The sequence below is a fragment of the Balaenoptera musculus genome, chromosome 15 (assembly GCF_009873245.2).
Source record: "Balaenoptera musculus isolate JJ_BM4_2016_0621 chromosome 15, mBalMus1.pri.v3, whole genome shotgun sequence".
Lineage (NCBI taxonomy): Eukaryota > Metazoa > Chordata > Mammalia > Artiodactyla > Balaenopteridae > Balaenoptera > Balaenoptera musculus.
Window position 1 is genome coordinate 10,698,907 of NC_045799.1, and position 60,948 is coordinate 10,759,854.

The window sequence follows — 60,948 nt, forward strand, 5'->3', positions numbered from 1 at the left end:
AGGTCTCAAGATTACCAAAAGGACATTTATGAGGCCGGCAGTCCCTGCTGTACACAGGTACCTCTTTTGTTATCTTAAGACCTAAGAGTGATACTTGGTTCTTGGTGCTCCACGGTGCGATTGATGCTGTGTGTGTCCCTAAAAAGCGATACATTTGATGGAGAGATGGCTTGATTAGGGTGGCAGCAGTCGAGACAGTGAGAAGTAGACAGATTTGAACTGTATTTGATGGAATACATTGTTTAGAAGTGTAGGTTCTTCCAAAACTGCAGGGGAGGCTGGGAAAGGAGTCCGACATTTTCAGCACTGCCAGGAAAAAGGAGGTGGGAGTGGGAAGGCTGTTGGGTAGACAACTCAGAGCTTACCGCAGATGACTAAGTCAAGATTGTAAAAACACAGCTTCCCTTGGCTCTTACACATAGCAAGCCTTGCCTGGGAGATTTCTTCTACTTGAGGGTCAACTGTTTCAACTCACCTGAACTTTGGTCTGTTAAGTTCCAGTTGGTTTCAGGCCTCCCTCATCTGGAAGCGCTGGGTAAGGAAAATACTGCTAATTAAAAATAATGCCCCACACATCTTCCATCAATGTCACTCTACTCTGACACCTTTTAAACCAAGGTGCCACCAAGAGGGGAACTTTTAAAATATAAGCCTTTTCTCTTTCCTTTTCTTCAGCAACCTGTCCAACAAATGGCATTAATAGTCAGGAACAAAACACCTGGATAAGTCACAATTTGTTGTTTTTTAAATTCTGAATAATTGGACTAAAGATTAGGAACCAGAATCAGTGTCAATATATAGGACTTCATAGTAAATTATAGTAAACTGTATATATACTATTTATCACCCAAATTCTGGGCTGATTTGATTAGCTTTCTCCCACATCCTGAGTGCTCTGGAAATTATAGTTCATCAAAGGTATGAATTAACCCCTTTTACTGTTTTATTGCAAAATATTTTCCCACTCCTGCACCATAGTAGTCTTCCTAATACTCCCAACCAACTCCAGAATTATCCTGAATCTTCAGGCAGGTGCATGATTTCTAGTGATGAGATTTTACTCTTACCTGGACAGGTCTACCTCATGTTACATATGGAACCCTGAGAAAATACACCTATGAAAATAAAGAAATCTCCTGGGTAGAGCAAACTGGGCCACATACCTGACCTCAGGCTCCCAGGGGACCCTCTGCTTCTGTGGGAGGGAGCAGCTAATTAAACATAAACAAGCTTTAAAAAGAAAAAAAAAAAACCCATCTCCCATGGGAACATTCTCAGGCGACTTACTGCCCTTTTTTGACCCCCCTCCTTGGCCACCGTTCCATTTACTAGCTGTGACTCCTTACGCTGAGACTTTATTTCTCACTCTCCCTGACCAAAGTGGCTCCTGATTAACTGGACATTATTGCCTAGGTGTGTCAGAGGGCTCCCAGGGATTTCACTCTGGGGTTCCCTCCCTAGAGAGAGGTCTGCAAACCAAGTGCATCAGAGTACAATTCTGTTGCATCTGAAATACAAGCTCTTTCCATTCTGCGATTATCAGGGCATAGATTGTTTTTCAAAAATGAAAACATATACAACAATTACAAAGCTCTCACTGAGAGTCAGCATAGCATACTGCTTAGGGCACAGGCTCTCCAGCCAGACCACCTGGGTTCAAATCCCAAATCACCAGTAAGTGCTCAATAAATGTTAGTCGTTATTTTACTTAAAATAAAAAACCCTTATTATGGTCTACAACCTACATGGTATGTTCCCTATCTCCCTAAACCTCACCTTGTTCTACTCTCCCCAGCTGTTCACAGCCTGACCTGCCTCTTCAAGTTTCTCGAACATTACAGGTTTGTCTCAGGGTCTCCCACTTGTATTACTTCCAGTATGGGATGTTCTCCCAGATCTAACTGGCTTCTTCTCACCACTCAGGCTTTGTGTTTCATGTCAACCCTTCTCTGAATCTATTCAAAATAGCTTCCCCTTCCCCACCCCAATACATCACAGTTTTATGTCTTTTATAGCATTTATCACTAACTTACTTGTTGACTTGTCTCCCCCTGCCCATTTAAATGTAAACTCTATAGCAACAGGAAATCTCGTTTTGTTTTTTTCTTGGCTGCACCTCGCAGCTTGTGGGATATTAGTTCCCTGACCAGGGATTGAACCTGGGCCCCCAGCAGGGGAAACGCAGAGTCCTAACCACTGGAACACCAGGGAATTCCCTCTTGTTCATCTTTCTTTATCCCAGAGCTTAGAATGGTAACTGGTACACCTGATGTTCAATGAAAAGGAAAAAAGCTATCTAGTTCAAATCCCGTCTGATTGTAAAAAGCTAGTTACAAGAGAAAAGAGAATTTCAAAGAATAAAAAGATCTGGGTCCTGTAATGGATACTTGTCATATTCTTAACAGCCAATCTTCTGAAAAATCTTTCCCTAATTTGAGAAAAATCCCAGGTTATGAGTTCAACCTCCCTACTGTAGACGTCAGAACTCGAATTCCCAGCGGCTCTTGCAGCTAGGATGAAGGCATGTGACCAGGCTCTACTTACCAGACACACCCTCATAAGACTGACTCAGAAAAGAGTGGTGGAAAGCAACTCTGCTCTCTGGCCCCTAAGCTGTGGCTGAGGTGTTGGGCTTTCTGGAAGAGCGTGGAGCCAAGTCAGGTGAGTTTGGTGAGGCTGTGCTGGCAGCTTCCTCTAGTACTAGATGGGGCAGCACAGCATGGACAGAGTTCTCAGGTCAGTTCTGTGCATGGTTTTGGGCATCGTTCCTGGAAGTACAGTTTCGAGTCTTCCCCCAAATTCTCAAAAGCACCTCAGATCACTTTAAAGCTTTTTTTTTTTTTTAATTTTTAAATTTTATTTATTTATGGCTGTGTTGGGTCTTCGTTGCTGTGCGTGGGCTTTCTCTAGTTGTGGCGAGTGGGGGCTACTCTTCGTTTTGGCGCACAGGCTTCTCATTGCGGTGGCTTCTCTTGTTGCGGAGCACGGGCTCTAGGCGCGCGGGCTTCAGTAATTGTGGCTTGCGGGCTCTAGAGCGCAGGCTCAGCAGTTGTGGCGCACGGGCTTAGTTGCTCCGTGGCATGTGGGATCTTCCCGGACCAGGGCTCAAACCCATGTCCCCTGCATTGGCAGGCGGATTGTCAACCACTGCGCCACCAGGGAAGCCCTCAGATCACTTTAATAAGCCCTTCTCTCAATCAGTCAGGGTCAACTTCTGTTGCCTGTCCCACTGACAGCCACGTTTGCAGGAACTAGCAAAACTGCCTAACTTTAGGACATCTGTGTTTACAGTGTGAACTAGTTCCTACTCTGTCCACCTGATTGTTTCCTGATATATATCAGAATTAACTCACTTCCCAGGAGTAAGAAGTGTGACAGAGGCCAGCCATCTTTGTTCTCCTCTCCAGGTCTGTCATTTATTTCCACCTCTCCTTGGGAGAAACAGTTGTAAGAAACCTGCTTTGTCTTTATAACAAAGGCCTATCATACTTTAAGCATGCCTATTCCAAAATGAGCTATGTCTCACACTCAAAAAGTGATGTCTAATTTTGAATATGATTATTAAACAATACCATCCTTTTATCATAAAACAAGAGTCTGTGTCAGAGGTTGCAAACTGGTGAGAAATTCTGACCTGCAGAGGGTTTTGTCTGGCCCACAATGCTTTTAATCTTTAAAAATTGTACTCAAAAAAAAAAAAAAAAAATTGTACTCAGAGATACACACATTTTACATTCACATCTGTGATTTCTGACGATTATAGGCCTGCCACACAACAATCAGCTGGAGAATAGAGGCCCCCTTTTCATATGTCATGGATTGTTCAATTTGCCTCTACTATATACTCACATACCAAATTTTTGCTTTTAATTTTGTTGCATAATACATTGGAAGTTGGGCATACTACCTGCCATTTCATGAAAATGCTATTTAATAAGTACACAAACATAAAAAACACCAACATTTTATACTGCTATAAAACACTGGAATAGATTAAATCAAAATAGAAAAGGTAAATTGAAGGGGAGAAATGGGGAGCTGTTCAGTGGGTATAAAGTCTCAGTCATGCAGGATGGAGGCTTCTGGAATCTGGTGCCCAGCATGTGCATGAGTTGACAATATTGTATTGTACATGTGGTGACCGTCAGGAGGGTGAATTTTATGTTATGCGGGGTTTTTTTGGCCACGATAAAAAAAAAATGTAATTCACAACATTAACAGAAGAGAAAAAAAGCACATAAAAATGCAGAAAAAGCATTTGACGAATTCAATGAAAACTCTTAGCAAACTATAAACAAAAATTTATTTAATCTGATAGAAGGTATTTATCTACAGTAAAGCAATAACAAGTAATATTGGTCAAATATTCAAAGTTCTTCACCTGAAACTGCAAAGGAGAGAAGAATGTTCATTATTTCACTTTAATTCAATATTGTATTTGGCATTCTGGCCATGCAGTAAAGACAAAAATAAAAATAACAGGTTGGACAGGGACAAAAGGCCAGGGGAGGGCAGAAGGCTGGGACTTGGGACTTGAAGATTCCAAAGCAAGCCAAACCGTACAGTTTAGAAATTTCTGTATGTGTACAACATAAGGTGGACCCTGAAGTTAAGTCTAAGAAAAAATCAGCAATTTATAGAAGAAACTGACATGCTACAAAGGTGGTTTCTTTCTTGCTAGACTGTAAATATCCTACTTGGCTATTAATTGAAAATATTTAATAGAATGACCACTTCCCAGCTAATTTTCATTTTAATGTTTTAACAATTTAAACACTGATTTCTCTAGGGCATGTTCTATCATTTGAATTAGAAATAACACCCAAAGAATGTCTTAGTAAACAATAAACTTATCTTAACTATATCATCTGTGATCAATTCAGTAAGTATATTACACCTTTCCAAGCAATAAAATGGACAACTTTAAAGAGCTTTTTAATTGGGAGATTTAAAAAAAAAAAAAAAAAAAAAAAAGAGGCAGGACACGCAAATGACCTGCAGTTCAAAACACAAAGTCCTGCCACTTACATTCTATCCCACCTGTTCAACACACCATCCAAGTGCTGCAAACACCAGACAGTTCAGAGGAACAGTGTTATAACCCCTTAATTGCTTCATTACCCAATAAGTTACTATTAAAAAGCTCCTTACAAAAAGAAGTCCACCTATCCGCAGATATTGGAGAATCCCAGGCTCTTCCGTACATTACTGAAAAAAATGCAAATACATTCATAAAGGCAAAAAAACTTTAGGTAACATGACAACCCACATCTTTCGCTGGTCAGACTCTACCGGCCACCTCAGTATTGCGGAAACGTTGCATCGATTTTGGCAGCCCAGGCCATGAGGCCTCCCACAACATCCCGAACTGTTAAAGAGTCTAAGTCTGTCCAGGACTGCAGGATCTTCACGGCTTTCTGGGAGTCATTGCCCAGTTTGCAGATCACATAAATGGGGAGAGATGCCCCTTCCTGTGTGCCCTGCTTCCCTTCCCGGATTGCTTCTCCCAAGAGTTTCAGGCTCTCCGCATTCCTCCGTTCCAAATGTTTCAAAGGGATGTGTAGGGCGTGAGGCAACCGACACAGGTCCACCTCCACTGGAGGCCTGACGTCCAGCAACAGGTGGGGTGACCCGGAATCCAGAAGTCGCTTATAGTCGACGACAGAAATTCGCTCCTCCGGGCCCAGCAACTGGAGGGAGCGGCACTTATCGGTGGCCGAGGAGCCACAGAAGCTTTCGTAGTCCTGCAGATCAGCCACAGTGGGCCGCTCCCCGCAAGCAGCACAGTCGGGCCTGCGCTTCCGCAGCCGAATACAGCGGAAATGACCTCCGAGGGCATCAAAGAGCAACAGGCTGCCACTATAAGAGGGGCCCAGACCTGCAGCGATCTTCAACACTTCCAGCGCCTGCAGGCAGCCCAGGACCCCGGTAACCACACCAAGCACCCCGCCATCCGCGCAGCTGGTCACCGTCTCGGCCGGAGGTGGTTGCGGAAACACGCAGCGATAGCAAGGCCCACCGCCGTAGTGGTAGACTGTGAGTTGGCCCTCGAAGCGCAGGGCGCTGGCCGACACGAGGGGCCGGCCGGTTAGCACGCAGGCGTCGTTAACCAGGTAGCGAGTGGGCACGTTGTCGGAGCAATCAGCCACCACGTCATAGCGGCGGACCAGGTCTAGCGCCGTGGCTGGCGTAAGCGCCTGGGCGTAGGGCACGCACTCCACCGCCGAATTGAGACGGCGCAGTGTAGCGGCGGCCGAAAAGACCTTGGCCTGGCCGGCCAGGGCCTCGCCGTGCAGCACCTGGCGGGCGAGGTTGCTCACTTCTACTACGTCGTAGTCCACAAGGCCCAGGCGGCCGACGCCGGCCGCTGCCAGGTACTGCGCCAGTGGGCAGCCGAGCCCCCCGCAGCCCACGACCAGCACGGACGCGGTCGCCAGGCGCAGCTGTCCCTGCACGCCCAGCTCAGGCAGCACGAGCTGCCGGCTGTAGCGCAGAATCTCATCTCGGGACAGGGCGGCCTTCGGCGGCAGGGGAGACACCGGAACCAACCGCTCTGACTCCTGCTCGGCCAGAAGAGCCGCCGCCAGCCTCTGCTTTAGGGAACTCAGCTCCTCCTCACGCTGGGCAACTTCAGCCTGCAAGGTGAGCACCGCCTCCCTGGCCGCCATGGCAGCCTCTTCGGGAGGTTGTCAAAGGCATTTCCGTTTCCGGCTTTCCCTCGTCTTGCGACTGGAATAAACTAAACAACTCTATGGAGCTTGGGGAAAGGTGATAAATAGATATGTATTTTTCTGAAGCAACCTTCAGATTCAACTTGAAAGAGTCACAAGTCCTGACTGTTTCCAACGGAACTACGCAGAGAGCCTTAGGAGGACTAGAACTCGCCACCCGGACCATGCCCCTCCTCCCGCCTTTGGTACGTTCCGACGCGTCCTCTTCTCGCGCCGCGTTGACGTCATTCCGCTTCCGGCGCCTGGCGCAGTTCTGCCATGGCCTCCGGGGAAGCGAGCGGACCGTCTCCTAAGTCTCCGCGGGAGCCAGAGCCGCGCACCCCGCGACAAGACAAGTATTCGGTGCTTTTGCCCACCTACAACGAGCGCGAGAACCTACCGCTCATTGTGTGGCTGCTGGTGAAGAGCTTCTCCGAGAGGTAGCGCGCCCGGCCGCCCTCCTAGAGGAATGAGATGAGCTGGCTTTCCCGGCCTGGGTGTCGGCACTTGGCTGCGAGAGGCGGCCCCCTGCCTGGCTTCTCTTCCGTCTCCCGCTGGAAGCCTTGGGGAGGAAGCCCCCCCTACGATGAAAGAGGCGGATACTTCCCGGGTTCTCTCTGTGTCTCGGGTTCTTATCTCTGCCCTTGGGTTTTGTGACACACTCCTTTATTATACACTCCCTTATACTCCTCACCCCGCTTTTTTCTTAGAAGGGCTGGCTCCCCTTTTATTTGTTTGTTTTTATTTTTTAATTTTATATTTGGCATGGATGGAGCCCATGTCCCCTGCGTTGGGTGCTCAGAGTCTTAACCACCGGACCGCCAGGGAAGTCCCTAGCCACCCTTTTAATTACTGCGAGGCCGAAAGCCTGACCTCACTCCTCCCTCTATCTAGGTGGTCAGGATCTGCGGCAGGAGCCGGGACTCTCAGTGAGCCCGCTCACTCCCGCCCGGGTGCTGAGGGCTTATGTAAGCATGAGGTTTGGGCTCTGTGGGTTAGGGGGCTGCTGCTGGGTTGGACATCCTTTCTGGAGAGGGCAGAAGGGCAGATTCGCCGGTGGATGTTTGATGTGACTGTTAGAAACTGAGAGATTTTGGAGTTGAATTTGAAAGAGTTATACAGTTTTTTTTAAACTTCAGAAAATCGTGGTGTCAGTACGAAGTAACTTGTTTTACGGTTACATCAGTGGGATCATGTGTAAATCTTTGAAGATCTTTCCGTATCAGCACATACAAACTTCGCAAATTATTATGAAAATTGGGTAGTATCATGTGGCTGTGTTATAATTTTTCTAACCGGGTCATATCAGTGAACACGGATTATTTCCAGAGTTTTTTTGTTTTTCTTTTTTGACTTTAACTTTACAAATGAGAATGGGGACTTTGTTCACAACGTATTTTCCAGCATTGAGAAAAGTGCTTGACGCGTAAGAAGTGCTCCTTACACATTCTTACTTTTACTAGTATACCGTGGGTAAAGTCTTTGTGGTGGAATTGCTGAGTCGACAGAGATGTGCTTAGATTGATAGTTAATGCTAAATTGCTCTCAAAAAAGGTACCGGTTTAGGACTCTCCAACATTCATCAGAGAGGGCCTGTTTCCCCACCAGCCAGCCAGTTTTATTAAACCTACATTGTTGGAAATGTTAATTGGTGAAAGATACTGCTGTTTTGATTATAATTCTTTGAATGAAATAACTATCCTCACATTCACGGCTTTTCAAAGTTTTTTATCCGTAGCTTTTAACCCTTTTTTCTTTAAGTTATATTTTGATTTTTCAAGCTCTTTCCAGATTAGAGAAATTGTCATGTAGCTGATCTTGTTCCAGCTTATCTTCTGATGATACAATATTTTTTGCTCTATTCTTTAATTTTTTTATGTAGTGCAGTTTATCTTTCAGTAGTTTCTGGGTGGATATTTTTTTAATCAAAATGAAGTTTAATGACGGAAACAACTATTTTCTTTTCAGATGGCAGTCAAATTACCTAAAGTTCGCTCAGCTTGATTCCTTTAACTACCTGATCCTCAGGTGGTGTGGGTGCTTTGAAGTGGAGAGGGCAGTAATTTTGCTTATGAATGACTCCATTTGTTTATGAAGTATATCGCTTTCAGAACAACAACTAGAATCAACATCTTAACTTTTATTTTTTTACTCTTCATTGAATTTGTTACAATATTGCTTCTGTATCATGTTTTGGTTTTTTGGCCATGAGGCATGTGGAATCCTAGCTCCCTGACCAGGGATGGAACCTGCACCCCCTGCATTGGAAGGCAAAGTCCTAACCAGTGGACCGCCAGGGAAGTCCAGCATCTTAACTTTTTTTGGCTTGTAAAGCACATGCCTAAATTTAATGCACTGTGGGAAACTGAAGTCATCTTATCTACTGTTAGAAGATAGGATGGGTTTTGCTTTCTTACAAGTTTGCTGGGGCCGACTTTTTTTTTAAGCTTTTAACAGTAGAATGTGTTTTCTGGTTGATTTCCTCACATTTGTTTCTTCAAGCAGGACCAGAGGAAGCAGAATGTTGCGTTTCGGGGGATTTGCCTGTATCTCCTTTTCTCTCCTTAAGATTCCCAATAAAGTTAACAAAAAGAATGTTTTCTTTAAAGGGAGGCGGGGAGACATGTGATGGTGATCACAGGTACATCCAAGTATTGTGCTGGCTTGTTTTTAGAATAAAAACTATCACATGAAGTTAATGGGAACAAGGAAAAGATGTTAATTTTGAAGCACTGACGTCTTTTGTAATTCTATGCTGTTTTGGTTTTTGGGTTTTTTTTTTTTTTTTGATAGTATGGGATAATGGGTATAACTGTTTGAAATAGTGGTGTAAAAGACTGTCACCATTCTCAAGTGGGTTTTCTAAGGGTGAAATTAAATCAGATTTATTTATTCATGGATTAAATTAAAAAGAATAATCACCCAGAGCTACTCAGCTGACTTGATATCTTTAAATGTATTTTTGAAATATTTTATGTAACTAAGACTTGATATTAAAGTTCCACAATTCCATTTCCCAAGTAGGTATAAAATTTTATATGATATCCTATCATATATAATACATATGATCACTATAATTTTTTTAACGAAAGAGTATGTTTTCTGTGAGAATTTTAACATCTCAGGACTGTATAGTAGCATTTTCCAGCAACGTACGTAGTTTGGAGGTGACATAGTAAATATTTGACATTTATTTCATTTGATAATTGAAGTTTTCCTTGGTGCTTAACATGGCAATAAATTTCCACTTATACTGGGGAGGAATTAGTGATTTTAAAATCATTTTTTCATTTGAGACTACTGTCCCCAAGCAGTACAAATTTAAATTTTTTTATTTTAGTGGCTTCAACTATGAAATTATAATCATAGATGATGGAAGCCCAGATGGAACAAGGGATGTTGCTGAACAGTTGGAGAAGATCTATGGGTCAGACAAAATTGTAAGTCATTTTTCTATCATAACAGTTATGTTTATATTGGGGAAAGATGATAAATTAACAGTGCTTAAATTCAGTTTGTCTAGAAACTGAAAAAGTTAAAGAGCAACTTATACACGGGGTTTAGATGCATTTTCATTGTGCTTGAGGTTTTACATGTCTTTGATATGTTGAGTCAGTGGTAGGTTTACAGCACGATAGTGAGCCTTTGGATGAACTCTGTTTTTATGTCTGACTCTGCAAATCAGTTTCCTTGAAGGGCAGAATTAAAGCATGATACTGAAATGAGAAGGAGTATTTATAGAGCTAGGTTGCAGTAAGTAATGTGTGTCTTGATCTTTCTCGCTCCCTTTCTCTAGGTATTCTCATACTTTCAGTAGAGAATCCTGCCTACAGCTAGCTTGTGGCTGGGAAAGGTGACTGATTGTTTTCATGTGAAACATTTTTTTTTTTTTCAGAGAACTTGGCATTTTTATTTTTATCTGTAGAACAGTCTTGTGGAAGTATTTAGATTGACTTTCTGAGTCTTAAACTTCAGATTTTCCCACTGTGCCTTAAAGCCTGTTGTTCTTCTACAGGAGTACCTTAGGCAGATGTAGAGTTCATTTTGTAATAGCTTTGTAATTTTTATTTTTGAACAGTGTTTTGGCTTTATAAACGTTGGAGCATACTTGTGAGATCACTTCAGCTACTTCTTGGGCCAAAAGCATACATTAAATCCAGATTCAATTAGAAAACACATTCTAGGCATTGGGTATTTTGTAATTTGTATAGACCAGAATTTCTCAATCTCAGCACTACTGACCTTGGGACCTGATAGGTCTTTGCTGTGAGGGACTGTCGTGTATGCTGTAGGATGTTTAGCATCATCCCTGGACTCTACCCACGAGATGCAGCAGCAGCCCCCCTCCTCAGTGTGGCAACAAAAATACCTCTGGATAACATCAAGTGTCCCTCCCTTTGTGGGCAAAATTGTCCCCTCTTCCCAACAGAGAACGATTGGTATAGGAATAAAGAAGTCTCTTGGAATAGCCAGGACATGGAAGCAACCTAAATGTCCATCAACAGAGGAATGGATAAAGAAGATGTGGTACATATATATACAATGGAATATTACTCAGCCATAAAAAGGAAAGAAGAAGTCTTTTGGAGAACCTTTATTGATATTTGCATTTCAAGAAATGGCAATTAAGCATCATAAAGAATAGGCTCTGGGTCCAGATATTCTTGATTAGTCCCAATAATGAAATAATTACTATGCAGTTGGAGATCTTAGTTGGTGAGAAGCATTTAAAGAAATGTGTTACTCTTATATACATGGTAAATCTATCCTGTACTAGAGGTTCTTTCCATCTCACAGACAGACGAGCAACTCACAGAACTAGCACACCTCAGTCCTCTCTGAATGCCTCCAGATGTACAAGTGTACAGAGGAGATAGAAACTGAAATTTTCATCCTTCTAGCAGTGACTTCTGGTAATGCTAGGTTCATATTTTTGGCCAACAGTTCCTCAGTTTTTATTAAGTTCTGGGCCAGGGCTACTGATTCACATAATGTATAGAATACTCTCATTATGCACTTCCATTTAATCTGGGAACATCAACCTAACTGTTTTGAATACTTTTGTCATAGAACCTCAGCCTTGAGGTGTGATTGATTGATCTTAAGGAATGCCTGATGAATTGATCTCCTCAAATTCTAAAACAACATGGTCTTCAAAGCATTCCACTTTTCTCATCAATCCAATAAAATTTAAAATAATGAGGAAAAAATAGCATTTACTGTCATGATTTCCATGTGGTACCAGGGAAATTCCCTATTCATTCATTATTTTATCACTTTTAGGTCATTTAAACTAGAAAATTACGTGTGTGCGCGTGCACACGCGCCAGTAGCAAGCTATGCCAGGGAGGGCACTTGCTTGCTTTTTAGGTGATGTATATATATTTAGTTGGGGGAAAAATTAGGAACCACCTTACAATACCTCAGATAAAATATTCACAGATGCTTTGTTAGCCTTTCAAACTGGTTGAAATGAATATTTTAGAAAAAAAGCTAAAGAAAAAAAAAATTTAACTCTTGAGGTGAGGAAACAGACTAGAGGTTAAGTCACTTTCCAAGGGTACATAGGTAATTAATAAATGGCAGGAGTGGTACCATAGAAAAATCGGAGGCACATATTCTGAACTGTTAACAATGATCACAGGGTGGGGAGATATGAGATTTGGAGGGCTTCTATTATGTTTGATGTACATGGCTTGTTTCATCCCCCCAACTTGAGATCAGATAGACTCATCTATATTTTGTCATTATTTATAGTTTAGTATTTTTAAGAATTGTTTTGATAATGAAGTGTAACACACATTCATTACTTTTAAAATGTCAAGCGTAACTATAGGATTGAGAGATTTGACTACTTAAAAATATTTGGTTCATCCCCAAATACCAACATATTATCTCTGACAAAGAGATCAGTATCCTAATCAAATGTACAGAAATAAATATTCATAAAAACAAGAACTACAGATGGTCAAAAGTGAAAAAAAAGAAATGAAAAAAATATGAGCCTCACTGATAAGAATTGCAAAATAGGAGAGTACGATTAGCCTTTTCTTAGCTGCAGATTTATTTTTATTCTTTCTCCCAACCCGTTTTCGAGAGTACGGTAAAACAGGTCCACTCAAATGGTGTTGATCCTAGTGGAAATTGATATAGTTTTCTGAAGTGTCATCAAGATTTTCTATGATAAAGATTTTTACAAAGTAAGTTTTTTGTCAAACAAATCATAGTGTCGTATGGTATTTTCTAAGCAGGTGTGGTAAGCATTCTTCAGGGTATGTGCCCTGTACCCTTACACGCACTTTCTGTGAATTCACAGCTTCTTCTGATGACGGCTGAGTGAGGTGAGCTCTGTGTGCCCATTGCTGCCCCGGGGTCACACAGCAAATTAGCAGGGGGGTTCCATAGTCATCTACTAAGCCATCCTGCCTCATGTAAGAAAAAGCAATCATATTGATGTGAGGAGGGAAAAAAAGGAGAGGGGTGGAATTAGGGGTCTGAAAATAAAGCACAGGAGATGAAACAATTTGAACTTTTTATTACATAAGAAGTAAACAAGTATATTCTTGTCAAATGTAAATATTACCAGTAAAACTGAATTGGCCTCTGATGAGCATTTCTTGATCTGCATCCCAGTCCCTTCTCCAGGGGGAGACCCCAGTCCACATTTTGGTGTATGTTACCCCAGACCTTTCTGTGCACGTGTGTGTGTGTGTGTGTGTGTGTGTGTGTGTGTCTGTCTGTCTGTGTGTCTCTACATCTGTAGAACCAGGTAATGTGGTTTTATATGTGTGTGTTTGTTTTTAAACATAAATGCAGTCTTCCTGTGTCATTCTGTTACTCTTTAATTATACCGTGGTCATCTTTTGTCACCAGATTACCTCATTCTTTTAACTGCTCCATGGTACCCTATCTATGTAACGTGGTTTGTATTTTATATAAACTTTTGAACGTTCTGGAAATTATAAATAACAAAATTATCCTTTGTTTGGAAAAAAGAAAGTTTTTTTAGCTAAAACATAGGGTTATAGAAAATCTAAGATGAACTTTAAAGGATTTGCTTTTTCAGGGCAAATACCAGATGAGGTCAGTATTTTGTCAGTAACTGTTGAGCACAAAATCAAATAACACCTGACATGTGTGGTTTGATTTTGTTCAGTGAATTGTAATTATTATAGATGATTGATTGAATGTCTAGTTCTCCTCTATATAAAAGCTCATGGGGTAGGAATGTATTTTATCATCTTTGTTCCTCCCCTAGACCTATAGCAGCTTGCGTGTAGTTAAAAAAAGAAAAAGAAAAAAAAATCTATCCTGCTTAAATTAAACTGAAAATACTTTGGAGATTTGCAGTCTGAGGCAACCTGCTTACACACTGGCAAGTGCCGGGGGGCGGGGGAGGGGGGAGGATAAGAAATGCCCAGTAGTGAGTCTACTTGAGCCCCCTACCTCAGAAACTTAGCATCAAAACCTTGGCATTCTACTTTTCCAGAAATTTAGAGAAAAAAGGAAATAACAACAACTAAGTCAGTGCTTATATATGAAGCAAGAAGTGTAGAAAGACTAATTGACAAACTGTAAGGAGGCTTCCTTGGTGGCACAGTGGTTGAGAATCTGCCTGCCGATGCAGGGGACACGGGTTTGAGCCCTGGTCTGGGAAGATCCCACATGCCACGGAGCAACTGGGCCCGTGAGCCACAACTGCTGAGCCTGCGCGTCTGGAACCTGTGCTCCGCAACAAGAGAGGCCACAATAGTGAGAGGCCTGTGCACCGTGATGAAGAGTGGCTCCCGCTTGCCGCAACTGGAGAAAGCCCTCGCCCAGAAACGAAGACCCAACACAGCCATAAATAATAAATAAATTAAAAAAAAAAACTGTAAGGAGAAAGAATTTAATCTTCTTAGGAATATAACCTGAAATCATGTCATTGGACCAATAGAGAATAAGATGAGGTCATCCAAGCATAGAGTCAAGATAAGTGGATGGAGTATCAACATGTAAAATCACAAAAGGAATTGAGAAAACAAGCATGGCTATCAAATATTCCAAAAAGGTACAGAATAAGTGAGTTAAATACTCAGTTTTCCTAGGAAGGAATCAATAGACATTGCTTAAAATGATAAATCAATTAATAGACATAAAAAAATGTTGTTTTTTTGGTAGATAGCTCTGGGGTGCGGCGGGGGGGCGGAGTTTAAGGTTTGGTCTGTGGGGTTTGGGTGAAAGAATGTTACTTTTCCTTGAAAGCTATTAAATTATTTGATTTGTTACTAAATGCTTTTTTTTCCTTTGGCAAAAAACGTTAAGCATATTCTGCTTTAAGGTCTAACAAATGCAGCTGTATTTCTGTTAAAATGAGTGAGCACTTATTTAAAAAAAGTTTTTATTAGTCAGATTTTCGATTATTTGTGTTAAAATGCCATTTCTTATTCTTACAGCTTCTAAGACCACGGGAGCAAAAGTTGGGACTAGGTAAGTAGAACCTCTCACCCCTCATGCCTGCTCCTTGCCTTAGTAAGATTATCCAGTGTGTATTTCCCCAGTTTGGAAGAGGGCCAAAATACAGTGACCTCCTGTGATGGTTTTTAATGATCTTAATGATATTCAGATGGTTTAACTTGAATTGCCTGTATGAGGCAAAGCCCACTTAGGAAAACAGAAACCACTGTAAGTCTTTCAATATAGGGAATTTAATACAGAGAATCTGGTTACACAGGTGAAGGAATTGCTGAGAAGCCAAATGGAACAGTGGGGCTACTCAGAGATTAGTAGCAGCTGGAGCTCACTACCACTCCTGGGCTGGAGCGACAGTGGAGGAGATGGTGTTCTTAGAGCCGGGAACCCGGGCTGCCCAGAGGAGCTAGAATGGTGGAGTGAGGGATGCCTGGCAGAAGCGGGAGCAGTGGATGGAATCTGGTCCATGCGGGGAGGCAGAGTAAGGGGGAGGACACTTGGACTTTCCCCTTCTCCTTGAGCTCTTCCTTCCTCCTGTGCCTCCCAAAGCTGTTTGGAAACCAGTTGACAAGAAAACAAATATAGTAACCTGCAGTATAGAACAGAGAAGGGATCTAAGGGCAAACATTTAGACCAGCACACTCCCTTAGCTGTAAGTCTTTTGAACAGTTCTTGAAGTTACAAGTTTTTAAAAGGTGTTTATTTTTTAAAAAGGAAGCTTTTCCAGCTTTAAAATCCCTAATAAGATACTGTGGTGATTTGGGGCTAGAGAATGCAGGAATTCCCACAGCCTGTTCCTGACCAGTCACCCTTACCTGCCAAGTCCCCAAGGAATTTTTAGGCATGAGGGTGGCTAAGTAATTGCTAGCTGCACCTTTGGCCCCGGAGACAGGGCTCTAGTGTACCAGGCTTACAGTGTAGAAGACACTCACTGTGTAGCTTTTGTGGGACAGGGGTGATGGGGTGAGCAGAAGCAGAGAGACTGGTTAGGTAGGGATCCAGGCATCAGAAGATGGTGCCCGGGACTAAAGTGAAATTGGAGACGAAAGAATGAAATTGAGAGATGTTTTTGATGGAGAATAATAAATAGGACTTAGAGGACTAATGTATGCTTTTCAGAGGTGCTTAGCAATTTCTTCCCTGTTCAGATGTATACCTAAGCATTTCTGGTGATTTCCTTTAATGGATATAAATATTTTCATTTTTAGGAACTGCATATATTCACGGGATGAAACATGCCACAGGAAACTACATAATCATTATGGATGCTGATCTCTCACACCATGTGAGTGGTATGTTTCTTTAGAGGCTATTTATGATAGTCTTAGCCTGTTTTACTGACCTACTCTTTATTCTTTCTAAATTTCAGCCAAAATTTATTCCTGAATTCATTAGGTAGGTATTTCTAATATTTGAAAGAATTATTCAAGTCATTTATCATATATTGATTTTGTACTTATTTTCATTTTTCATTCATTAAAAATACTCATGCTATTTTAATTTTGCTATCAAAAATGAAACCAAGGTATAGCTTTGAGACATGTGAATATTTAGTTATGTGACTAAATGATATATTTTAGGAGCCCTGAGAGGAGTAATCAACAGATAATTCCTTTATTACCTAATTCTTACAGACTACAGAAAAATATGAAAAGCAGCTTCCCTGTTAAATGGAATTAAGCCTTGCATCATAAGGGTAAAACACTATGAATAGCTGGGGTTTATTCCAGGAATGCCAAAATCAGGAATTGGTCAAACAAATTCATTTATCACATTAACAAAGAAAGCAGCATGACTGGGGACTTCCCTGGTGGTCCAGTGGCTAAGACCCGGCACTCCCAGTGCAGGGGGCCCGGGTTGGATCCCTGGTCAGGGAACTAGATCCCACATGCATGTCGCAACTAAGAGTTCGCATGCCACAACTAAGGAGCCTGCCGGCCGCAACTAAGAAGCCTGTGTGCTGCAACTAGGACCTGGCACAGCCAAATAAATAATAAATATTTTTTAAAAAGAAAAGTGTGATTAAGTCTATAGACGCTAAAGCGTATTTGGTAAAATTCACTAGCCATTTCTAATTAAAATTTTAATGTAGAAATAGAAGGAAACCACTTAAACATACTGAAGACAACCTGGTCCTAACACAAAGGTGTTTGTTTTTGTTTTTGTTTTTTTTGGCCTCACTGCGCGGCTTGTGGGATCTTAGTTCCCCGACCAGGGATTTAACCCAGGCCCTCAGCAGAGTCCTAACCACTGGACCACCAAGGAATTTCCCCACAAAGGTCACTAAATGGTGACATGTTGAGTCATTTCCAGTAAACTCATCAATGATTATAGGCGTACCACCTATCATTAAACATGGAGATTTTAAGTAATGTTGTAACATAAGAATTTAGTATATATTGGTAAAGGATACAAAATTACATTTATTTGCAGGTAATGTAACTATATTTTTAGAAAACCCAAGAGACCATGACACCTCTCAGAATAAGAATTTGGAAGCTGTTCTGAATGTAAGCTAAATACACAAAAACAGAATCAGATCATGTCACTCACCTATTTAGAACACTTCCAGGAGTTCCTGTGAATACATAGGGAAAAATCCACACTCCTTTACTTGCCCCTCAAACCACTCGTGATGTGGCCCCTGCCTTGCATTCTGAACTCATCTTGTTCCCCTCCCCCTTGCCTGAAGTGCTCTTTCACTGCTCCTTAATGGCCAACTACTTCTCCTTGTTTGATCTCTGCATAAAAGTCACCTCAGAAATACCTTCTCTGCTTAGATCACCAATACACAAAAGCTCCTTTGACCTGATAAGGCAGTGGAACCAGTGGAGTAGAAAATGGGTGAAAGATACAAGCAGGCCATGTGTAGAAGAAATCCAAATGGCTCATAAACCTAAGAGAAGATATTCACCCTGGGTTGTAGTCAGGGAAATGCAGTTAAAATAACCGTGTGTCACTATTAGTTTTTCAAAATTAGAGACCTATAGAACAGTACATCCAGCACCAATAAGATGATAGAAAATGAACGTGGATATTGCTGGAGGAAGTATGAGTTACTACAGCCTTTTTGGAAAGTAATTTCTGGTGATATCTGTTAGACTTAAAAATACTCATAAGCTTTGCTTTAGCAATTCTGTTGAAAGCTCAGCAGCTTTTTCTAATTGTCAGCTAATTTATTTTTTTCTGCAGGAAGCAAAAGGAGGGTAATTTTGACATTGTCTCTGGAACTCGCTACAAAGGAAATGGAGGTGTATATGGCTGGGATTTGAAAAGGAAAATAATCAGGTATATACGTATGTGCTCATGATTTCTCTATTTTTTTTTTAAGTGTAACTACTAGAAATATGTTTTTAACAGGTATTTGGATTAAATTACCATGCTGCCTTGGAGTTTGTGGGATTAGATTGTAACTTCCAGAAAGTATTCCCAGATAGCTTCTTACCCACAATCTTTCCTGTGTTAGAGTATTTTATTTTGGATGCTTTTCACTTGGGAAAAATCAGCATAAACCTTTGAACCTTTCGTAGAAATGGTCTAATTCAGCACAGTTTGTTCTGCTGGACCTTCAGCTTTGATTTAAGTGAACTATTCATCTATATTTTTGGACTAAATATGTAATTTTTTCCATATATGTTTTTCAGTAATTTAAGACACTTCATGATTTCAGCTTTTACTAAGCAGCATAAAGTAGTGAGGCTTTGGAGGCAGACCTGGGTTAAAATCCTGATTGTGTCTTTTAATTACTTGTGTCCCCTTTCATATTTTACCTTTTCTAGGCTTTACTTTCCTCATGATAAGATGGAAATGAAACAAACTGTTTCAGTTTTCTATTACAGTGTAACAAACCATCCCAAAACTGAGTGACTTACAGCAACAATTTATTATTTCTCACAATTCTTTGGTTTGGCTACTGGTTCCTCTGCTGACTTCACCTGGGCTCACTCATGCAGTTTCATTCAGCTGGAGGCTCCAAGATGGCCTCATTCATATGTTTGGCAGTTGGTACTGGTTGTTGGCTGGGCCATCTCAGTTCTCCTGCATGTGGCCGCTTACCTGGGAAGCTGGATCAGCTTCTTTACATGGCATCCTAAGGGCAGCACCCAAAAGTACCAAGGCTGCAACTGCAAGGACTCTTGAGTCCTAAGCTCTGGGGCTAACACCGAATTAATTTTTGGTGAAAGCAAGCCCATAATCAAGGGGTGGGGAAATAGAATCCACCTCTTTTTTTTTTTTTTTTTTTTTATAATTTTTTTTTTGAAATTCACGGTCTTTTATTTATTTATTTATTTATGACTGTGTTGGGTCTTCGTTTCTGTGCGAGGGCTTTCTCTAGTTGTGGCAAGTGGGGACCACTCTTCATCGCAGTGCGTGGGCCTCTCACCATCGCGGCCTCTCTTGTTGCGGAGCACAGGCTCCAGACGTGCAGGCTCAGTAACTGTGGCTCACGGGCCCAGTTGCTCCGTGGCATGTGGGATCTTCCCAGACCAGGGCTCGAACCCGTGTCCCCTGCATTGGCAGGCAGACTCTCAACCACTGCGCCACCAGGGAAGCCCTAGAATCCACCTCTTGATGGGAAGACCCACAAAGAATTTTTGACCATATTTAATCTATGGCACCTAGGTTGTTGGGAAGATGTGTTTCTATCTCTAAAGGATCTATATAGCTTATTGCTTTTTGTGTAACAACATAACTTTGTATAAATTCTTACTGATAGTATTTTTTATCACTCACTTCATTCCTACTGAAGGTTCTCTTAGGTTAATGTCACTTTTGCCTCTTAACTGTTAAACCTTGGGCAAGTATTTAAAACATGTAAGAGCCTCAGTCTTCAGTGAAATGAAGGGGTTGGATAAATCAGTGGTTTTCAATCCTGCTGAGCATTGAAGTCATGTAGGGGGAGAATTATACACAACTGCTCCCTGTTTGTCCTCCCTTTCTTGTGCACACACATACTGCAGACCATTTGAATGGATCTCCAGAGGTGGTGCAAGAGCATCAGTGTTTTTCACAGGCTCCCAGATGATTCTGTTGTGCAGCCAAGGTTGAGAGCAACAAATCAGTGATCTCTCAGGCCTCTCTGAATTTGGTCATTAAAGCTATTATTTAAAATCAGGGAGTCCCAGTCAGAGACAATTTACAACGTTTAGTTGGATCATTTAGTTGTATTGAGTTGTATCTGTCATTAGTAGTTAATGTCTGCACTGACTTTATAGTATAAACTCCTGAGAAAGAGTCTGTATCACTTGCTCAAGGTCTCATTTGTATGGTCCAGAACCAGAATTTGAACCCAAGTCTGTCTGACTCTTGCTGCATTTTAATTAAAAGACCCCAATTTTAAAATGCATTACCTTAAATAGATGTACAAATATATACATACACACATGCACACATACACATAAATACATATACACTCACATTCCTTTCATTACACCCATTTTGGTGGGTAAACTATGTCCTGGAATTTTTTTGTAGCTATTAGAAGCAAACTGAACAGGAAAATGTTTCTGTTAGCCATTATGCCAGCTGTATCCGCAACCATGTTATTTATATGAAATAGACACTCCTGGGACTTCCCTGGCAGTCTAGTGGTCAAGACTCTGCACTTCCAATGCAGTGGGCTTGGGTTTGATGCCTGGTCAGGGAACTAAGATCCCACATGCTGTGTGGCATGGGGGGGGAAGGGACGGAGGGGAAGGAGAAGAAGGAAGGAAGGGGGGAAGGAGAAGGAAGGAAGGGGGAAAGGAAAAGGAGGGAAGGAAGAAAGAAAAACACTCCTAAGGAGTGCCTTGATGGTTACCCTGGCTTTGGAGAGAAACTGTTTTCTCCAGGCTGCTTCCCCTGCTGCCCTCTGCCCCTCCCCCCGCCAAAAAAAAAACACACCTTTTTTCTGAATCTGAACACTCTAAAATAATCTGAGCCCACTAAAATATAGTTGCAGTACCAAAGTCATTTTTTCCAACTGTACTACACGTCTTTTTGAAATGTTAATAATAGCTATTAGTCAGTAATAGCTTATAGTTGATTGACACTTAGTTGTGTTTGAAGCACAGATCCTAAAGTCATTGTTAGGGACTGAATGTTTCTGCTAGAATTCATGTGTTAAAGTACCTTATGCAGGGAGTGTTGGTATTTGGAAGTGGGGTTTTGAGGAGGTAATTAGGTTTAGATGAGGTCCTGAGTGTGGGGCACTTTTGGTGGGATTAGTGCCCTTTCAAGAAGAAACCAAGAAAGCTTGGCCTTTCTCCTCCTACCCCCACCCTCAGCCCCTCTGCCCCTCTGCCCCCCTCCATTTGAGCACACAGCAAGAAGGCACCATGTGTAGGCTAGGAACAGGATCCTCACCAGGAACCAAGTCTACAGCACCTTGATCTTGCACTTTTCAGCCTCCAGAACTGTGAGAATTGAATATCTGTTGTTTAAGCCACCCAGTCTATGGTATTTTGTTATAGAAGCCCAAGCAGACTAAGAAAGTCTCAGAATGGAACTTTTGGTCAATTTCCAGAAATTGCCGAAAACCAAAACCCTCTCCCACCTGCACACCTTTAAAAAAAAAAAAAAAAAAAGCCATTTTAATGCAAACTGACCTATTACACAGTTGGAAACTGCCATCACTCGGTGATTTGAATCTGAAAAAGAAACTCCGGATCCCTGATAGATCACTTTTGCTGTCTAGACAGATGTTTGTAATTCTAAATCATGACTGTTGGCAAATATGTGAGTTGAGTTAAAAATCTATTACCGTAAAAAAAAAAAAAAAAATCTATTACCGTTCTCACCTAGAGTTTGGAAGAATGAGTGTTTTATGGTCACCTCTATATGTCACATTCCAAGAATAAAAATCCCTATTTTCTGAAAAATGAGAACTACCAGATCTCCTTTCACTGACAAATAATTTCTGTTTGTTCCATAGAATTAACATTTTTGTGAAATAGTGTTGCGTTTATGAAATTAGTGTAGCATTTTTAGCACTCTACACTTGGGTGTATTTCTTTTGTTTAGAAATTGTATTTTATAAAGAAAATCTTTTATTTGGCAGCCGTGGGGCCAATTTTATAACTCAGATCTTGCTGAGACCAGGAGCGTCTGATTTAACAGGAAGTTTCAGGTACAGTGAAAACCTGTGATTGTGTGTTTTCTACTATTTACAATTTCTTGCCTAAATTTCTTGCTTTATAATGACTTAAAGAAATACTTTTCGTTTCTATCCCATTTTTGTTCTGGAACGCTAAAACAGACAGACTGAAGTTGCTTAGAAGCTGCTAATAAAGCCTAAGCATCTTAAGGGAAAATATTGTGCTTTTTAAAGAGCATGGACGACAGGTTAGTGTGCTTGTTAACATTAGTATCACTGCTCAGCCCTTGAGGGGCCTGAGGTGACCACGGACTGCTCATTCAGAACATTACTGAGATGGGCTTCAAAAACAGTGCCTCTTCCAGTAATTTTCTTCAGTTTATAGCATTGTCCACAGAAAAGTTTAAAATCTTTAATATTTATGTAAAGCTTTTTCAGTTTCCTTATTCTCCATTTTTTTATAAAAAAAAAATTCTTGTTTAAATGGAGCAAAGCCTCCTGCTAGGTCCTTGGGGTCTTTTTATTTTTGTTTGTTTCTGGGGGTGTGTGTATTATCTCTGAAACTATAAAATTTCTGTTCATCTACTTTAAGGCCCAGACCCATGCATTGGTTAATACTTTATATTACTTGGTATTTGCTTCTATCCATTAAATAATGCTGATTCTTCCATACTTCATTAGAACACACAAACACACAAATTAGGAGCTGGCTGTTGAAGGTTAACTAGTACCACTAGTGCAACTGCAAGTCTGTTGGATAGCAGTTCAGAGATAGTAAGACAGAGTCAAAAGTGAAGAGAGGAGCCATCGCAAATTAGAGGTCAGATAATGAAAATGAAACCTCTCTAGATTTAAAATGTAAATTATTTTGAAAGCACAATTTGGTGTATAAAAGATAGATAGGGACCCCATAAATATATCCCTTCAGTTCCGCACTTGGAGGCAAATGAATGATGTGTTACAAAGATCTCTGATTTCCAGAGGAAAAAAAAAGATTGTAATTAAAAAAAAAAAAAGATATTGTGGTGGAGGAGACAGGGGTGGCAATGAAGAGAAATAAATCTTACAAAGTGACTCTTATGGGAATAAAGGGACTCTTACAGGGAAAGAATTTGTAGCCTAATCCTAGTTTTAAAGGTACTGCTGAAACATTATTCCATTATCCCACCATCGTAGTTCTTCCCATAATCCCAGACCTCCTTCCCCTGCTTAACATCATTTGACATATATCTTTAGTTTCTACTGCTAAAATCCCAAACCATGAAAAGGTGCCTGAAACACAGTAGGTTCCTCAATAAACATTTGTTATTGAATGAATATTACTACCATCAGAATCTCCTTTCTTCACATTTATTCCAGACTTATTCTTTTGAGTTCTGATGGAGACTGGGGGGGTAAAGGAGTGCATACCACTAATCCCCCTCAGGTTCCTCTAAGGATTGTGCTTTAGCCTTATAGCCACCTAAAAGCTTGAAAAACCAAAAGATGGGGTAACCTGAAAGGAAGCCTGAGAAGATATGTGAGTTCCAGGTATTAAACCCTCTGGCATTATAGATCCAGGTGGCTTTAACTACCAAGAGAACAAAGTTACTGCCTCTCCTAGCTTTCTCAAAAAGAAAAACAGCAAGAAGAAAGAGGTAGAAATTGCTGCCTTTCTACTCACTGAGGCTCAGGGGTTTTTTTGTTTTTTAACCTCAGTGACTCTGAAAATAGGGATCTCCTGAAGAACGTGATTGAGTTCACCCATAGGACTTCCCAGCTCCTGTCTTTCTTTGTAAATCTGATGAGCTTTGCCTTTGGCCTGCAGTCCTTCTAAAGTTAGGATGTGCATTCGCCCAGTTTAAGTGTCTAACTGTGACCTCAGTTGCTGATAGCTGATTCCCACCAGGATTGCCTCATCCTGTGATCCCTACTTCCTGTCTTAACCTAGCTTAACCAAGCTCATCCTAGAGGGACTTAGTTTATCTCAGGAATTTATTTAGATCTCAGGAAATAGGAACTTCATAGACATTTATGAGGAAATGCCTGTTAACTACTTCTTTCTTGTTATCTAGTTTATATTGTTGCTTCATCATCTGTCAACTCTGTTCCAGTATTTGAAACAGTTTCTCCCCTTTCAGCTTTAAAAATAAATTTTAAGAAAAATTTAAAAACTACAAACGATGGGGGGGTTCTGCTCCACATGATTCACTTTATTACCATATTTTTATAATTTCTGGTAGTGTGATAGGAAGATAATTCTCTAAGAGATACTAAGAATTCATTTTCAAAATCGTCCCAAATTATTTACCAAATATTTTTATGGCCTTTCCAGTTCAGGACAAATGTATCATAATCATCAACTGTGAGAGCTTTTCTATATACAAATGGCTGGTGAAAGTTTAAGGTTTCATAAATACCAGTGAACTTTTTGAAAGGTCAGGATACATGTGGGCATGTATATTTATCCAGGTGTACATATACATTTTAATTTCTTACAGGTTATACCAAAAAGAAGTTTTACAGAAATTAATAGAAAAATGTGTTTCTAAAGGCTACGTCTTCCAGATGGAGATGATTGTTCGGGCAAGACAGCTGAATTATACTGTTGGCGAGGTATGGTAAATAGCGTGTTATACTCCTCATAAAGAAACAATAGGGTTACTTTTTATCATAAAAAGGTTAATTTTCATAAACTACTAAATAAATATGGAAGGCTTCCAGGTGTCCATGCAAAAGGGTGAAAATTCACATTTCTTTAAAATTAATATATTTGACTTACCAAGATTCAAAGCATAACAGAAGGCAGCACTCCCTTTTAAATAAATAAAAGTTACCGGTATCTTCTTCCTCCTTTCCCTTTCTTCTGACCACTCAGCATTATGGGATGAGTCTGCCGCTTTTCCCCTTGTCTCAGCCATCAGCCACCCTACTTAAAAACGCGTGGTGAATCCCTTTTGCCCGTTCCTTACCTATGAGTACATGAAAAGGGCAGGAATTGGGGGAGCAGAGGGGATTTGTACTATTTACAGCCAGCTAGTAAGTTCTTAGGGAAGACTCTCCTCGTTTAACAATAATATTCTTATTCAGAGCAAGAAAATAGCTAACTAGAATGTTACTACTGTTGTGGAAGTTATAAGATTTTTAACTTAGTGCTTAAACAGTGACAGCTAAATTTGATGGACTACTGAAAAAAATTAGGTGAAAGGCCATTTTACTTCTTCAGGCATATAATTTTTCTGGGAAGCTTGAGTAAACCAACTTAATATTCAGTATCAATGCTTTTCAAAACACTTGTAGCTTTGGCTAGATGACCTATTTTTAGATAGTAAAATGCATGTTTAATTTTGAAGACTTGGAGGTGCACACAGTTACTGTAAGAATCCCATAATTCAGATTTACCTTGAAGGACTTGCTATCAGCGGACTAATCTTGTTTCTATTGTATGAGTAATTGTTGTATGCCTGCTATGCTTCCTTCCTAATATTTTTGAAGACTCACTTAACATATATTTTTTTAACTAGGTTCCAATATCATTTGTGGATCGTGTTTATGGTGAATCCAAGTTGGGAGGAAATGAAATAGTCTCTTTCTTGAAAGGACTATTGACTCTCTTTGCTACTACATAAAAGAAAGTTATTCATTTATACTTAATCATGTTCATTTCAATTTAAACATAAAAGAAGCCTGGTTGCTGATTTTTATAAAATGTACTCTTAGAACATAAATCATAAGGTAAGGTAAATTTCATGCAAATCTTTTTTCCTGAGAAACTCCATTTTATATGTCAAATTAAATTAGAAAAATGAGCAGTGTTCTCAATTTTCGTTTACATTTTGCTGTACTAAGACCTATAAATAAATGTATATGAAATTTTTGCATAAAAATAATGCTTTCATTAGAGTATGCAAATGCAGGATTTCTTACATGGGAAAGATTTTGAAATATTCTTTATAAAAACTGTATTCATAGCTCTGGATTCATACCTAATACATGTCAGAAGTAAGAGGAGTGCTAATTATATTCATGAAATACACATATGATACATGGCTGTTTCTATATGAACTAAAAAAGAAATACACACCTCTGCCCTTTTTTTTTTTTTTTTTTTTTGGCTGTGCTGCGCAGCTTGTGGGATCCTAGTTCCCCATCTAGGGGTCAAACCCGGGCCCCCCGCAGTGAAAGCGCCAAGTCCTAACCACTGGACTGCCAGGGAATTCCCAGCTGTAGTAATTTTTAAACAACTATGTTTTTTCCCTCAAAATATTTTTCATGTTATTTCAGGACCCTTAACAAAGCATACATCTTTAGTAATATGACTAAATCCCCTATAGCTCTTCTGTTGACAAAACTGTTCTGCCAGTTGAAATGTTCAGTAAAGCCCTCACAAATATTCTGTTTACCCACCTTAAGTGGGTATTGCAAAAAAGATTAATTTCCAAGTATAGCATAGCTTTTAGATCACGCAGTGTCTTTTAAAATTTTGAGTAAGGCATACTTTGAGCAAATAAGCTTAAGATCACATTGCCTTTCCTTTGCAAGTAAAAGGAAGGGGCGTCTCTAAGTCATTTAATAAGCGTATTTAGTGAACAGTATTCCTATTACTGCATTTTCCTGGCTTAATTTGGCTGCTAAAGAAATTTAAAGTCTGATTTTTCCATTTGCATTTCTAATAGATCCTACCAGAAATAAATACCAGAGTATAAAACCTTTGGTGTCGTTCTGAACATTACCTATTCCCATAGTTGAATCCATAGGACACATTCCAATAAGGGCCTCTTCTATTCTGTTTCCCTTTTATGCAGAGCTGAACAGCTGGCCCACCATGGACCCCTCTTCCTTGGGGAAGTGACTTCTCTCATCACTAGTAACAACTAGAAAATTTATTACCACTGATGTAAAATAATTTTTTTTGAGTGTTTAGATTCCTTCTCGTCTGAACCCAAAGTTAAATTTTCATTGTCAAGTATGTGGAGCAGAGATTAAATAACCACGTCAGAGAACCCACTATAAAATATTGTCTTCTCAGACCTCACTAGAGTAGGTACCTTTTGCCTTTTTTAGTCTTTTGGTTCTTATTCCCACAATCATTACAACACTATCATTATTTACAGTAAATTATTTGAGCAGTGAAAACTTTCACCATTTGGAAGTTATTTAGAAAAGAATCTGGACTATTTAGATGCATTTTTGTAGTAAATCTGGTGACTTAAACACTGTAAAATCTTTTTAAACATTTACATGTGAATCCAGCATCCCTTTTTACTTTGTAAATGGGGCCAAGGATGAAATCCAGATGTTCTCCCTTTGTATTGGTATTATCTCTGTATGAAATCTAAGTATATCTAAGGAAAACTAAATTTAAAATTATTTTGCTTATTTCATATTAGTTCTTGCCTGTCTTCTGCAACATGGAATTAGCTTCTTCATCTTTGTTTCTCTAAATCGAATGTTTTGGGTCCCCTCCTCCTTTTTACAGCTTTTTTCAGCTGTTGTTTTCCCTTGAAATACTGATTTGGCTTTTAAAGATATAATTTATCACAATTTCAGAAATTAACGGAATACTGTGTTGGATGAAACAGCTTGTTAAACCTGCTAACTGAAGCCTTAGACATTGAGCTTTATGTAACCACAATTTGTTCTGTTTTCAGTAAAGTCAGATTCTTTTGGGATGTTACGTATGGTTTGAAACTATTTTAACATGAAATTTAGAGAAACAGCAAAAGATAAGTGTAAGATGTACAGAGCACATCTTAGCAGGTTTGGTTAATCCTTCACAATGACATTTATTACTTTTAAGTACGTCTAGCCAGTGATAGACACTCAAATGTGCTCAACTATAAAAGGTGGGTTCAAGAATGTTGAGAAGACAATGTGTTGGTTGGGGTTGACCTAAATTTACAGAGGCCCACGTTGTGTCCTATGCTGTCCAAATTGTGGGAGCACTAACGGCTTGGGACTACAGTCTGTGGTTTTTAAGGATCTTGTGGAGGCCCACTGGCAACATCATTTCTCATCCTTGGGCTTCACTAGACCAGTGGCCTCAAACGCTAGGGATCCCACTTGTTTTCTTCAGGCCAAAGAGAAGAGTCCATCACTGATTCGGAAGAATGTCCAACCCCAGGGCAACAGCCGGCCTTCTGTAAAACGCAGGCTTGTCCACTGAATAGCCCACCCCACCCGCAAGGGGTCAAGCATCCATGGGGTTGGGTCTCATCTCAAGTCGGTGTGTGAAGCACGAGGCCCTCACACCTCATTTAAAGCAGGAGGTGTCGGGCATGACCATGACCGGCCAGGTGTGTCTGCCCTTCCGGCTGCTGCCCAGCCCGAGCGCGCGGGCTTCCCAGCACGTGGAGCCGCGGGGCTGTGCGCACGCCCCCTCCCACCAGATGTAGTCCAGGCCCAGCTGGGCCCGCGCAGGGATCCCCAGCGCGGCCACCTGACTGAGTGCAGCGCGTGCTGCGGCCCTCTGCTTGTGCCTCCGCCGCCGGCGCTGTGGCCAGAGGAAGGCGCCCGCCGTGCACACGGGCCGTGGAGGCGCACTGCGGCCATTATCGGCGGCGCCTCCTAGTGGGTCAATGGCAAATCCTCTTGGTTCTCGCGAGAGCTCCCCCTCAGTGGGGATTATATAATGTCCCTTAGGTGGGGGTGGGGGTGCTGGTGCCACCCTCCCTCAGAAAAAGTTAGGAGCAAGCACAGGTAGGAGCAAGAGTTGTCTATGGGGGGGGAAAGGGTACTGTTTCCCACTGCCCCCCCTAGTTAGCTGGACAATGAGTCCTCTTATGCTAATGAGGTACTTACGTCACTTCCGCTCTTTCTCGGCCGCCATTTTGGCTAGGGCAGGTTCGGGGACTTGCTCCGAGGCGCTTGTATTGTCTGCTGAGGGGAGACGCGGGATCAGCCCCCCTCCCCCGCCCGTTGCTGCCGCCGCCTCCGCCGGCCCGGTCTCCCCTCCGCCGCCCGCCGGGATCCATGAACTGAACTCCCGCCCCCCCGGCCGCCGCCATCTTGTGCCCCCTCCCCCTCCCGCGGGCAGCGCTAAGGGGGATTTTGGCGTCTCCTCAGACACAGCTCCCTCTCTCGGTCCCCGCTGCTGAGGAGTGAGAGGAGCGCGGCCGTCGCCGCCCGCCTGCCCGCGCCGGTGAAGCCGCCTCTCCCACACCCTCCGTCTCCTCCCTCCGCCCCTCCTTTGTCTGCACCGCTCGACGACGCTGCCGCCGCCGCCCGCGCGGGGGACTGGAGGGAGCCGCTCGCGCCGCCGCCGCCGCCCGCCGCTCTGCTGCGCCCGCCGCGCCCCCCGGCAGCAGCCGCGGCCGCGGCGCGAGCCGGACCCCGCCGAGGCCGCCGAGCCGGAGCGCGACGAGGCCCCGGGCGCGCCCTCGCCGCCGCCAGCGCCGTGCCGCCGCCATCCGCCCGCCGCCGCCGCCCGGCCCCCGAGCACGCCGGCCCCGCGCGCGCCTCGAGGCCGAGTCAAGGTAAGCCCGGCGGCCGCCGCGCGCAGACCCACGGCCGGCCCCGCGAGCGCATTATTGTTGAGACCGCCAGCCCTCCGGCCGCACACGCTCCTTTGCATACTCCGGTGCTGAGGGAGCGCCCGCCCCGGCGCGGACCGCTACCCGGGCTCTTGGTCCGCGGTCCGGGCGCCTCCTCCTGCAGCCCGACCCCCCTTCCCCGCCCCGTGAGCCCGCGGAGGCCAGCAGCCGCCCCGGCCGCCGGAGCTTTTGCGGCTAGTGGCATCTCCCTCCACCCCGCCCCCAGCAAGAATCGAGCTTCTCCCATCCCTGGAACTAATCCCTTCCTCCCGCCCCCCGCCCAAAATGAGCCCCCCACGCACACCCCCAATCCCTGGGACGAGCCTTCTGCCAGGTCTACCCACCTTTAGCCGGGGGAGGGGGGGAAGAGATTGGGGGGCGGGGAGCATGCATGGCACGGAGTGAAAGTCTTTGCCTCCCCTGTGCAATCCTTCCTCCCCAACAAGCCAGCTCCCCTCCTATCCTGACCACGGAGTCCTCCACCACCCCCTTTTCTCAATCGCAGCTGCCTGGTCAGCACGACCTCTTGCGAGCATTCTGAGCCCCAACTTTGCAGTAAGACGGTAAAAAATGGAAATCCAGAAAGCTGCGAAAGATTTTTTTCTTTTTTCTTTTTGTGTGTGTGCAATGAATGGGGAGTAGTTCTTTGAGCACCCTTTTATTCACCTCTTCTTTCCTCTGGGCTGCCTGCCTGCCTTCCCCTCCCCCCAAACCTGGATGCCTGTCTGCTGGAAAAGGCGCGATTGCTTCTCTTCCTCTTCTGCCCAAGACCAGGCGCTAAGGTCTAATAGTCTTTTCAGCCACACACATACCCACACTGAGTCTTCTTGATGTTCTTGCCTTCCCAATTCCTCTGGACAGTTCTTGCCATAACCCCATTTCTCAGACAAAGGCTTAGGAGGGAAAAGAACCAAACTGTTTCCTGTGTTTGCCATTTTGATGCTGTCCATCCCCACACACCCAATCTCTTTCCCTGATGCTTCTTGTGCCAGTGTCTTGAACCTTCAGAATGGGGAAAAAAACAAAAACAAAAAAACTCCTGGGTAGCTTGATACAGTTTCCTTATAAATCCGCATTGTTGCTTCTGGTTTATGGCCTTGAAGAAAATACCAGCCCCCACCCAAAATGCACCGCAGCCAAGTCGGCTAAAGGCGATGAGTGTTGGAGTCAGTAGGGGGCGCATTCCCTGCACTGGGTAAGGCTGCAGAGGGGGGAAGGGCCCCAGAGCTAGAACAGGATGTGCTTCACAGCGCCTTCTACAGACCATGGGAAAATGGACCCAGCAAGACACACTCGCACACTCTTAGTTGGTGAGCTGACAGCAACATGGTGAAGGATCAAGTGAGTCAAGAGCAGTGATTTTATTTCTTTTAAAGAATTCACGCTGCGTTTTAGAAGTTCTCTCTTTTTACTTTTGCAAAACTGTTGACCCTTAGACAATCCACATTTGTTCTTGAGGAATCATCTTGGCACATCCTTGGTACACAGATATCCCCTTCAATGGAATTCTTCCACCTTAAGCTTTGAATGTGTCACCATATCTTCCCAAGGTCAGATGGTAAAGGGAAAAGTTTAAAACCTGAGAGTAACAGGTTTGGGGGAATTGATGATTACATCCCTTCTTCATGGCCCCAACCTTTTCAACTCTTTGAGAGTTAAAAATCCTTGAGGGATGTTAGATTTTAGTGGGGTAGTAATTTTCATAAGTATGTAGATGGGTGTCATGATTTGCAAAGCCTTGTTGGTAAACATAAAGCCCATGTTGAGTTCTTCATTGTCAGACTCAACAGAGTTGATTGTAAAATTTTCTTTCTTTCCAATGTTGGACTTGCGGTTGCTGTTCATTATCTCAGTAGCCAACCGCCTTTGCAAAAGTGTTGACACCAGTCTTCTGTGAGCACCCACTTTCTTAGGGTGTGTTGATTTCTATAGATTTTACTCCTCTTGTTATTTCCATAGGTGTGAGATGCACAATGCGAAACCTAGGCCCCAGCTTTTGCACCATGATGCACAGGGTTGTACTTTTTGTACTGAAATGATAGGTGGCCTAGTGGTTATGCCCTGTACTACCATTTTGAGGATCTGGACTCCGTTCCTGCCTTGCTCTTTGGACCACATTGTCAATTCACACCGGTGGGTATATTCATTTTGGAGGGTGGGAACTACAGCAACAGGGAAGCCAGAGACTTCTTCCTCCTTGGTCACCACCAAAGCCAACACTTCCAAAATTTCAGCCTAGCCACATTCCTCAAGGAACCGGTTAGAGCTGGTTGCAGATGTGGGTTCTGAACAGAGAAATGACTTGTGGCTTGTTTAAGAGAAAATTTTGAAGTTGCTAATATTGTTTTAATCATTTGCATTCTGCACTCTTGTGTATAAAGTCTGTTAAGTATTCAGTTACTGCTATTTTGATGACCCAATCTCAAGAGTTGCTAAGCATTTAGAAACCTTTAGGATTCTCTGATCAGAACAGGCCTTTCCATGAACAGGTACTTGCTACCAAAGATGGACAGTGGTTGTTGATACTTAAGGGTACTTTTAAGACTTTGTTGCAGGTATTTTATAAAGATACACCAAGATAAATTTATGGGAAAATGAACCGGTGTATTCTTTGATACATAGTTAACCAGTTGGTGCATAGGGGAGAATTTGCGTTGGACATTTGCTACCAAGTAACATTTTGGTGAGTGAAAAGGAGGCAGCTTGGTTCAGGTATTCCACTAGAGACTTAACTAATTGCTTTTACAATTTGTTTAGTAATCAGAAGAATCAGATATATAATCTAAAGGGTATTATTTGTAATCTTTAAATACTTTTTAGTATTTGTTAAGTAGATATAATTTTGACTTGAATTTGTGTTTGATATAGAATTATACGGCTTTTTAAATTAGTAATATGAATACCATTTCTTCTTTGAGGGTGTGTTGGAGGTGAAGTTTGTGAAGGTGCTTTTGTTTGATTTAGCAAATTATATGTAAGATATAATGTTAACCGATGTCCTTAGTGGTAATAGCCATTTTCCCCCTACGGGAAAACTTACTGTGAGCTCTTAAAAAGCATATATTCTGCAATTTCAAATGTTTCCTGATTTTGGCATTCCCTCCCCCCCACCCCCACCCCCCCCCAAAAAAGTGAAAAAATTGGACTTGAAGGCTGGAATTTAGGTAAACTGTAAGGGTTCATTAAAAAGCCTCAATTAACTAGAGGGTGGGGAATGGGTATTCTATTTAATTGAACTTTAAGTAGAAGTTCCTTCTTTGTCTTGGCCCTTGTTGAAAATTTCCTAACACTGCCTTACTAGAGGCTGCTATACTTCGAACTAACTAAATCTTTGCTTTTTTGGCTCTTATAGTCTCTGTGTAGGAAATAGAGGAGATTGGGCTGTGAATCTCTAAAGACCCTTGTTCCTGTTTATTCTGAAAGTCACTGATTTTAAATATATCCATTGTGAATTTGTTTTGCTTAAATTTCTCTTTTTTTCCTTAAACCAGAGTGCAGGAAAAGTTCTAATACTATTTATATTAAAAATAAAACGTCACCATGTTGAACAGACTAAGTGTCAAGTAAGTTCTTGATTATTGTTATTTTGATGACCCAGTCTCAAGAGTTGCTAAGCTTCTAAAAACCTTGAACATTCTCTGATCAGAACAAACCTTTCTGTGAACATGTACTTGCTCCCAAATAATCAGTAGGCTTTTATCAAGTAAAAATGAATTTTGATTTTTATTATTAACATACATGCCTACATTTATTATTTATATTTGATTGCTGAAAGCATAATTATATTAGGTACATTATATATTAAAGTAACTACTTGTAAATTTTGGAAAATGTTAAAAATAATTTTTAGAATTGTGAAATGTTAAATATTTAGCAATCTGGTGGTTAATATATTTAAGGTGATGTACACATTTTGTGACTTCACATTTAATTGTGAAAATTACAGTTTAACAAGGAAGATAGAGCTATTCTGTTATAAAGGAGCAAGTAGGGATCCCTACTTAGGGAAAAAATAAAAGAAAAACTTCAGAATTTAAGTAGTATTTTTTCTTTTGAGAACCATGCATAAATAACAAATTGCGTAAGTTGTAGTAGACCTTGATTTTATTAATGGTTGGGTGGGTGTATACATAAAATACAGTTCACTTTTTTAGTGTTGAAATGACATTAAATACAAATAAAAGGTGCAAATATTGGAGATAATGTTTGGAAACAATACATTTGTGCAGGGAAAAAAATCAGAATTAAATGTCGGGGGGTTTTTAAATCTGTTTAAATCTTAGATAAACTTTTTAAAAATGATGTGAAACTACGAAAGTTTTTTTGAAATTCTTACTAGAACGTAATTTGTAGTTTACATCAAGGTGCCCAGTACTGTTGTGTAATGAGCTACTTGTTCAACCTAGACTTCCAAAGGACTTTCACTTTTAAAGAATGTCAAAAAGTCTGTTATGTCTTCCAGAAGGTAAAATATTTTCCACAAGAGTGTAACTTTCATCTACTTGCCTAAGAGGCATGAACATTAAGAAAAATGTTGCTCACCTATGTAAATAATTTTAGCTAGATTCACAGAGCTTGATGTGTTATTAGTATCACATGAACTTAAAAAGTTTTTCCTCCCCTAGTTTTGTGAGAACTTGTGGTATTAGGTCTGGGGCAAATGCCATGTTTTGCTGATGTGCATATACATTTTATGTTGTTAGTTTGGAAACTTGGCGTTTGAAACTGGTAGGAACCAAAGCCCCACACTAATTAACTGAATTGGTATCTTGAATGTAGAGGCTGTTTCTTGTTTACACGTTGGCACTTTCCACCTTGATCGTTGAGACACTCTATAAGAACAGCCACCCGTGTTTTGCCCAGCATGAGTGGCCACAGTTCCATGTGACTGCCTTTTTGGTGGTGTTGTTTGTTTGCCTGATCTTGTCCATTAGAAAGTGAGGAGAAGGATGATGGTGCTCCCTCGGTCTCTTACTGTCTTAGTACCCCTTATACCTTTGTTTTGGTCATGACCTACCTTTGATATCTGCCAGTTTAGAGGTCGGCTTAAATGAGAATCCACATTCTGCCTCACTGGAAAGAGAAGGCTCTCTACAGATTAACAGGCCTCTCAGATTGGGATATATATATATATATATATATCAACTTGATTATATGGGGATATGCGTGTATATATAGGAAGTCACAGATAAAATGTGAGCCAACTATGTAAAGTGAGTTTTGATTTAGGGGTGCACATTTTTGTTCTAATACGTGTAAAATGCAAATTTTTTTTCACTGTTTCCGTGCTTGGTTCTCTCATCTCCATGTATGTGTTCTGTCCTTTGCCTTTAGGACTTCTTTGAGATGCACTCACAGTCCTCTTTGGTTTTATTGATCCCTAGCTTAGTTCCAAAACAGCAGTGAGAGAAATCCTGATATCTCAAGAATTTTAGCAGTGTTCCAGAAATAAAGGTTTGGAAATTAAGAGAAGAGTATAAAAGACTTTGAATAGAATTACCAAGGGAAGGCTGCCCTGAACATATGCCGCAGTTTAAGATTGAGTTATCATTCAAAAACATGCACATGATCTGTAGGAGACTCCTGCATTGACCATCTCTTAGAATTAAAAATAAATCCCTCCACATCCTAATTCCTTTTCCAGTAAGGGTATAGATTTGTAATTGAGTCACTTAGCTTTGGGTTGTTTGTGTTTGTCACTTCTCATACGACTTGGTTGATGTCTTTAATAAGGATGAACTATAAGTGTAAAGGCCCCCTTGCTGGCCTTTATGGTATTATAAAATAATATTAATAATACTGGTGTCATTTTCTAAGCACTTCATAAACCATTCTCAATTCTCTCAGGACTGATTTCACAAGTAGGGAAATCAAGGCACTACCGCATGCATTGATGAAGTGAGCCATGGAATATGTCTGGGCTGGTTCCCAGGTCTGTGTTTGGAACACAGGCTTTTATAGTGCCCCTGTGAGCTGTTTGGCTAATGAAGGCCCAAATGAGTGCTTCATAACTTCTTAGTGATGTTTTGTGCTTGGATGTCAGCTAACAGCCAAGGATCCCAAGTGGGCTCTGCAGTTAAAGCAGCTAGCTTCACTAGCTTCACTAGCTTCACTAGCTTCACTAGCTTCTTTACCGGTGAATTGTGCTGGTGGTAGTTAGTTGAAGTAGCAACTGTATAAGGTTTGAAGTTGCCTGTGTAAGAATCTAAAAAGAAAGTTTGTTTATGTCCATTGCTTTTCCCAGTGTTTTGGTTTAGAGCAGTCTTGTTCCTTCTCTCCTCTGAGCAGTTATTTTTGCTTAGACAGATAATTGCTGGCTTTTGCCCTCTGCCTTTTCTTTTTCTGAACCCTCTATGCCCCATTTAAGAGCTTGTGGAAACCTGTGCTCCTCTTGAAAATCTGTAAGGTTTTCCTTTTCTGGTGGGAGCTGGCAACAATTGAGGACCTATATGAGTGGTCTCTTGAAACCTGATATATCTGAAGAAACTTCTATCTAGTGAAAATGTGGTGGAATTTATTAACTGTACATTTAAGTCAACAATTAGAATTCTTGCTCTTGTGAAAGAGATGAACTGAGACTGGGTGTGTCCTAATGCAGGGAGTGCTTAGAATCCTGGTTTGAGATCAGAAAAATATAAATAAAACTTCTGCGGAAAGTGTAGGGATTGAGCCATCAAGTGGCAGAACCTGCTCTAAGAGTAATGCTTTTGCTTAAGCCTTGGCTCTAGGAGATAGCTTAGCAAAACGTGAGAAGGTGATTCAAATAAAGTACGTATTTTGTTGTTCAAGAATGGTGAGAGAAATATATTTCCCATTACTATGGGAAAATTATTTCGAGTAGTTTTGAGACAGCATGGAAAACTTTTTAAGGGATTGAAAATAACCTACTTTTTGTTTTAGGCCATTTAGATGAAGACCAGTAGCATGTTTCTGGAATGATTATAAATGGACATATCTGGATGTTCTCTTAGGCCTGCTCGTTAATTGATTTCCCTTTTTCACACTTCTCTTAAGCCAGGTTGTTCACCTGTATTGACAGCAAGCAGCGCTAAGCCTATGGAGTTCTTACGTAGGCAGCATGGTGTTGGAATCACTCCCACAGTATGTCTTGCTGGAATGCCTATTTAAAATGGAGTAAATTGGGAAATGCGTCCCATCTCAGTCTCCCTGAAGCTAGATTGGGATGTTAGAGATGTTCTCAATCCTTTTTGTCTTTTTTTAAGTAGTGAGGCATCTTTCCCCCTTTCAAATAAAATTTTATGTGAACTCTAGTATATAAAACTGATTCAAGGGTCAGCTTTCACGTTGTCCCTCAAATGTCAACTTCCCCTCCACCTGTATATATCTCTTACAGTCTCTCAGCACACTCTGAGAAGTACACCCTGAAAACCATTGGTTCCATTAGTGTTCCAGAAGTTCTGGTGGTCACAGCTAGGGTTCTTGTCTGAAACCTAAATACTCAAAAGCAACAGTTAAGCAGCAACCATAATAACAGTTCCTAGTTGTAGGCACTAATTTTTCAGTCTGAAAGCCTTAAAAGAGGAGTAACCCAAATTTTATATTATATAAATATATATATATTTAATAAGCAAACTCTAGGTCACACCTTTATATTTCTAAGTCACCTAGGTTTATTTTGGGTACTTGTGAATGTTCTGTTGCATAACCATTATAAGTGCCACAGAGCTTGTAAAGTTAATATGCTAACTCTAACATGAATGGCTCACACAAATATATAAAAAACACTCTTATGTGTAAATATAAATGCACATTATAATGTGTACAGGAACAGATGTGTGGCAACCACATCTGATTCTCAGGAATAATGATAGTCTGTGCTTTTTAAAAGATTATATCCTGGTATGAACTCATAATTTTCAGAGTGATTGTTCCAGTATCTGACCTGGTTTAAGGTAATAATAGTAATAACTGCTTTAAGTATTGGCATCATCTTATTTAATCCTTCTGACATTTGAACAGTAGAATGGTGTTATACTGGTTATACCATAGGAAACAGACCCCCAGAAGTAAAGTAAGATTTTTAGAGTCACAAAGCTAGTAAGTGGCAGAGCAAGGATTTAAACACAGATCTGTCCAGCTCTAGAGCTGTATTCTTTCTTACTACATTGTACCATCTTTCTTTTCCAGCAGGGGAAAGCTTTACTGTACTATGTCACCCTACTTATTATAGAAGTTTAAAGTTATGAGGGAAAAGATTTTTACACGTGGCTGAGAGGTAACCTAAATATTTGTTCATGAAACCAGTGTAGTCCTACTGGAAAACACAAATTTTGATGTTGGCTATAGGCTTTATACTTGAACTTTTTCTCCCCATACTTGTGCTATCATTTCAGTATGTTGTTATCTTATACCTAAAGTTCTGGCTATTTTGCAGATGTTTCAGATTGAGTAGGTAGGTCTGGAATGGGTGTAACCTCCCTCAGGTGATTCTGACAATGGGTAGGTCTGGTATCCACTCTTCTACTTAATCTACTTACTCCAGACCTTTTTTAATGGGACCTGCCAAACACAACCAGATTAATTCTCTCAAAGTGCCATTAAAATTGTATCACTTCTCTACTCCAGTACCTGCAGCATCTCCTCAGTGCCTGCTAGACATGGCAGCAGGCTCTAGCTTCACACTCAAGGCCTCCATTCTATCCCCATCCTGCCTTTCCAACCTTGTCATTCATTACTACTCAGAAGCTTGACATAGCAGCCATTCTGACTCTCTGCAGTAGTTCCTAAAACTCCTTGCTTTTCCACCTCTGGAACTGTGCCAGTGAGACTTTTTTTGCAGTGAGTGCAGATTATCCACCTAACATAGTGGCCCCAGCTCAACAGCTACTTCCGCCCTCTCCTGACTGCCCCCGCTGAGAATGAACTGTCCCTCTTACAAAGCCTCAGAGCATCTAGTTTGTGACACATCTGACATATTGCATCTTTTCCTATATATATTTATGGGGTGTCATCTCTATAAGACCTTTGTAAGCAGGGACTGTTCATTCATTCTACACTTACTGAGTGCCTGCTATGTGCCAGCCAACGAAGAACGTGTTAGAGAATATAGCAGGGGAAAAAAAACAGTCAGGGTCCTTGTAATGGACATTCTTTGCCTTGAATAGTGAGATGGCATCCTTGTCCTCCTGCATATTTTACGGGTTCTATTTAGCCTGTCAGTTGAGATCAGGAAAATTAATCTGTGCTGAAAAATGATTCATAGTGATTCTAATTTAAAGACATAAATATCTCTTTACCAGTTGTATGAATTATACTTTCAGGTCATATTTTACTAAATCTCTTGAGATCACCTGTGATGAGCATTTAAAATAAATTAAAACTTTTAAGTCACAGTGTCATTGTAATTTTGGTGATTGATAATGTGGTGAACCAGGCTTTTTATTTCCCATTAGATTCTTGGTTTGATATTAATGAGCCACACCAATATGAAAGAAAATAAAACTTGCTTAAAGGGCTAAAATTAAATTTTTCATCTTTCTGTTACCTTTGAAAAGGCTTCCTGTTTTATTTTTCCTGGGACTTCTCCCCTTTTACAGTTCTATCCTGTAACTCTTTGAAAGAAACTTAAGGTGATTTGAAAATTTAATACATGGAAATTCTGTGAAAATCATTTCTGTACTGCTGCTTCATGCTCTAGAATCATTTCAATTTTGCAAAGTTAAAAACTAATTGAACTTCTCATTAAAGTAACTCTAGCTGGATTAAACTATTAGTTAAGGCAGAGTGAATTTGGGCCTTTGACGTTGACAAAAGTGATATATTCCTCTGTTCCTGGCCTCTTGGAGTGGAGCAGATTTGCCAGGAAAGTGAATGCTCTACTAAGATTTTTTTTTTTTTTTTTTAAGTGCTTAACAGTTTGGGGGCTGTTGATATATTACTATAGAGTCACTCGTTTAAAATTGTCCAAAATGGTCTGGAAATTTGTAAAGGCCTTCAAAGTTGTTCTGTTACATCCAGGACTTGCTCTAGAGGATCTGTCCGGTTCAAAAGAATCTTAAACAGTCTTAACAGATGCTTAATATTCATAGTTTTGGCAAAGAGACCCATCAGGGATAAATGTCTCTGATTTTGAACCCAGACTGCCCTGCTGATAAAATTACAAGCAGCCTTATCTGGTTCCATATTCACTACTCTTGTCTTACATTTTCTAGTAGCCACTTTTTTTTTTTAACTTTATTTTTAATTGTGGTAAAATATACATAACATAAAGTTAATTTATCGTGTTAACCAACCACTTTTAAGTATACAGTTCTGTGACATTAAGTATATTCACATTGTTGTGCAGCAATTACCACTATCCATCTCCAGAACTTTTCTTCATCTTGCAAAACAGAAACACTATCCCCATTAAACAGTAAATCCCCATTCTCCCCTCCCCACCAGCCCTTGGCAACCACCCTTCTACTTTCTGTCTCTATGAATTTCACTACTCTTAGTATCTCATATGAGTGTAATCATGTAGTATTTGTCTTTTTGTGACTGGTTTATTTTGCTTAGCATAATATCTTTGAGGTTTATCCATGTTTCCAGTAGCTACTTTTTTAAAAAACAAAATTAAATTTTAATTTTTAATCCAGTATATCCAAAGTATTGTCATTTCAACATGTAGTCTATTTTTGGAAGGGTATTTATGAGATATTTTGCATTTTTATCATACTAAGTCTTAGAAATCCTAAGTATATTTTATGCTTAAAAGCGTTATCTCAAATGGGCAAAGATAATGTATAAATGGCCCAAAAGCGCGTGAAAAGATGCTCAACATCACTAGTCATTGGGGAAATGCAAACTAAAACTACAATGAAAATATATCTCACACCCATTAATATGGTTACTGTCAAAAAAAAAGTGTTGGTGAGGATGTGAAGAAACTGGAACACTGTGCACTGTTGGGAGTGTAAATGGTAGAACCACAGAATTACCATGTGATCCAGCAGCAGCGTCTCGAAGAGATGCTTGTACACCCATGTTCATAGCAGTATTATTCACAATAGCTGAAGGCGGAAAAGTGTCCAACAGGTGAATGGATAAATGTGATATATACATAGCATGGAATATTATTCAGCCGTACAAGGAAGGAAAATCTGACATGATGCTACAACTGGATAAACCTTGAAGGTGTTGCTAGGTAAAATAAGTAGTCACAAAAGCACAGATATTTTGATTCCACTTACGTGAAGTACTTAGAGTAGTCAGAATCAGAGGCAAAACAATGGTGGTTGCCAGGTGCAGATGGGTGGGGAGAAACGGGGAGTTACTGTTTAATGGAGATAAAGTTTCAGTTTTGCAAGGTGAAAAGAGTTGTGGAGATGGATGGCGGTGATGGTAGCACAATAAAAGTTTAAAGCACCTCAATTCAGTTCAGACTAGCCACATTTTAAGGGCCTCATAGCCATTTGTGGCTAGTATCTGCCGTATTGGAAAGCATAGTTCTTAAAATAAAAATGAATTTATAAAATTTTCAAGCAACATTGGTTTTCTTGCTGCTTGAGTAAAATACTGAAATACATCTATTCCTTTTGTTGTTTGTTTAAGAAAATTATGCATGCATAAAATCTGGAAGGATAAGTATACCCCAGTATTTACTATTGTCTTTGGGTAAAATTATTTGTGTTCTTCGCCTTATCTACATTTTGTAATCTTATACTAGGCCTAATTGCTTTTTTTTTTTTAACAGCTTAAGATATCTTTCGTATACCATACAGTTCACCCATTTAAAGTGTATAATTCAATGTTTTCTAGTATATTCAGAGTTGTGCACCTAGCACCACAATTAATTTTAGAATATTTTCTTCACAAAGAACCCAGTACCCCTTGGCAATCACCCTCTATTCCCCCCGCCTATCTCCTCCAGCCCTAGGCAACTTTAATCTCCTTTCTGTCTCTGAGATTTGCCTATTCTAGATATTTCATATAAACGGAATCGTACAATAAGTGGCCTTTTGTGACTGACTTTTTTCACTTGGCATAATATTTTCAGGGTTCATCATGTTGGAGCATATATCAGTATTTCACTCCTTTTTATGGCTGAATCATATCCCATTGTATCAATACCATGTTTTACTTAACCATTTATCAGTTGATGGAGATTTGGGTTGATTTTTCTTCTCGGATATTATGAAGACTGCTGAGAACATAAGTGTATAAGTTTTTGTGTGGGCATATGTTTTCATTTCTCAATTGCTTTTGTAACAAGAATGAACGGAATTTGGCAGGGGAAAGGAGACTAAGAGGTAGTTAGTTGAGAGGCGACTAGTCTCCTGCCTACCCCTGCCCTTTAGAAAAAGAAAAGATGAAAGCCTCTGCTTTTCCCAAGCAATTTTCAGAAGACCATGCTTTGAGTATTGATAATGGATAACTGGTCCATTATCAATAGGAGAAACGTAGGATATATCTGTTTTTTGAAAAGGTATTGTTTTATTGAAGGATTCTAAAATTGTGGTTTTCATTTTGCAAGATATTACCATTACAGGGACTTCCCTGGTGGTCCAGTGGTTAAGACTCCTCGCTTCCACTACGGGGGTATGGGTTTGATCCCTGGTCAGGGAACTAAGATCCCACATGCCGCACGGTGTAGCGAAAACATTAAAAAAAATTTTTTTTTAATTAAAAAAAAAGATATTACCATTACAGTTTAAATAGAAAGATATCCGTCAGATGTGACCATCTAGTGACTGTTGGCATCCACGGTGATGTTAAAAGCGCTTTAGGGCAAGTGGTCTCAGAGCTGAGTTTATGTTTCACTTCTTTGGATGCGATGGGACCATCTGACCTGAGATATGTGTGTGTATTCTTAATCTCCGTATCTCCACTTGAGCTGGTTTGGCTGAATTATTTATGGTTATTTCAACCTTGGGTATTAAAGTTCTGGCACTTTCAGATGTGTGTATATAATATGCTGTTGTTTACTTTTAATTAATGTCAGAGATCAGAGCTTCATGTGCATGGGTAATGGGAAGAACACCGCATTCTAGGTCTGGGGATGACCTTGAGGCCCAGCTCTGTCACTGACACGCTCATCACCCTTAAGCCAGTTGCTTCACCTCAGTTGCTAATCTGTAAAATGAGAAGAGTTTAGATCAGGCAAAACCCCAGGTTCTTTTCAGTGATTCAAAGTGCTGCTTTTTCATAACTGATTTTAGTTGGAATATGAATCTCAATCTCTTGGCTTTCCTAAGGCATGTACTTTGTTCTTTTTCATTTTGGAATTAGAATGTTCATGCCCCTTCGATTGAGAAGATACTTAAAGATTGTTGATAGTTATTTCTCTTCTAACCAGACATGGATTCAGAATAGCATTATCTTTTTCTCATCAGCTAAACCAGCTAATGCTGAAAAAGGCGGCACATATGCAAAAAAAAAAAAGGATTGATTGTAGTTATACGTGTAAAGTGGCTGCCACCAACACAAATGCACCTTTTAGGAGCATTAATTTAAAAATAATATCCAGAATTAGAGAAGTGTTGTCCCACTTGACCTGATTATGTCACATCTGGAATAACAGTTTATTCAGGGCACCAAAGAGATTGACCAACTGGAGCCTGTTCATTGGAGATTGGCGTAGGCGATAACAGAAGGAAGAAAAGAACTGAGCATGGTTAACTTGGAGAAGGGGAAGTCTTGAGAGGGAAGGAGGAAGTGTCTTAAAAACTTGCAAGGCTGTTAGGTGGCTTTGTAATTAGACGTCTGTAGCTGAACTGAGAGTTGTGGGCAGGTTACAGAGCATTGTAAAGAGTAAACTTGTGAACAGAGCCGTCCAGTGTGGGACAAGCTGCCTGGTGGGGTTTGTGCTTCCCTCACACAAAGTAATCAGGCAGAGAGTCTCTTAGAGCAGGGTTGTTTGTGGAAAGGATTCACACATTGTTTATAGAAAGTGGCCAAAAGTATTACTGTGATAAAACATTTTTGTACAGGATGCTGTATTTAGATAAATACACTCATTTTGCCTTGCATAAATATAGTCTGCCTACCAAAGAAATAGTTATGAAAACTTAATTATAAGGAATTTAATAATTGATTTGGTTAAACACTTGAAGAAAACCTTTTTTTTCTGAAGTGGAGGCAGTTTTATATTTGACACTCTACTCAGTTAATTGGGTTTCTTTTATTACCAAACTGAAAGAATAGTAAAAAATTAATGCAGTTAGTAGTTAAGAACAGAAGAAAAATTAGTTATATTTCCTGCCTGCTTCTTGTCTTTATTAACAGTGTTCTAATATGATTATCCTAAGCAACATAATTGATGTTCATTATTTAAATTTAGCTTTTGGTGTAAGTGTGTCTTCATTGGCAAAGTAGTTTCTCTTTCTAATCCTTCTGGGCTTTCCAGATACTCCCTTTTTTAGCCTCAACACTGCTGAACATTTTCTGGTGAGATGGAAGAGAGGGAAGACTAAAACTTTGCTTTTTTACCTTTGTCATGCTGCACAGTTTTATCTGCTAATCCAGAAGAGCATTCTGCCCCTGGATAGTCAGACAATTACTTGTTTCGTGGTATTTGGGATTGAGGAAGAGAGGAAAAGGAGGAGACCGAGCTGCCTTTATGTGAAGAGCCTGTGGCATCCAGAAGGTCTTTTGCCAAAAGCCTTATAGGAAATTGAAAGATAAGCTGCTTCTGTTCAGGACTGTGTTTTAGAAAAAGATTGAGTAGGGTGATTGCTTCCAGACTGAATGTAGGCTCTAGGGTCTCGATGTGTTCACTCATCGGAGGGTTGTTCTAGAAAGACTTTACAAGGTTCATTTTTTTTCAAATACAAATATTACATAAAGCTTTTTACATCTGGTTTAATTTAAATGTAGGGCTAGTGACATCCTGAAAAGCAAATAAGGTGTCTGTGTTCACCACTTTGGATCCCAGAATAGTCAGGAAAGATAAACACTTGCTGGTTATAAAAAGAAAGTGTTTTACAGTGACCACACTTTTTTTTACTCAGTGAGTGATATTGACAGGTATTAAATATGTTGTTGAGGGGGTGGCAGGAGGAGAAAACAGCAGAAATATGGGAATGATTTTTTTCTTTCTGCCTAAATAGTTTTTAACTTAATGGGTTCAAAATCCACAGAGATATCACAGATTTTTTTAAGTGCCATCATGGGTAGCAGTGAAGTAACTGATGCTTTGATTCTCTTCGTGAGAATCTTCTTAAAATGCCTGCGTCTCTTAGAAAATAGCATAACTTAATATTTTTAGTTAGATCAGTAGTTTAAAGAAACTTCAAATATCTGACTCTTAAACCCCAGGGTGGATTATATAAATACTTGGACCAGCATTAAGTGGAGTATTGTTTTAAGTATTTAGGATCTGAATTTCTTACATATTAATTTGGGTTGATGATGTACCAAAAATGAAATTGTTTATACTGTAGTAGTTTGAATGTCTTCCTAATTTTTTATTAACTTAGGAAAATATTGCTGCCTTTTTTCTTCACTAGTAATGGCATCATTTCCAGCCTTTGATTCTCCCCCACCCCCTACCAAAAAGGTATTTCCAGAGAGGCTGTATCTTTCTTCACAGCTTTAATGTAGAAATGTTTAAAAAACAACAGAGTATATACTATATTCTAATCCTTAGGCTTACTGTGGGCTTCCTATAACCATATTCTGATCAAACTGTAATTTAGGGGAGATTTTCAGTGAACTATTGGAATTCTGCTGTAGCCATCAAACATCATGCTTTGGTTTGACTGTCCAGTAGGTCCAGATTCTACATTTCAGTAGTCTGCCACCTTGGCATAAATTTGCATTATGAGCTTAGTTTAGACAAGTAACTATTTCAAGGAGCTACTTGGAAATGGAGAACTTTTCCTTCTTCCTCTTTCCATCAACCTGAGCCCCTCCCTCCACTTTTTATCTTTTTTATATTTCAACTAAGATTTCTTTAAAAACAAGGATTTCACCCCTTTAAGGTCAGGTGGGGTGGTAGAAACCACTGGTTTAGTCTAAGTAACTTGTGTTTAGGTTTTAGCAGGAAGAAGTATCTATCCTGGTCTAGCTCTCAGTACAGTGTTAGAAATGTTTTTTCTATGAAAATTCTAGATTTGCATTCACAGTATAACTGATGCAGTAGTTGTCATTCTGGTATATGTTCAAATTTCAGTTCCCAAATATTAGAAAGTAGCAGGGTTATGCCTGCAGGTGATGGAAACTAGGACACACTATCATATTTACTGGCATATTTACTGGCATGTGAAATTAGCACCATATGTTCTTATTAGGAACTTGAAACATACAAGAATGCACGTAAAAATACGAAGAATTTGTATACTGGAAAATGCCATGCTAGATCCATACTTGGAGTCGTTTAAAATATAATCTGTAGAAGTTTGATTTGGAGGCTTTTTTTTTTCTCCTGGCTTGATTATCTGTGCCTAGTCAAAGGTTTAAGATTGGGTTTTATGGGAGTTCTTTTTGTTGTTTTGTTTTTACTTTCTGTGATGGCACAGTTATAAATACTTTTCTTCTACCCCTAAAAACAGGGACTAAATGATGCCATCCTTGATACGGTGGCTTTGCAGAGGGACTGCGATACACAGACAAGCCCCACTGACTATTGGTACATTAGGTCCTGCAAATCTTGCCTTAAGCCTGCTAAACTAGTCCTGTCATCTGTTGGGTTCCCCTCCATCTTCCTGACCCAGATGAGCCTGAGTACAGCCCCTGACTAGATCCAAGCCTTTTGGCAGAGCTCTGGTTTCATAAATGATTATAATTACATTTCTCAGTTAATGACCTCTTTGCCTAAATGAAGTTCACAGTCATTGATGTTGTATCGTCATCCTTGTACAGTCCTCCTATACAGATTCGGCCTCTAGTTATTTCCTCGTGAGACAGGTTCTCTCTGCCTTTATTTACCCTCTTTGTACTTGGTGTAAACGAGTACTTTTGCTTTTGGCATTTGGTGAGAAAAGAGGTACATGTATTTGATCAGTCTTACGTATTCTACTTTATATGGTTTTAAGTCATCATGGCTACAGATGTCAGATTTTCATTTCAGCCATCTGACTCTTGCTTTCTGAGGAAGGAATTGCTTTCTGAGTGGGAATTTGGCCGGGATTATTGGTAAAACTTTAATGTTTTGGCCCTAATTAGTAGGTGTGGGTATAATTTGCAGATTGATAAGGAGTGTGGCTGAATTATTCAACAGTGAATTTAAATCATTCTCAAAAATCAGTAATTTAAGTCTAGTTCATCAGGTAGCATATGCTTAACCAAAAGTTACTTAACTTCAGTTAATAAAACACTTGCAGACGTTAACTCCATTATTAATGGGTTTGAGCTTTCCCCAAAATCTTTCAGAATTTACAAAAATGTTTTACTCCTTCCATACAGTGTTCTTGATTAATGAAACGATGGGCCAGCACCTCTTTCAGAATAACTGTATCTCCCTGACAAATTCCTATTCTTCCTACTAGTCCCAATTCACAAGAATAATTGTTTTGCATAAAATTCCCCATCTTCCCTTACTTTTTCACTTCACTTCCTCTTCTCCGTCCCACTACACAGTGGGTCTACCAGAACTTTTGGTTGCAAGTAACATGAATCAAAACTTAAGCAAAAGTGATCATGTGTTTGTTCTTGTTTATGAAAAGTTTGGGGGAGGGATGGTTCAAGGGGGCTGTCTTTCAGGCACAGCTAGATTGAGGACCTTAAGCAGTATCAACAGGAGTGTTTCCCTTTCTGTGCTTTTCGCATCATCACTGTCCGTCCTGTTTGGGGCACATGTCCAGGTCTGTATTAACCAGTGTCTGCAGAGATAGAACACTAATTGGTTAACCTGTGTCATATGCGTGGTGGAGGAAGGGCCTCTTAACTGACAGCGCCTCCACTGCGGCAGGAGTGGCTCCAAGAGGAAGCTGGGCAGGGAGAAGCAAGCATCTTTACTCCAGTGACCCAGTGCCTGCTGTATACCCCAGAAGCGATGGACTGTTGAAGGGGAAGAGCTGTGTCCTGTTCAACTTTCTGTTTCTAGCACATTAATGGGCAGGGTGCTCCAAAAATGATTGATGAACAGTGGTTTCGTTCTATTAAATTGGATGTTTTTCCCTTTTTTATGCCATGAGCTGAGAAGTTTATGGTTTGGCTGAAGGGAGCTCTCCTTGGTATTGGGAAAATGGTGCTGACCTGGTCAAAATGGCCATGCTGATAGCCAAGGAGGCTTAAGAGAAAGGTTTAGCCACTGGGGACAAATGTGGAAAGTAATCCCATCCTTCTGCATTCCTTTCAATGCCCATCTCTAGACAATTTTTGACATGATTGTAAGACATCTTCCTCCCTAAGAGTAGTGATTGTAAGAATTTGTTTTCATCTCTTCCTATTCAAAAGTGAGGAACACCCCTTAATCTCAGGCAGTCAACTTCCTATTTACTCTATCCTTACCCCTCAGTTAAGAACAGAGTAAATAGGAAGGTGTGGGCCCCAAGAATCAGATAGGTAACATCAGTAAACCCTGAAGGCAGCTGTTGATTTGAAGTTGTTAACAGCAGGTGGTGGGCTGGAAAACACAACATAGGGCCCTTGAGTTCTTTTTCTTATCACCCATAATGTCTAACATTAACTGATAAGAGTTTGTTGGAGACTTTCTTACAAGGAACGTTTGGCTTGTTGTTACAGGCATAGAAAAGCTTAAGTATACACAGGAAATGGAGGATGGGAGTAGGGGGGAGCCTTCTTTGCTCATTATATTCCTATACTACATACCTGCTTTATATACTGAGAGAAGTGTTTTATTTAACAAGCGAAAAACCAGAAGAATCTCTTAAGTGCTTTTGAGGATGCTAACGCATATGAATGTGTTATTCTAGCTCCAGATGGACAAAATCTTGGAAATGGCTTCCGTGGAGGGTGCCTCCATCTGGGGAAAGGGGCAGATGATAGAATTCTCAAGGTCATTAGAAATGTCAGAAATCTGCTTATGAAGACAGTTATAACCTTAACTCGGAATATTCTACATTTTTCAATGTAAACTTTTTCTCTTTTTTTTTTTGGCCGCACTGCATGGCATGCGGCATCTTCGTTCCACAACCAGGGATCGAACCCGCACCCCCTGTAGCAGAAGTGTGGATTCTTAACTACTGGACTGCCAGGGAAGTCCCGATGTAAACTTTAACTTGGATTCCTCCTAGCTAATCATAGAACAAATAACTTTTTTGTAGCATTTTCCAATAAGCAATGTCACTATTTTATTTATAAGCCTGTTTAATTCAACTCAAATAAGTAAACTCAAGATTTATTCTGTTGCTGAAATATCACCTTCTATAAATAAGTTTTTTGTAACTAAGCTCCCTTAGAGCATATTCTTACTTTTTCAGAACCGTAGGTGGATAAATTGGGTACAACGAAGCAGCGAGGTGCTTCACTTGGAGGTCTTGAAACAACTTTGTTAGCTGTGGGTGGGCACTTAGAACACCTGGTATTTTCCATAGGAAACTGGGTTTTCCTTTGTCCTGAGCTGCAGTTTGGCTCCCTAGGATGTTTTCTGTATAGAAGGGGGGGCGGCATTTCCAAATCTGTGTGTGTGTTTTGCTGTGCTCATCCAGGAGGCAGGGAAAGCCAGAAGGGGCTGCCTCTGGGGCACGTCTGTGCTCTGAAGTGAAACAGGATTCACACGGGATGTTCCAGAAGAACTGGATTTTGGCCCATGGAGAGTTGATAAAATGAATGGAGAAACAAAATGTCTCTTTTCAGAATTGGGTGTTTATGGACATTCATTTTGATGCCTGGTCTCTTCAGAATTAGCCTATAACACTTCCTGTATTTCTGGAACACTTTTCTTATATTTCTGAAACATTTGTCTATCAGGTGGTTCTCTCTAAATGACCTAGTTTGTGCGAACCTAGTTTTTTCTTTTTAATCAGTTTATTAACTGATTTTTTTTAAAACCATCAAAAAGATGGTTCAGAACAATTTAGCAATAAAATTTCCACAAGGAATAATGGATTTGGCCTTGAATGCACACTAATTTGTATCAGAAGTGACTTCTAAGTCTGTTAGCTAAACGATATGCAGATTATTAGATGGCAGAGAGTACAGAGGACACCATAGTCATGCTTCATAGCTAGGAGTTCCATCCTGAGGATGTGTTTTGCAGTGAACCGCATTCATCTTTTGGCCTCAGGTATACTAAGTTCTGGTAACATATCCAGATTTAGAATTTCTAGAAGTTGCTGGGATTTTTTGGTAGGCTTCATTTTTTTTTTCCAGTTTTCGTAGTTAATATTGATGTTTGGATTTGAATAATAAGTGAGGTAACATGATATCTTATTACATGTGGATTAGTTGACTTTATGATTGTGGTTTACAGATGGTAGTGGTATTATTCAGTGACAGCCTTGATTAATTAGAAACCCAGATTTGCATGTATTGAATACTAAATTTTAAATCCAGATGCATTGGCTTTTGTTTCTGCCTGTTTTTGATTTTTAGAACTACTTTACATCCTGCAAAATTTATTTGGATTATTAAGTCGATGATTAGTTTTTACACTATTTTGTAGGAAACATTTATGGTCACATTGGAAGCCATACAAATTCTCAGCTGCCCAAGTTTTATTAATTTTATTTTCTTAACCTTTGTTTTTAAGGAACTTGGGAAAGTGGATCTAAATTTCTACTTTAATGTATTGGGTCATTTAAATAATTTTTCAGTTCCCTCATACACACATAAGCTTTTCATTTTTCAAAAGGGACCCCCTAAAGTCTGTAACAGTTATTATTTGCTCTGATGCTGAGTGCCCGGCTTTTCCCGCTGAGTGCCCGGCTTTTCCCGTCTCAGCATTCATTCCGTGGCATTAGTGAGTGCCTTTGTCCAGGTGTGGTGCTGGCTGGGGGGCAAGTTACACAGCCATTCTTGTCTTTCGTTTGGGTGGTGTGCAGAAACTTACGGATACCACAGCAATACGCAGGGTAGCTCCCAGACAACAAAAACTTATTTTCCCTGGCACTCAAAATTATGTGGTAATAATGCTGAAATGGTGAACATTTTTCTGTTTTCAGAGGTTCAACATCACAAGGAGAAAAGCACTCACACTTGATTTTAAAGTAATCGGTTGGTATATAAACCTCATTCTCAACTTTAAATAAGCTCATCACCAAACTAGTTTTTTAAAAGTCTAATCAGAATTGTGCCACATTAGATTCATGTTACCTGTGATATAAAATGTCCTGTTAAAAATAGAAAAGATCAGAGAGTACTTATTTTGCCTGCCTGCTTTAAGTATTCAGAACATACTGGATAAGGATATCTACTCACCTTTTTTGTCAGACTGGGCCAGGGTTTGTGATCCTACCATCAGTGGAATTAGTAAATATCACAAGTTGTACATGTTTTGACTTGACTTAAATTTTTTTTTCCAATAGAAACTATGTTCCAACTTCCTGTCAACAATCTTGGCAGTTTAAGAAAAGCCCGGAAAACTGTGAAAAAAATACTTAGTGACATTGGGTTGGAATACTGTAAAGAACACATAGAAGTAAGTAGCATGTGATTTTTTAATTTTAACATGACTCAGCTTCTGATCCATTACTTTGTGTCAGTGGCCAGGATCGTTATTTCTTAGGGGTGATGCTGTATTTTAACTGCAGCGTTAGCTTTGCCTGAGCTTTCTCAAATAGCCTAACTTGTTCCCTTCTCCCTAAAATGGGCTTTTTCATCTTTGCATCCTGGAGCAAAAGCAGTTACCACTGAGGACGTACCACGTCAGTCATTTTTTACTAGGTGCTTTAAAATGGTCTGTAAATTCAAATCCTTAAAACAACCCCTGGGGGATATAGGAATTCTTATCTCCAATTTACAGATGAAGAACCAGTAAAGAAATAGGTCCACCTCACAGCTGAGCATGTGGCAGGGTCTGTCTGTGAGACTCCAGAGCCTTTTCTCATTCTGATATGCCTGAATGTTCTGATTGACCTTCTGGTTGTTGAGGCGTGGTGGTTTGGGTGCTTGTTGTCTCTTTCCTTGGGATTTGAGCATTTGTTGGCCCTTTTGACCCATCGTAGACTATTATCTTCCCCTAGGTAACAGTTTGGACTTCACAAACTGTTTTTCTAGCCTTTTTATTCTATGAGCTTTATTAACAGCCCTGTGGGATAGCCAGTGCAGTGGTCTCCTCTTCTAGATCTCATTACTCCAGGTCTTGTGGTTAGTTGATCAACAACCTCTGATTGGAAAGAAACGTTTAAAGCTGTTTTCCCCACTAGCCTTTTAAGTTCCAGCTGGCCAGGGACCGTAACTACCTTGTCCATCTTTGTATCCTCAGCACTTAGCACAGTGCTGGGCACGTAACAGGCACTCGGTAAATGTTCGGATGGAATTGAAAGTAAAAAAGCAATTTCCTTCATGCAACAGGTTTTCTTTTCCTGGTTCCTGTTAATCCTGCTTTAGGGGTATATCATGAAGACTGAAGCTTCTCAAAATTGGGTTTCTCTAGTTATGTTGTCCCTGGTGTGGCAGTTCAATCCCTCAAGTTCAGGTAGATCTGCCTGATGAAACAGTCCATTTACTTCCCACGCAGTGGGGTAATCTTCACAAGAATAAGTAATGCAAATGTTAAAGGTACCTTTTCTATCCTGCATTTGATTTGTTCCTCCCATTATTGCACCCACTACGTACTCTGGAATATATGTGTACTTGATTTTCCACACTGAACTGTGACCCTTTTAGGAACAAGAGGAATTTTACCATAAAACTTTTTATGTTCCTGTCTCAGGATGGAGGGGATCAAATTTTTACACAAGAATGTAAATTTAACATAATACTACTTGCTTTCTTTGAGTAGCTTTCCTCCTTTTGGGGTTGAGAAATCCTGAGTTTTCGTTCCAGTCCAATCCCACCCCACCCCCATCTCCCACAAAAGATTTTTCTTGCACAGAACCAGACTATCTCATCTGTAGTACTTACTGTAAGTGAACGTTGCTCTCTTACACTCCATTCTAATATTACAACTGATGAGTTATAGTACTGTTACGACGGGTGCTTTGGTATTAATATGTGGCTGAATTTTTTACTTAGTTAGAACTTCCAGTGGTTTCTTTGGAAACATGGTGACCATTAGGGGAATGTTTAGTTGATATAAAAAGTTCAATGTAACATCCATATGCCCTTTTGTATTTCCTAAGAGCTCTATCGATCCTAGTTTAGTTCTTGGTGGTGTCAGTTTTCCTGTGCATCTCCCCAACCCTAGTTAGAGATAGGATTTATATGTAAAGTTGAGCTAGAGTTGATACAATGTTTTTGAAACTTCTTTCACTGTTTTCTAGGATTTTAAACAGTTTGAACCTAATGACTTTTATTTGAAAAACACTACATGGGAGGATGTAGGACTATGGGACCCTTCACTTACAAAAAACCAGGTAAGTGGCACAGGAGACTTCCCCAAAAGGAAGCATCCTCCCTTTTCAGTTCTGCATCTTTCATGGTGTTGCACTGTTTGTAGGCAGCAGCCTAACGTGGGAAGTGTTGAAACTGATTGTTTCATATTTTCCTAAGAGGTAGGGAAAATTAGGAAGAACTTTTGGTCTTTTTTTTGTCATTGTACTGAAACTTCAAGTGTAAGAGGAATAGGAAAGTTTGTTACTTAAAAGTTGTGAAGCCCACTGTATACCAGCATTCCCCTCTCCTCCCCTAACCCCTGTCAAAAGTTGTTTGGTTCTTCTAATTCTAAAATGTTCCCTCCAGCATTCTGTTCATCTAGGGTATCCATCATTTTTCTGTGTTGCAATCCTTGTTTTTTCTAGAGAAGGGAAGACAGGGCTCTTACTTCCATTTACGTTTTCTTACTCATCTGTGTTGTCACCCAACCTCTCCGGGTAGCCTAAGCCAGCACGTGGGGGATGGCACAGGTGACTCTGTAGGATGGCACAGTGGTGCAGCTTAATTTTTACAAATTGGAATTAAAAACAGTATTAGGTAATCAAGGGCACCAGCCATGCCGGAAGATATCAATAGGTGATGATATAACAAAAATGGAGTTATAGGTGATGTTTTTTTCCACAGGGAGAAGTGATTATCAATTCAAACTGTACCACTATTTATTTCAAGTGATTGTAGTAATTCTGGATTATTGATCCATTCATCTGTTGGAATGTACTTGGCAGGGAATCAGTACTTTTAAAATCCACCTCATAAATTTGATAATATAGTCATCTGTTTCTTTCTTAGGAATACCCCAAGAAAGGGTATTAACCAGCAGTCTTAAAATATGAAAGCTTTCCAGTGGGACACATCACTTAGTTAATTCAGTTTTACAAATACTAAAGAAGGGTTGAGCTTTAAGGAAAAACAGAGTATTTCATTTTGGTTCGAATTGGTATCTGAAACAAGGTAGGTTTCTTAGGTTTCTAGGGGAAAAAAGATCACCTCTCACCAAAGTTGTGTTTCACCTATCTTCAAAGGACCAGCTGCACAGATGTTAATGAGCATGGTTCTGTAAGTTGCTCTTTGGTACCAGTATATTCTGCAATGCTTTACTTTTTTATTGGCTTTTTAACACCTTGCTTTCCTCACAGTCTGTAGGAAATTTTTATTTAATTTCTTAATTTGAATCAAAGCAGCTGTCACTTCATTACTTCTTTTGAAGCTGCTCTTGCTTAAGAAGGAACAGCATGGCTTGTAGAAGAAAGCCGACTTTTCAAATCATTAGTTTTTTGATCTCAGTGAAACCTGAATACTATACTCTGCTTTGATCAGAGGGGGGAAATGTTTGAGATTTTTTGAAGATGAGCCTTTTTTTCTATGAAAATTTTTCCATGATGGGGAGGATCAAAGGTGTGTCTTTATATTATATTGCCTAATTGCACTACAACACTCTGGGCCCTGAGTTTTACTATATAGTGAATCTGAAGCCTTCAGCAACTTACCAATTCACAGAGTAATTGTAGTGATTTCAGCTAGCTTATTCTTATCCTTTCTAACTAAAACGTTTCTCTTGAAGCCATTTGTCTTTGGTTTCTCTAAAACCAATGAGCGAATGTGACTCTGGTCTTTTCTAAAAACACTGAGGAAGAACTTTGAATGGAGTTTTTATTTACACTGTGATGCCAAAACAAGTGTTTAGTTTAAAACAGCTTTCTCATTTGAATATTTTATAAATTTATTTTGCATTTTGCAAAAGGAAAAAAATGATACTCAAATCTCAGTGCATTATAGAGTTTCAGTTCTAAAAATAGCATTATGTCTCTTAAAGGACTGTCTGGGGGAAAAAAGCCTAAAACCTGTTACTGCTTATCTGAAGTGGCATTCTGATTCCAGTTTTTGTCTTTTCTTTAGGACTATCGGACAAAACCTTTTTGCTGCAGTGCTTGCCCATTTTCTTCAAAATTTTTCTCTGCCTACAAAAGTCATTTCCGGAATGTCCATAGTGAAGACTTTGAAAATAGGATTCTCCTTAATTGCCCCTACTGTACCTTCAATGCAGACAAAAAGACTTTGGAAACACACATTAAAATATTTCATGCTCCAAACGCCAGCGCACCAAGTAGCAGCCTCAGCACTTTCAAAGATAAAAGCAAAAGCGATGGCCTTAAACCTAAGCAGGCTGACAGTGTAGAGCAAGCTGTTTATTACTGTAAGAAGTGCACTTACCGAGATCCTCTTTATGAAATAGTTAGGAAGCACATTTACAGGGAACATTTTCAGCATGTGGCAGCACCTTACATAGCAAAGGCAGGAGAAAAATCACTCAATGGTGCAGTCCCCTTAGGCACAAATGCCCGGGAAGAAAGTAGTATTCACTGCAAGCGATGCCTTTTCATGCCAAAGTCCTACGAAGCTTTGGTACAGCATGTCATTGAAGACCATGAACGCATAGGCTATCAGGTCACTGCCATGATTGGGCACACAAATGTGGTGGTTCCCCGATCCAAACCCTTGATGCTGATTGCTCCCAAACCTCAAGACAAGAAGGGCATGGGACTCCAATCAAGAATTGGTTCCCTCGCTTCTGGAAATGTCCGGTCTTTACCATCACAGCAGATGGTGAATCGACTCTCAATACCAAAGCCTAACTTAAATTCTACAGGAGTCAACATGATGTCTAATGTTCACCTACAGCAGAACAACTATGGAGTCAAATCTGTAGGCCAGGGCTATGGCGTTGGTCAGTCAATGAGACTGGGTCTAGGTGGCAACGCACCAGTTTCCATCCCTCAACAGTCTCAGTCTGTGAAGCAGTTACTTCCAAGTGGAAATGGAAGATCTTACGGACTTGGGTCAGAGCAGAGGACCCAGGCACCAGCAAGATACTCGCTGCAGTCTCCAAATGCTTCGTCTCTCTCATCGGGCCAGTTAAAGTCTCCTTCCCTCTCCCAGTCACAGGCATCCAGAGTATTAGGTCAGTCCAGTTCCAAACCTACTGCAGCTGCCACTGGCCCTCCCCCACCCAATACTTCCTCAACTCAGAAGTGGAAAATATGTACAATCTGTAATGAGCTTTTTCCTGAAAATGTCTATAGTGTGCACTTCGAAAAAGAACATAAAGCTGAGAAAGTCCCAGCAGTAGCCAACTACATTATGAAAATACACAATTTTACTAGCAAATGCCTCTACTGTAATCGCTATTTGCCCACAGACACTCTGCTCAACCATATGTTAATTCATGGTCTGTCTTGTCCATATTGCCGTTCAACTTTCAATGATGTGGAAAAGATGGCGGCACACATGCGGATGGTTCACATTGACGAAGAGATGGGACCTAAAACAGACTCTACTCTGAGTTTTGATTTGACATTGCAGCAGGGCAGTCACACTAACATCCATCTCCTTGTAACTACGTACAACCTGAGGGATGCCCCTGCTGAATCTGTTGCTTACCATGCCCAAAACAACCCTCCAGTCCCTCCAAAGCCACAGCCAAAAGTTCAGGAAAAGGCAGATATCCCTGTTAAAAGTTCACCTCAAGCTGCAGTGCCCTATAAAAAGGATGTCGGGAAAACCCTTTGCCCTCTTTGCTTTTCAATCCTAAAAGGACCCATATCTGATGCACTTGCACATCACTTAAGAGAGAGGCACCAAGTTATTCAGACGGTTCACCCAGTGGAGAAAAAGCTCACCTACAAATGCATCCACTGCCTTGGCGTGTATACCAGCAACATGACCGCCTCGACTATCACTCTGCATCTGGTCCACTGCAGGGGTGTCGGAAAGACCCAGAATGGCCAAGATAAGACAAATGCACCCTCTCGGCTTAACCAGTCACCAGGCCTGGCACCTGTGAAGCGCACTTACGAGCAAATGGAATTTCCCTTGCTGAAAAAGCGAAAGTTAGATGATGATAGCGATCCGCCCAGCTTCTTTGAAGAGAAGCCTGAGGAGCCTGTTGTTTTAGCCTTGGACCCCAAGGGTCATGAAGATGATTCCTATGAAGCCAGGAAAAGCTTCCTGACAAAGTACTTCAACAAGCAGCCCTATCCCACCAGGAGAGAAATTGAGAAGCTGGCGGCCAGTTTATGGTTGTGGAAGAGTGACATTGCTTCCCATTTTAGTAACAAGAGGAAGAAGTGTGTCCGAGACTGTGAAAAGTATAAGCCTGGTGTGTTACTGGGCTTCAACATGAAAGAATTAAACAAAGTTAAGCATGAGATGGATTTTGATGCTGAGTGGCTATTTGAAAATCATGATGAGAAGGATTCCAGAGTCAATGCTAGTAAAACTGCTGACAAAAAGCTCAACCTTGGGAAGGAAGATGACAGTTCCTCAGACAGTTTTGAAAATTTGGAAGAAGAATCCAATGGAAGTGATAGCCCTTTTGACCCTGTTTTTGAAGTTGAGCCTAAAATCCCTAATGATAACCCAGAGGAACACATACAGAAGGTAATTTCTGAGGATGCTTTAGAGTCTGAGAAGCTAGACCAAAAAGAGGAGGATGGTTCAAAATATGAAACTATTCATTTGACTGAGGAACCAACCAAACTAATGCATGACGCCTCTGATAGTGAGGTGGACCAAGATGATGTTGTCGAGTGGAAAGATGGTGCTTCTCCATCTGAGAGCGGCCCTGGTTCCCAACAAGTGTCAGACTTCGAGGACAACACATGTGAGATGAAAACAGGAACCTGGTCCGATGAGTCTTCCCAGAGTGAAGATGCAAGGAGCAGTAAGCCAGCTGCCAAAAAAAAGGCTACCATGCAAGGTGACAGAGAGCAGTTGAAATGGAAGAATAGTTCCTATGGAAAAGTTGAAGGGTTTTGGTCCAAGGACCAGTCACAATGGAAGAATGCAACTGAAAATGATGAGCGCTTATCCAACCCACAGATTGAGTGGCAGAATAGCACAATTGACAGTGAGGATGGGGAGCAGTTTGACAACATGACTGATGGAGTAGCTGAGCCGATGCATGGCAGCTTGACCGGAGTTAAACTGAGCAGCCAACAGGCTTAAGGGCCAGGTTCTCTGGCATTGGTGACAAATGCTGCAGCCTGGAACTCTGTTCTCCTTTCAGTATGACTGCAAAGCTGTATTCTAACTGGTACTGCCTTTTGAGTGCTGGGTCATCAGGCTGTGGGGACACGTGGCCACTCTGATCCAAGTGGTTATTTCTAAGTCTATGACACATGATTGGCTGATCTTGCTTTAGAACGTGCTGTGACAGGCACAGTAACTAAATGTGAAAAGCCAGTAAGTTGGGGGCTCATGAACGCACATGAGAAAAAGCAGAGGTTTATCTGCCTTCTCAACATGTCTTTCCCTCTGTAAAATGTTTGGTTGGATGTCCTTGAGAAGCGTTCTCTTGATTCAAACGGTAGTGTAGGGCCAACGTACAAGCTACCAGTCCAATGTGTATAGTAGACTTTGGGGAAATTGATTTTTTTTCATGTATTCATTCTGAATAGTTGAAATGTATATTTGTACAGTCTTTTAGACCTATTCAAGTGATGCTTATGATATTGTTATTGTGTACCCATCATAGATTTGTTTCTTTTTTTAGTGTTGCCCTTGCTGTGTTAATAAGCGCTGTATCTAGTTGACCTAGCAAAAGCCTGAAACTACGCTAGTGTGGACTTCGGGACAGACTTAGTTTTTGCACATAACCTTGTACAATCTCGCAACAGAGGCCAGCCACATAAGATATATATCTGGACTCTCTTGTATTATAGAATTTTTCTTGTTCTGAATATCCTTGACATTACAGCTGACAAAAACAAAAACTGGTATTTCAGATGTTTTCTGAAATCTTTTAAGCTAAAATCACATGCAAGAATTGACTTTGCAGCTACTAATTTTGACACCTTTTAGATCTGTATGAAAGTGTGTTGTGTTGAAGCAGCAAACCAATGACTGCTGCCTTTTGGATATTTAGTTTTATCTTTAGTTAAACACCACCCTGGTGTAGTCATTTATACCATCTAATATATGACACACTGTTGTAGTATGTATAATTTTGTGATCTTTATTTCCCTTTGTATTCATTTTAAGCATCTAAATAAATTGCTGTATTGTGCTTAATGTAAATATTTGCTTTATTACACATTACAGTCCTGTGTGTCCATTATGTCTTGTGCCAGTTGATGCCATGGCTCTCTTTCATCAGAGATGGAGGTACAGCCACTGAGGAAGCTTGTGGAAGACCAAGATTTGCCGTTGGCATAAAGAATGCTTTCTCTCAAGGCACCTGTTGCAAATTCTTTGGTTTGGTTTTTGTCTTTTTCTCTTTTTACTGGCTAAAATAAACATCCTCGAGTTTTTTCAGTTCCCCTTTTGTTGAGGAGCAGAGCCTGCTTATATATGTAAATGTCTCGATGATAAAAGGATGTAAACATAAGTTAGCATTCATTTGCAAGCAGAATCTTAATGCCCTGGTGTTCTTTTGTCTAAATGAAGTAAATGTTAGTTTTCACCTTATAATGGGAACAATTGTACTAAATAGTCAACTTCTCTCTGCTTTTGTTATAACTCTCTGGACCATCTTGCCCTTAAGAAAAAGGCTTCGGAGATGACACATTTGGAGGGCTGTCAAGATGCAAGGAGCTGGTATGGTGCGTTTACTGTGCATGGATTTCCAAGAGCAACCCCGTACTAAAGAACAGAAAGTTACAAAGAGGCAGAATTAGGCCGATGTTTTTGGCAGTTGTTAGGACAGTGATGGGATGGATGCTGCAATCCATGCAGAGGCTGGTCAGTCACCTCCCAGGGACACTGGCCTGAAGAGTTCTGAAGTGGCTAGTTTCCATGATTTCTGAGACTCTTCCCAGAGGGTTCATCTTGTTAATGCTTTTGCTACCCAGGAGTAAAGGTTTTGACCAACGTTCCCGTAAGCTGTAAAGTCGTGCCTCTCAAAAACAATACAGGAGAAAGCACAAAAATAGACTAGACCCTTTAGGGTGTTCGGGGCTGGCGTGGAGCTACTCTAAATCCATTATACAGCTTATAAATCCTGTGGACACCATTTAGGACAGGATGTCCCCAAGTTAAGATGCTACAGATTGAGAAGGTCTCTTTCCCTTGAGGACAGTAATACCAGCTGCATTTAAGCCATCTCACATTTGTTTTGAAATTAGTCTGCCTAATTAAAAGGTAGGAAGAATTTAGCCTGGGCTTAGAGTCCTACATGGAGTACTAGTGTGACTTGTGCAAAATAGTGGGGCGGGGTGGGGGGACGTTCCAGGTTGGACATTTGAACAAAGACGAGTATGCCTCCTTGCTGAGGTGGTGTGAGTGGGCCTTGTTGGCATGTGGAAAAGAGTTTAGCCACCTAAGAACTGGAAATAAAGATTTCCAAGTAGAAATGTTGCAGAAGCCCTAAAAGTGTCTCAATAAAAGCCATTTTTAAAAAATGCTGTTGCTACTGTTTGCTTTTGGAATAATCTGGAAATAAAAACTGGCATTCTGCCATCTTCTAATTAGAGAAGGTCTATAACGATTGAATAATCCTGTAGATTTGCTTTTTAACAAGGAAAAACAGAATTCCAGAGAACTTTTTGCCCTTTAAATTTACTGTGGCCATGAGTTCCAGACTCAGACTGAGTAGCACTATGGTTTCTCTCCCTTTTCAGCACGTTGAAGCATTTTCTTGTCCCATCTTTGGTCCCTTGTCGTTGAGCAGTGCAGGGTCTTCAGCAAATAGCTCTTTGTCCCCTCTTAAATTCCAAGTAAAAAAGGATCTGCCTCCTTTTCTCCCGTGGCTGTGTTTCTGTCTACTCGAAATGCCTACCCACTTGTGAAGACGCACAGTACTTCAGGAGGGAACAAAGTGCCA

General features: G+C 40.6%; 3 protein-coding genes across 6 annotated transcripts; 2 read left to right on the forward strand and 1 right to left on the reverse strand.

Moving 5' to 3' along the window:
• Positions 1-4,294: 4,294 nt before the first annotated feature.
• On the reverse strand, positions 4,295-6,789 carry MOCS3 (molybdenum cofactor synthesis 3). The gene has a single exon (XM_036826443.1). The coding sequence runs from the start codon at positions 6,666-6,668 to the stop codon at positions 5,301-5,303; it is 1,368 nt and encodes a 455-aa protein (XP_036682338.1). The 5' UTR covers positions 6,669-6,789; the 3' UTR covers positions 4,295-5,300.
• Positions 6,790-6,900: 111 nt separating this feature from the next.
• Positions 6,901-27,887, forward strand: DPM1 (dolichyl-phosphate mannosyltransferase subunit 1, catalytic). 2 transcript variants are annotated; one of them, XM_036826444.1, is made up of 9 exons: positions 6,949-7,150; positions 10,051-10,150; positions 15,146-15,179; positions 16,370-16,446; positions 16,531-16,556; positions 18,354-18,449; positions 22,201-22,269; positions 24,717-24,831; positions 25,740-27,887. In XM_036826444.1, exons 1-9 carry the CDS (start codon positions 6,990-6,992, stop codon positions 25,842-25,844), a joined length of 783 nt encoding a protein of 260 aa, XP_036682339.1. In that variant the 5' UTR covers positions 6,949-6,989; the 3' UTR covers positions 25,845-27,887. The 2 variants fall into 2 exon arrangements, with proteins under 2 accessions (XP_036682340.1, XP_036682339.1); XM_036826445.1 differs by lacking the exons at positions 22,201-22,269; positions 24,717-24,831; positions 25,740-27,887 and adding an exon at positions 19,059-19,378 and having other exon boundaries at positions 6,901-7,150.
• A 1,162-nt stretch (positions 27,888-29,049) lies between these two features.
• On the forward strand, positions 29,050-60,523 carry LOC118881472 (activity dependent neuroprotector homeobox). 3 transcript variants are annotated; one of them, XM_036826440.1, is made up of 5 exons: positions 29,566-29,690; positions 31,707-31,880; positions 51,119-51,231; positions 53,018-53,110; positions 55,026-59,204. In XM_036826440.1, exons 3-5 carry the CDS (start codon positions 51,124-51,126, stop codon positions 58,131-58,133), a joined length of 3,309 nt encoding a protein of 1,102 aa, XP_036682335.1. In that variant the 5' UTR covers positions 29,566-29,690; positions 31,707-31,880; positions 51,119-51,123; the 3' UTR covers positions 58,134-59,204. The 3 variants fall into 3 exon arrangements, with proteins under 3 accessions (XP_036682336.1, XP_036682335.1, XP_036682337.1); XM_036826441.1 differs by lacking the exon at positions 31,707-31,880 and having other exon boundaries at positions 29,050-29,690; positions 55,026-60,523; XM_036826442.1 differs by lacking the exons at positions 29,566-29,690; positions 31,707-31,880 and adding an exon at positions 44,595-50,807.
• Positions 60,524-60,948: the final 425 nt, after the last annotated feature.

Bases quoted from the DNA above. Each gene is read 5' to 3' on its own strand.
- LOC118881472 (XM_036826441.1), top strand. From the start codon at position 51,124: ATGTTCCAACTTCCTGTCAACAATCTTGGCAGTTTAAGAAAAGCCCGG. The intron at 51,232-53,017 runs GTAAGTAGCATG...ACTGTTTTCTAG, and splicing joins ACTGTAAAGAACACATAGAA to GATTTTAAACAGTTTGAACC. The intron at 53,111-55,025 runs GTAAGTGGCACA...TCTTTTCTTTAG, and splicing joins CTTCACTTACAAAAAACCAG to GACTATCGGACAAAACCTTT.
- MOCS3 (XM_036826443.1), bottom strand. From the start codon at position 6,668: ATGGCGGCCAGGGAGGCGGTGCTCACCTTGCAGGCTGAAGTTGCCCAG.
- DPM1 (XM_036826444.1), top strand. From the start codon at position 6,990: ATGGCCTCCGGGGAAGCGAGCGGACCGTCTCCTAAGTCTCCGCGGGAG. The intron at 15,180-16,369 runs GTAAGTAGAACC...TTTCATTTTTAG, and splicing joins GGAGCAAAAGTTGGGACTAG to GAACTGCATATATTCACGGG. The intron at 18,450-22,200 runs GTATATACGTAT...TTTATTTGGCAG, and splicing joins TTGAAAAGGAAAATAATCAG to CCGTGGGGCCAATTTTATAA.